The sequence below is a fragment of the Camelus bactrianus genome, chromosome X (assembly GCF_048773025.1).
Source record: "Camelus bactrianus isolate YW-2024 breed Bactrian camel chromosome X, ASM4877302v1, whole genome shotgun sequence".
Taxonomy (NCBI): Eukaryota; Metazoa; Chordata; class Mammalia; order Artiodactyla; family Camelidae; genus Camelus; species Camelus bactrianus.
In genome coordinates this window covers 45,626,076-45,698,164 of record NC_133575.1, presented here as the reverse complement: position 1 = coordinate 45,698,164, position 72,089 = coordinate 45,626,076, and positions in this window count along the sequence as shown.

Genomic DNA, 72,089 nt, shown 5'->3' with positions numbered 1-72,089 from the left:
TCAAGGAATGACAATTATCTTACCCATTTAGATATTCAAGGAATGACACAGTTGTCTTACTTGTTAACATTTGATTGGCCTAATTCCATTCTTTCTGGGGCTGATGGCCTTTATATTTTTATGATCATTATCTACTTTTTGATCAGTCTTTCCAGCTTGCCCATAAGCAGCAAGTAGTCCAGTTTTGGTGACACTGGCCCAACCCCAATCTTCCTCAAGTCTTCATATTACCTTCGCACACTTTGAAATTTTGACAGCTGGGCACACATGTGCACACATATACACAGAGCCCTTGACAGGAATAGATTTGAATCAAAGGAGTGGCTTGCTAAAGGATAGGTTTGGGGAGGCCTTTGGCCCTCTCCCTGCCCCTATAATCTCCATTGACCTTTCAAAAACACCCCAAATACAAATAGACTGTGTATAAAATCAGTATACTTGTCCAGACAGATGCCTCCCTTAATTCTTCTTTATATGAAGATTCTGCAACCACCACTCTCTGGGAAGTGTGGGTAGGGCTCAAAGCTTATCAACTCTTTTCCCTTCCTTCACTACACCTATAATCCTTACATTATCTGCTGATTATGACATTGTCCCTACCCAGCAGTTTCTAAGTAAACTCAGCACTAGCTGTGTAGGAGCTCAGACAAGAATCTCTGGGCCCTATCTGCAACACCTAGGGCAAGGGAGGGAGCTCTGGCTGTGATCAGAGTATACAAAGGCTTCAGTAGGACTAAAGCCCTGCTCTCACTGGGACCAATGCTTCTAGGGATCAAGGCAGGCACAAAGGGAGTTGCCATGGAGGTAATCTATGTGTATCCCATACCAGGTGCCAGTTGTGCCAGGGATGAGGTACTACTAGACATGGAATTGTGGGAAACTTGCTCATTTGGACTTGAGGGCTGCTGATTAGACTTACAATGGTGATACAAACATTTATTGACCAGTTTTCCAGGATAGAGAGACTGATCCTAGGAAAGAAACATAATCCTAAACCTCCTCCTTTTTGACACTTCATGCACCTTGTCACCCTCTACTGCAGTCTCACTCCTGGAATTCATCATCTAGCTAGTTTTTCAGGCCTCAACTAGATGACTGTATCAAGCACTGGGACCCACACTTTAATAGAGAAACAATGAACAAGGGACTTATACAGAGAAGAGTGAGCAGACTAAAGAGGAAGATCTCAAGACACATGAGGAATAATTGAAGGAAATGGGGTAAAGATAACAGCTAGAGTCTGGGTAGCCCAGAAGACAGGCCATAGACTTATGGCTGAAATTCACAGAAAGCCAAATTTCAGTTCAATGCAAAGAATAATTATCTCTCGGGGCAGTTGATGGAAGAAATGGGCCATGTTCACAGGTAAAGATCTTCCCATCACTGTACATGTTTGAGTGGAGGATAATAGCACACCTTTTCAAGTATCTAGCAACCCTGAAATTGTTTTAGGTTTCTGTGATCATACAGCTACTAAGAGATGAATCCAGGAGTTGGAATACATAAATCCTGATATCTAGTGCTGCACGTTTGATCTCAGATCCTGTCTCTAGATCAGAGTGGGAATACAGTCCAGCTCTAAGCTCTGGGAAAAGTAGTGATGTGATGCTGCCTAAGGAAGATTGTGTCCCCAATCTCCTGAACCTCATTCTTTCATTTCAGAAACATCTACTACTTCTATCTCCACCATGCTGTCACTTTTCCAGGGTCCCTAGGAATACTTAAAGGAAGGAGTCCTGGGAGGTTGAGTTTTTCAGGATTTCTTTTAGAACTGCTGCCTGCTTTTTCTTCAGCCTGCCTGATTTCCTTTCAGCAGTACCCATTACAGAGTATGTTTGTCTGTAAGTTGTAGTATAGTAATGGGAGACAGTAATTTCCCTAGTGTAAGCTAGCCTGTATGCGAGCTGAGCTCCTACACTTTCCTCAGAGAAGACGGTGTGCCTCATGTGCACTCACTACTTAAGAAGCTCCAGTTTTCACTCATTTTACTCAACATTTAATTTTCTTGCTTTTTACAGGAAAGAAAAATAGGAGGAGGGGGATTAAAAGAGAAAACAACCTTGAAAGGGCTGAAAGGGAGGGGTGTTGGGGGCACTAAAACCACTGCTATGTAACCAGCCAACAGTGATACTGCAAGTTTATGGGCTTTGGTTGCCGTGGAGATTGTTACATAACTCCAGCTGGTGGTGAAATTTCATACTGCTTGTGGTGGTGAACAATATTTCAGTCACTTAGGGCTACTTTTAAAAAGAACAAATAAAGTAGCTGAGGGGCCCTTTGTCTTGCAGCCTACAACCCGCACCAAGTTTCAGTCCCACACGCCAGTCATTTTCCACTTTTTTGTGTGTAGCAAAATGTTCCCAATTATTCTCTGAGTACAGCTGGCCACTTACTCCTCTCTTTGGCCCAAAATGGCTAGGAGCAAGGCTTGAAGCAAAGGGAAAAAAAAATAAATAAAGGTAAAAGGTCCCCTTTTGGAGTGGAAAATCTGTGTGGAAAATTTCAGCTTGGAAAGCTTGCTTTTTTGGAAAGTTATGAGTTGAGGGGAGGGCATGTATTCACTAGTACGGAATCCAAAGGCTAGGTATGTTCTCTGTATTCAATCTCTCTCTCTCTCTCTCTCTCTCTCTCTCTTTCTCTTTCTCTCTCTCTCTCTCTCTCTCTCTCTCTCTCTCTTTCTCTCTCTCTCTCTCTCTCTCTCTCTCTCTCTCTCTCTCACACACACACACACACACACACACTTGAACTCATATGCATGGTAATATTAAATCTCTTCCTTCCTTCCAAACACATTTGCACACATGGTCATGTAGATTCACATTCACAATGCTCTACTAAAAACATACACATTACATTGCATAGATTCATTGACACACAAGTATACATTTGCTTGAACATATACATTCATTCACTCACAAATATGAACCTCAGCATTTTCACTCAGAATTAACTCATACATTCTCAAATACACATACAATCTTACTTACATAGTAGGCAAAACCATATGAGATTGCCAATGTTAAAGTATAGTGAACCTGTAAAAATGGTAATTTCATATGGTCCAACCTCGACATTCACATCCATGTGTATATGTACACTGTCATCTACATTCTGTCTCTTACAAACTCCCAGAATCTCACAGACCCACAAATATTCATATTTTTCTTCACATTCTCTTTCATGTGTTTCCAAACAAATGTGAGCTCTTACACAAATTCTCTCACACATTCATTTTAAACCTATTCTCTCACACATATCCCTTCACACATTCTCATTATTCCTTCCTCACTCATACACATTATATCACTCATTCACTCGTATACACTAACTATGGAGGCACCTTGGCCCCAGAATTTTATAATGCATAAATTACTGGTTTTCCAACCATGATCTCACTGTGTCCTTAGAAGCCATCCTCTGAATGGAAGCAGGAAAGGGCATTTATCCCTATTAGACAAATGAACTAAAGGACACAGCAAAAAGTGGCTCGAGTTCATATAGCAATTAATAAGCAGAGACTTGACCCTAGACATTTTGATGTCAAATTCAGTGCTATTGCCACTGTGACTACCTGTCACCACAGTAGGATGGAGACATTTTGGGTAAAAACACCACATGATGGATTGAAACTGTAAACCTCTGCTACTGAAAACCAACCTGGAGGTCTCTGGCCCCTTTCCTATCTCACTTAGCAATGAGCTGGAGGTAATTTCATTTAGCCATATCAGCATTTTGCTCTCATTTGGTAACCTTTCTGCCTTCCTAATCCTCCAATCATCTCCTACCCCTCATTGCTGGTCTGGCAAGTGAGCAATGCCAACCTCTGCATTATACACTCATCTTTCATTATTATTTATAGACTAACAACAGCTTGTCTGCATGATACACAGAGGAGCATGAGACCCAATACCAGCCCTGAAGCTGAATTCAGCCATGCTGCTTATATTCCAGATAAGTTGATAAAACAAGAGTATTTAAGGGTCAGTTGGGTTCTCAGGACAAAGATTTCTAAAAGGATTCTGGAGCAGTGGAGTTCTGGGGTCAAATTTTTCTGCCAGGATATTTCTATTTCCAAAAGTTTCTAAGACTAGAAAGTTCTAGATTGGATGTTGGAACAGGAAGTCTCTAGAATCAGAGGATTTTGTTCTGAAAGGATGTCAGAATCGAGATAATGGGAGAACTAGAATAAACTCTGTAGCAGGGGAAAAGTGGTATGGGGAGCTGTACTTATCAATCAGACAATTGACTGGTTTCCTTTTACCTCTCTACATCCATTTCTCACTGTCCTCCAACCTTTTCTCTGGCCCAGAAGGCTGACTTGTACATTAACAGGCTTAAGTGCCGTCTGGTTACCAATTGTGTTTGGTTAATGGGAACCCTGGCAGAAGAGTCAGTGTCTTTTCTCTCATAGCTCCTTCCCTGTGGTGTCACCTTGAGCTGGCTGTATATCTCAAATAAAGATCACAGCTTCTTTACTGATAACCCTCTCCACAAGACTCTTGCCTTTCAAATTCAGTAACTTCCTCCTCTCACCTTTCAGGTTTAAGAGTGGTGACAAAGCCCCACTGTGAGTACTGCACTAGGCCTTGTCTTTTCCCTACACTCTGCTCGTATCTTTGTAAATAGTATTTTTATTAAGACCTCCTTGTATTCTCCTAATTTGTATGCAACCACTATTTCATTCTGAGACCAAAGTATGAGGGAAATCTGTGGGAAACAGGTCTGTTATAGTTACTCTGAGCTCCAGACTTAAGTTAGAGAGAAGAGGAACCTTGTTTGATTTTCCTGTGTTACCTATGGTGCCCTAAAATGTCCTGCCCTTGTTACCCTGGGGACCCTCTCACAGTGGGCCCTTAAGCAGTACTCCTGATGTTTGTCTGAGGGCCTTTCTAAGCCACAGGCCCATTTCAAGAAGGCAGAGTCCCACCCATTCTAGAAGTGTGTCATTTTCTATCAATTCAACTTGTACCCTATTTCATGTATTTCATGAGCAGGGCCTAAAACCTGGATCCCAAATTGGAAGGAGACTTTTTTTTTCCAATCAGACCTGGGAAGAGCCCAGAAAAAAATCATTGATGATACTTCACAGGGCTACTTAAGGGAGACAGGATACTGAGGGGTTCAGAAATGAGACATAGACTAAAGACAAAGGAAAGTCTTTCTGCTGCAACAGCCAACAGGTTAATCAGAGTTGCCTAAGCCTGTCCGTGTTGATTGCCATTGCCCTTCTAGAGTCAGAAAGACAGAAGCAGGCCCAAAGAAGAAGGGAGATTTACTTAACAAAGGCTGCATAGCAAGTCAGGGCTGGGATCAGATGAAGACTCAGGGACCCTTGATTACTAACCTGGCTAAATCATTCCCAGTTAGCATTTGTGCCTCTCAATTCTCCTCTCTGATTTTTATCCTTAGAGTTAAGGGTTGAGGGATGGGAGCTATTTTCCTGAACTCAGTTAACATCTAACAACCCGCAGTGTTCCTGGATTCTTTTTTTTCTGTGGAAGAATGAGAAGGGTGTTTTTAGTATTTCCTAAGCCTCTTTCCTCTTCTCTCTTTCCAGGTATCCCATTTTCCCTACCACCATCAACTGTAAGAACATCATATTTTGATGGGGGCCTCAAGACTACTTAGATCAGTTTTCAGATTGTCCTTCCCCTAGGTGAATCAGGGGCTACTATGGGAGTGTAAAAGTGAGTACAAGTAGGTAGGGCTCTGTGACAGAATCCCCTTCCCTGAACCACTGCTATCCCTAGCATCCCTGCCATCCCTGCTATCCTTAGTCTGCAAGAGCAACTCTGTTGGTTTTCTGTTTTATATATTAGGCTTTGATTTAAGGTTATATTTGAAAAAAAAGGTAACTGCTGCTTAAAGTAATTAGAAAACCATTGATTTATTCCAACTTCTTTTTTGTACAGATTGGAAAAGAGAGGCTCAGAGAGGAAAAAGGATTTGCTCAAGATCACACAATAAATCAGTCAGTAGCACATTCAGTCAGGCCAGGGCTAATGAACATTCTCGCTACATGACCTCAACCCAATTATCATTTGGCATCAACCTCACAGCCTTCCCTGCCAGCAGTCTTTCGGTGGATAAGGGCAGGAACCAACACAATAGTGCTAGAGGATATAGTTGTGAAAGGGGAGCTACCACCTGGGTGCTCATTGTGCCTACAGAGAGGAGTCCCCCCGACCAGCCATCTGTGGGTAGATGCTTGCTGTATCTAGGACTGGATTGTGCAAGGCCACTGTCTCTGGTCTGGCAGCTACATTCTCTGTATCCAAGGTCCTTAGTCCACTAAAGAGGTTTCCACCCAATCAAAAATATTTTCAACTTGGAACACAAGCTTCAATATACAAAGTAACAGCTAGAGAAAGGGTGCTGACTATCTTCCAGGACAGAGAGGGATTTTGGCTGCTCCAGTAGGAAAGTGGTAGCAGCAGCTGTGTTTGGGGAAAAGTACATTGAAGAATTCTTATAGATCATGCTCCACTGCCAGAGAATTACAAAATGTTGCTCTCTTCACAGACCTAAGTCATTGGACACAAAGGTGAGAGGAAAAGTTGCTGCAATGGGTATTTATAGCCCTTAGACAAGATAGCTCTGGTCTCTGCTTCTCTGGACAGGCCCTGAAGTAAAAGAATGGGAGTTGAAAGTTAGTGTTTGCTCCACTCAAGCCAAGTCTAGTGTTACCAGACATCTGATGTAGCAGTTAGGGGCAAAGACTCTCTAAAGTTAGATTGCTTTGATTCAAATTCTAGCTCTATCACTTACTAGCTGTATACCTTGGAAAAGTTATTGAACCTCAGTTGTTCTATATGCAAGATGGGGCATATAACTTATATCATAGGGTAGTTGTAAGGATTAAATGAGAATACATGTAAAACACTTAGCTCAGTGTCTAGAGATGCAATAAAGTAACTCCACATAAAATTTAGCTATTATTAATATTTTCCCAGATGTTGGAGCCAACATAGAGTCTTGGGGGCAGGGACTCAGCCAGGTTACAAGCTATTCAGGGAGCAGATGCTACAGAAACATTTCCTAGGAAGGAGTGGAAGACAAAAATTAAAAATATCATTTATCTTATCACTTATCTTAGCTCTGTGGCAGATACTTTATTCTTACACCAAAGTTACATCACTGAATTCTTAGAACAGCTTTGCAAGCTATATATTATATCCCCTTTTTATATGAGGATATTGTGGTTGAGGAAATTTTAATGAATTGCAAAAGATTACCAAGAATCAGAGGTCAGACCCACATAACTATTCACCAAGTCCCATGAACATTATTTCTACTTATGGCAAGGTGAAGCTGACAGAGAACTCAGGTGACAGAATTGCCACTAGAAAATATGAAAGTGATAAATTAGAGTTGGTGCCATTTTGGCTGTGCCTCCAACAAACTGAGAAATCCTCAAAGCAGAAGGAAGGTTATGGGAATCCCTTGTATACTGTTTTAGCAGCTCAACTGTTCTGGCCTTCTCTCAGTGGAATCTGATGACCATGCCCAGTTCCTTCTTTGTTTTCTGGGTGATCAGGATGGAAGACACTGGGACAGTCTATCATTTATGACACCTCTGAAGAGTACTTGTACATAATGGGCTTAGGACATGCTCAAGTGTCAGAGCTGATTCCTCTGAAACCTCATTACGCAATTGAATACCACACAGCCCATCCCCCACAAAAAAAATTGGAGTAGAGACTAAAAAAGTATTGGAAAATATGATATGAAACAACCAGAACTAAGGTAGTGATAGAGTAAAGTTCATGGTTCCCTCTATTTCTTGCTCATTCTACCTTGAAACACTACTTCTGGGCCTGGGAAAACACATGGCTGGCTATACACTTTTGCCTGTAATCTGAAATACGTATTCTGCTTCTAGGACTGAAGAAATAGGGTCAAGACAAGTAGACACATTACTATCTGTAAGTCAGTGTCAGATCACGGGCTGGGAGAGAAAAATCATGTACTGAGATGGTGGAGGTGATTTTGAACTGGGAAGCAGTAGTCCAGCTTGGGAAAGGGCAGACAGAGTCATGGATATTGAGGAAGTTGTCATTCAAGCAAGAAGACTTTGGCCAGCTCACCAAGGAGTTAAGTTAAACTTATAATACACAATCACATAATATAGCACAAACAGCTACACACTGGGAAAATAGGAAAGAATAACACTGGTCAAACAAGGAGAGAATTTCAGCTGGCTGATAAAATAGAGCAAACTTCTTATATCAAACATGGCAATAGTAGACTTTTGGGGGATGATTAGGTGTGAGTGGAGGGTGTTTATGATCTTTAGTGAGGTGAAAGATCAGGATAAGAAAAGGATGGCACTGGACTCCTTCACCAGCTCCCAAGTCCCAAGTGCCTTAAAGTGCCCAGCCTGCTGTTGGCATTCAGCAAAGGATATTTATTATTCTGCTCATAGGATGAAACAGGCAGGAGTCATGAATCTTGGCAGGAAAACAAGGCCAAAAGATTTGCTTTGACTAAAAGTCATATAACTTGATAGGTTTATTGCTGAACTGATTATGTAATGTAGCTTTGAAAGAGCAGTATTTCAGATAAAGATTTGTAGACCTTAGGCAGGTTTGGAGAGAGAGTTGAGGAAAGGACTGACTGCATTAATAGGCCATTTAAGAAATGCCTGCCTTTTAAACCTAGTTTCAGGCTGTAAAGTGGGAAGGCAGTAGGGCATGGTAGAGGACACTAATTTGGAGTCAGAAGACCTGGGATCAGTCAATGACTCACTGTTACCTCAGGCAAGTCCTTTCTCTTCTCTGTATACATGTGTCCTGTACACACTGGGTGGAGAAGGTGGAGCAGGAGCTAGATTTGAGAATCATTTAGTTCTGACATCTTATACTTTAGAATAACCTTAGTTTCCACACCCAGGTGTTTGACTCCCTACAACCTCCAGAGCTCACCAAAGGACTTAACTGGATTAATCCTCCAGGTGGATGGATGCCCATCCATGCCCATGACCAGGTGGGCATTCCTCCCTTGGTCACTTCTCTCTTGGTCATATCCAGTTTTTCATGGTCTAACTCAGTAGTTTTCCACTCTGGCAGTCAATAGTCTCACACAGGAAACTTTAAAAAGGTCAAGGCTCAGGCCCCATTCCAGAGATTCTGACTTAAAAGCTCCCCTGATGATTCCCATGTGCAGCCAGGGTAAAGAACCACTGGCTTAGACAAACTCTCTGGTGAACTTGATGTAAATAGCCCTAACTTCCTCAATCTTGGTTTCTTGCCTCATTTGTTATTGTCTTCTCATTTGCTCAGTGGCTCTCTGATCATTTACAAAATATACACTTATGCATTTCCTACCCATGCGGTTATTGTTTTAACAGTAATTAGTTCTTGAAGTTAAGTTGCTTAATCACTCCAAGCAGTCTTATATCCATTCTTAAGACTCTTGTCTCTAGGCACTTATGTAATTGATGTTAAATTAGTTGGTATTCATTGATTTACAACTTTGTAATGATAATAAAATATCTCTTTCATACATAACATATAAATTCAGTTTTTGTGCTATTTGGTGAAGGGCTAAACTTAAGTTCATGCACAATTGTCTAGATTTATTCAATTATTGATTAACCAGTTAATTCCTTCTTTTAAACAGCTTTGTAGAAACATAATTTACATACCAATCACCTATTTAAATTATAAAATTCAATGGTTTTGAATATATTCACAGGTATTTGCAACCATCACCACAATCAATTTTAGAACATTTTTATCATCTCAAGAAGAAATCCCATACCCTTTAACTGTTGCCCACCTAGCACCTGCACCCCCAACCTAAATCCCTAAGCAACCGCTATTCTATTTTCGGTCTCTATAGGTTTCCGTATTCTAGAGTTTCATATAAATGAAATTACATAGTATGAGATCTTCGGTAACTGACTTCTTTCATTTAGCATAATATTTTCAGGATTTAGCCATGCCGTAGTGGGTGTTAGTACTTCATTCTTTTTTTATGGCTGAATAATATTTCATTGTATGAATATACCACATTTTGTTTATCTATTCATCTATTGATGTACATTTGGGTTGCTTACACCTGTTGGCTATTATGAATAATGTTTCTGTAATCAAATTTCTTTCTGGACATATATTTTCATTTCTTTTGAGTGTTGACCTAGGAGTGGAATTAATGAGCCATGTGGTATCTGTATGTTGAACTATTTGAGGAGCTGCCAGACTATTTGCCAAAGTGGTTGTACTATTTTATATTTCCATTAACAGTGTGTGAGAGTTCCAGTTTCTCCACATCCTTGCCAACACTTCTTATTTGAGTTTTTGATTAGTCTTTTCATTCTAGTGGGTATGAAGTGATATCTTGTTATGGTTTAATTTGTATTACCCAGGTGACTAATGATGTGGAGCACCTGTTCAAGTGCTTATTGGCCATTGATATATCTTTGGAGAAATGTTTACTCAGATATTTTGCCCATTTTTAAATTGGGTTATTTATCTTTTTATTATTGAATTATAGCAGTTCCTTATTGTATTTGTAAGCACCTAACAACTAACTTTTTTGATTGTAATGTAAGTGCCTGACATTAAGCTTTTGATTGTCTAGGTGTCCACTTCAAAAGCATCCATCTTGAATATATACACTGCTATATAGAACTAGATAAAAAGCCAGGCCAATCCACCCATGACATCTCCCTCTGCCTTTTTAGAAATCTCTAGTTGACATAGAAAACTGATTGTTCTCCCACTTGCTTTTGTCATGCCATGCTTTAATTCTCACTCTTACCTTTTAAATGCACCAATAGTGAACCTGCAAAACCCTAGGTACCCTACTCTAAACCCTAATAAAAGCAGAACCCCAGATCCACTCTTTCTCTCTCACTCTACCCATGTCCATGCTGCCATGTACTCTCCAGAACCTGTGAGTAATAAACTTTGTTTTCTTTCAGAGTTTCCTGATGGTTTGTGCTGAGGTGTGTCTAACAGTCATAAGAACCACAAATGTTGCTCCAGATACAATTGGTTCTGATCTAGAAAATGTCTGTAGGGGGCTTGCCACAAGTAGTATAGGGCCTCAGTAAGTGCCTCCAGGCATTTCTAGCCTGTAGCATCACTATCAATAGACTAAACCTGACCCCAAAATACTTATATATTCTAGATGTTCCTTATCAGATACATGGTTTGAAAATATTTTCTTCCATTCCTTGGGTTTTCTTTTTCTTGATGATGTCTTTTGAAACACAAAAGTTTTTAATTTTGATAAAATTCAATTAATCACTTTGCTCTTTTGTGTCTAGTGCTTTGGTGTCATCATTCTTTGGTGTCACATCTAAGAACTCTTTGCAAAATCCAAAGACATGAAGATTTACCCCTATGTTTTCTCCTAAGAGTTTTATGGGTTTTGTTCTTACATTTATGTCTTTGATTCATTTTGAGTTCCAGTGTCATCCATTTGCATGTAGTTGCTCATTTTCCCCACTTTATTGAAATGATTCTTTCCCCATTAAATAGTCTTGACAACATTATTGAAAATCAGTTGACCATAGATGTCCAATTTACTTCTGAACTCTCAATTCTACCCCATCAGTCAATATGTCTATCTGTTTCACTTCCATGCTGTCTTGATTACCACTGATTTATAGTAAGTTGTAAAATTGGTACATGTGAGTGCTTCTACTTCATTCTTCATTTTCAAGACTGTTTTGGTTATTCTGAGTCCCTGAAATACCATATGAATTTTAGAATCACTTTGTTTATTTCTACAAATAACTGAGCTGTAAATCTGATAAGGATTGTGTTGAAACTATAGATTGGTTTAGAAAATATTGCCATTTTAACAATATTAAGTCTTCTGAACCACACACACATTGATTTTTCATTTATTTAGATATGCTTTAATTTTTCAACAATATTTGGTAGTTTTCAGAGCATAAGTTTTGTAGGTCATTAACTTATTTCTAAGAATTTTGTTCTTTTTGACACCACTGTAAATAGTTTTTTTCTTTTTCTTTTATGTTTGGATATTTTACTTCAAGTGTATATAAATACAATTGATTTTTGTTTATTGATCTTGTATCCTGAAATTTTTGCTAAACTTTTTGATTAATTCTAATATTGTTTTTAGTGGATTCCTTAGAAATTTCACATGTAGCTGAAAATACAGTTTTACTTCTTCCTCTCCAACTTGTATGCTTTATTTCCTTTTGCCTAATTGACTTGGCTAGAACCTCCAGTACAATGTTGAATAGAAGTAGCAAGAGTAAATATCCTGACCTTAAGGGGAAAAGCATTCAGCCTCTTATAACTAAGTATAATATTAGTTATGGGCTTTTGTACATGCTCTTTATCAGTCTGGGGAAGTTCTCTTCCATTCCTACTTTGTTGAGTGTTCTTATCATAAAAGAATGTTGGAGTTTGTCAAATGCGTTACTGTCTATTGAGACTATCATGTGATTTTTGTATTTTTGTTTTTTATTCTATTGATACGATGATTGATTTAATTAATTTTAGATGTTAAAGGAACCTTGCATCCCTTGTATAAATCCCACTTGTTCATGGTGTATAATTCTCTTTATATGTTTCTATATTCAATTGGATAGCACTTTGTTAAGGATTTTTAAATCTATATTTATAAGAGATACTGGCCTGTAGTTTTATTTTCTTGCAATATCTTTGCTTTTGGTATGAGAGTAATACTAGCCTCATAAAATGAGTTGGGAAGTAACTTCTGATTTTCTATTTTTTTAAGAACTTGTAAATATTGATATTAATTCTTCATTGAATATTAGGAAGAATTCAGATGTGAAATCATCTGGGCCTTACTTTTTTTGTGAGTAGTTTTAAAAATTACTTATTTAATATACTCACCCATATAGGTCTATTCAGATTGTCTACATTTCCAATTACCAGTACTGAAACTGAGTCAGTAAGTTAAAAACTCCAAACAAACAAAAGTCCAGGACAAGATGGCTTCACAAACGAATTCTACAAAACATTTAGAGAAGAGTTACCATCCATTCTTCTGAAACTATTCCGAAAGTTGCAGAGGAAGAAACACTTCCAAACTCATTCTATGAGGCAATCATCACTCTGATACCAAAACCAGACAAAGATATCACACAAAAAAAGAAAATTACAGGCCAATATCATTTATGAATATAGATATAAAAATCCTCAACAAAATATTAACAAATTGACTCAAACAATGCTTTAAAAGGATCATACACCATTATCAACGTTGATTTATCCCAGGGATGCAGATTTTTCAATATCCACAAATCAATGTGATACATCACATTAACAAATTGAAGAATAGAAACCATATGATACCCTCAATAGATGCAGAAAAGGATTTTGATGAAATTCAACATCCATTTATGATAAAAACTCTCCAGAAAGTGGTCATAGATGGATCATAACTTAATCTAATAAAGGCCATATATGACAAGCCCACAGCTAACATCATACTTAATAGGGAAAAGCTGAAAGTGTTTTCTCTAAGATCAGGAACAAGACAAGGATGCCCACTCTCACCACTTTTATTCAACATATTTTTGGAAGTCCTAGCCATAGCAATCAGAGAAGAAAGAAATAAAAGGAATCCAAATTGTAAATGAAGAAGTTAAAACTGTCACTGCTCATGGATGACATCATACTATCCATAGAAAACCCTAAAGAAATGACCAGAAAACTACTAGAGCACATCAATGAATTTGGTAAAGTTGCAGGATACAACATTAATATACAGAAATCAATCGCATTTCTATGCACTAACAATGAAATAGCAGAAAAAGAAATTGAGAAAACAATATCATTTACCATTGTACCAAAAATAATAAAATACCTAGGAGTAAACCTACCCAAGGAGGCAGAGGATCTGTATTCCAAAAACTATAGAAGACACTGATGAAATAAATTGAAGATGACATAAACAAATGGAAAGATATACTGTGTTCTTGGATTGGAAGACTAAATATTGTTAAAATGGCCATACTACCCAAGTCAATATATAGATTCAATGCAATCCCTATCAAATTACCAATAACATTTTTTCACAGAACTGGAACAAAAAATGTTAAAATTTGTATGGAAACAGAAAAAGCCCTGAACAACCAAAACAGTCTTGAAAAAGGACAATGGAGCTAGGGGAATCACACTCCCTGACTTCAGACTATACTACAAAGCTACAGTAATCAAAACAGTATGGTACTGGCACAAAAACAGACACATAGATCAATAGAACAGGATAGAAAGTCCAGAAGTAAACCCATGTGCTTATGGTCAATCTATGACAAAGGAAGCAATGATATACAATGGAGAAAAGGCAGTCTTTTCAAAAAGTGGTGCTGGGAAAACTGAACAGCCTTCTTCTTGAACAGACCTTTAGTATTCCTCTAAAATCTTTTTTTTTTTTTAATTTCTACAACACTGATAGTAATGTCCCTCTTTCATTTCTGATTCCAGCCATTTGAATGTTTTTTTCCCTTGATCAGATTAACTAAAAGTTTGCCAATTTTGTTGATAAAAAGTATTGCCAATTTTTAAATAAGCAGCTTTTTGTTTCATTAATTTTCCTTATTCTTTTTCTATTTTCTATCATTAATTTACACTCTAATCATTATTATTTCATTCCATGTGCTTGCTTTAGGTTTAGTTTGTTGTTAATTTTCCACTGACTTAAGGTGGAAGGTTAGGTTATTGATTTGGGATCTTCTTTTATTAACATAAGAATCCACAGCTAAAATTTTCCCTCTAACCACTGTTTTAGCTATATCCCATAATTTTTGGTATATACTGCCTTAATTGTCATTCATCTCAGAGTATTTTCTCATTTTCCTTTTGATTTTTTAACTCATTGGCTGGATTTATGAGTGTATTATTTACTTTCCACGTATTTGTGAATTTCCTTTTTTTCCCCCTATTATTGATTTCTAATTTCTTTCCATTTAAATCAGAGAAAATAACTTTGTATTATGTTATGTTCTTAAATGTATGGAGGTTTGTTTTATTGCCTAGCATATGATCTGTTTCAGAAAAGGTTGCATGAGCACTTAAAAAGAATATGTACTCTGTTGTTGGGATGCTAGGTGGAGTATTTTAGAGATGTGTTAGGTCTAGTTTCTTTATAGTGTTTTTCAAGTATTTTATTTTCTTGTTGATATTGTCTAGTTGTTTTATAATTTATTGAAGTAAGGTGTTGAAGTCTCCAACTATTATTAGATTGTCGATTTTTCTCTTCATTTTTGTCAATTACTGTTTAATGTATTTTTGTGTGTTCTGATTAAGTGTATATATGTTTATAATTGTTATATCTTTCTGATAGATTGACACTCATCATTATAAAATATCTTTATTTCTAGTAACATTTTTGTTTTAAATTCTATTTCATCTGACATTAATATGCCTTCTCCAGCTTTCTTATGGATGCTGTTTGCATTATACTTCTTTCCTATCTTTTTTATAAATTTTATTTTATTGTGTTATAGTCAGTTTACAATGTTATATCAATTTCCAGTGTACAGCACAATTTTTCAGTCATACATGAACATACATATATTCATTGTCACATTCTTTTTCACTGTAAGCTACCACAATATCTTGTATATATTTCTCTGTACTATACAACATAAACTTGTTTATCTATTCTATATATACCTGTCAGTATCTATAAATTTCAAACTCCAAGGCTGGGATCTCTTATATTTTTAATTTCAATTTATTTCAATCTAAATTATGTGTTCTATATACAACACAAGGTTCAAAATGTTTCCCAGTCTGAAAATATTTGTCTTTGCTTAGGTTATTTAATACATTCATATTCATTGTTAATATATTTGGAATTATGTGTTACATTTTACTTTTTGTTGCCTATATGCCTTTTTTCATTTATTTCTCTCTTATTGCTTTGTTTTTCAACAAATAATATTTTCTAAAGTAGTGTTTTAATTTCCTTAGTGATTTTCAACTATATTTTCAGTAGTTGCCCTAAGGTTTGTCTTATAAATCTAACAGAATCTGCTTCAGATTTATACTTGTATGATTCTAGTAACATATAGAAATGTAATTCTTTTGCAGTATTGTTGGCAAATATATTACCCATACATTACTTTTCTATAGTTATAGGTCCAACAATGCATTCTAAACATATTATTTTATACAATTGCTTGTTAAGAGAAAAATAATATGCATTTATAATGTTTTTAACAACCTAAATGTCCATCAACAGGTGACTAGATAAAGAAGATGTGGTATATTTATACAATGGAATACTATTCAGCCATAAAAATGACAACATAATGCCATTTGCAGCAACATGGATATACCTGGATAATGTCATTCTAATAGAAGTAAGCAAGAAAGAGAAAGAAAAATACCATATGAGATCGCTCATATGTGGAATCTAAAAAAAATTTAAAAACCAACATAAATACAAAACAGAAACAGACTCATAGACATAAAATACAAACTTGTGGTTGCCAAGAGGGCGGGGGGTGGGAAGGGACAGACTGAGAGTTTGAAATTTGTAGATACTGACAGGCATATGCAGAATAGATTATACTGTATAATACAGGGAACTATATACAAGATCTTGTGGTAGCTCACAGCGAAAAGAATGTGACAATGAATATATGTATGTTCATGTATAATTGAAAAATTGTGCTCTACACTGGAATTTGACACAACATTGTAAAATGATTATAACTCAATAATAGTGTAAAAATATTATATAATTAAAAACAAATATCATATGATGTCGCTTATAGGTAGAGTGTAAAAAATGATACAAATTTTATTTACAAGCCAGAAATAGACTTACAGACATAGAAAAAAGAAACTAGCTACCAGGGTTTAAGGGGTAAGGGGAACAATAGCTTAGGAGTTAGGTATTAACAAATAGAAAACAAGGACCTACTATATAGCATAGGGGATTATATTTAATTTCTTGTAATGATTTGTAATAGAAAATAAACTGAAAAAAATATATGTATAACTGAATCTCTTTGCTGTACACCTGAAAGTAGCATTGTAAATCAACTACACTTCAATAAAAATAAGAATAATTTAAAAAGTATATAATTACTTTTTCTGAAGTTTTTTTTTTTTAATTTATGTGGATTCAAATTACCATCTAGAGTCATTTGTTTTCTGCCTAAGGAAAACATGAAGTTTCATACAAGACAGGTCTGGAAGCAAAATATTATGTTAGTTTTTGTTTATCTGTGAAGGTATTAATTCTGTTTTTTTGAATAATAGCTTTGGTGGATATAGGATTTTTGGTTGACAGTTCATTTCTTTAAGCACTGCTTGAAAAATATGTTATCCCACTGTTTACTGGTCTGCATTGTTTCTGCTTAGAAGTCAACTGTTAATCTTATTGAGTCTCCCTTGTAAGTGATGTGTCATTTTTTTCTTTTGCTGCTTTCAAGATTTTCTCAGTATTTTACTGTGTCATATTTGTTCATGGGTCTCTCTGCATTTATCCTGTTTGGAATTTGTTGAGCATCTTGAATATGTGTGTTGATTTTCAATGAATTTGAGATTAAACTATCATTTCTTTTTTTTAACATTTTTTATTGATTTATAATCATTTTACAATGTTGTATCAAATTCCAGTGTTCAGCACAATTTTTAAGTCATACATGGACATATATACACTCATTGTCACAGTTTTTTCTCTGTGAGCTACCATAATATTTTGTGTATATTTCCCTGTGCTATACTGTATAATCTTGTTTATCTATTCTACAATTTTGAAATCCCAGTCTATCCCTTCCTACCCTCCACCCCCCTGGCACCACAAGTCTGTATTCTCTGTCTATTGAGTCTATTTCTGTCCTGTATTTACACTTTGTTTTTGTTGGTTTGTTTGTTTATTTGCTTGTTTTTGTTTTTGTTTTTTAGATTCCACATATGAGCGATCTCATATGGAATTTTTCTTTCTCTTTCTGGCTTACTTCACTTAGAATGACATTCTCCAGGAGCATCCATGTTGCTGCAAATGGCATTACCATAAAAACCGACAACATTTCATTTTTTAAACTGAAGTACAGTTGATTTATAATATTGTGTTCGTTTCATATGTACAGCAAGGTGATTCAGATATATACATGTGTGTGTGTTCAAATTATTTTCCATTATAGATTATTACAAGATATTGAGTATCATTGTCTGTGCTCTATAGTAAATCTTTGTTGTTTATCTATTTCATATATAGTAATGTGTATTTGTTAATACCCTACTCCTAATTTCTACCTCGGCATTCCATCCCCTTTCATAATCATGTGTGTTTTTGTTTTCCTATGTCTGTGAGTCAGTTCCTGTTTTGTAAATAAAATCATTTGTATTATTTTTTATTTCATAAATAAGTGATATCATATATTTGTCTTTATTTGTCTGACTTATTTTAACTAGTGTGATATTCTCCATGCCCATCCATGTTGAAAAATTTGATATATCATTCTTTTGTATAGCTGAGTAATATTACATTGTTTATTTACCACATCTTCTTTATCCATTTATCTGTTGATGGACATATAGGTTACTTCTATGTCTAGGCTATTGTAAACAGTGCTGCTATGAACATTGGGGTGCATGTATCTTTTTGAATTAGAGCTTTTGTCTTTTCTGGGTATATACTCAGAAGTGGGATTACTGGATCATATTGTAACTATATTTTTAGTTTTTTAAGGAGACTCCATATTGTTTTCTACAGTGACTGCACCAATTTAGATTCCCACCAACAACGTAGTAGGATTTACTTTTCTCCACACCTTCTCCAGCATTTATTATTTGTAGACTTTGATGATCCCATATTGACAAGTGTGAGGTGATACCTCATGTGGTTTTAATTTGCATTTCTTTCATAATAGTGATTTTCAGCATCTTTTCATGTATCTGTTGTCCATCTATATGTCTTCTTTGGATAAATGTCTATTTAGACCTTCTGCCAATTTTTTCTTGTTGAGTTTTCTGTTGTTTGAGTTGTATGAGCCATTTGTATATTTTAGAAATTAATCACTTGTCAGTCACGTGGTTTGAAAATATTTTCTCCCATTCTGTAGGTTGTCTTCTTATTTTGTTTATGGTTTACTTTACTATGCAAAAGCATATAGGTTTGATTTAGTCCCATTTTTAAATTTTGAATTTTATTTCTACTGTCTTGGGAAACTAAGAAACTATTGCTATGATTTATTTCAGAAAAAAATTTGCCTATGTTCTCAGAGTTTTATGGTATGATGTCTTAAACTGTTAAACCAGGACTTTAAAGTATTTTGAGTTTATTTTTATATATAGTTTGATGAAGATTTCTAATTTCACTGATTTAAACGAGGTTGTCCAGCATTTTCAACACGACTTGTTGAAGAGGCTTTCTTTCCTTCACTGCATATTCATTCTTGCTTCCTTTGCTGAAGATTGGTTGACCATAGATGTGGTTGTTTATTTCTGGGCTCTCTATTCTGTTCCATTTATCTGTATGTCTGTTTTTGTACCAGTACCATGTTGTTTTGATTACTGTAGCTTTGTAGAATTGTCTGAAGACTGGGAACATATGCCTTCAGCTTTGTTCTTTTTCCTTAGGATTGTTTTTGTCAATTCTAGGTCCTTTGTAATTCCATATAAATTTTGAGATTATTTGTTTTAGTTCTGTGAAAATGCCATAGGTAATTTGATAGGGATCACATTAGATTGCTTTGGGATGTGGCCATTTTAACAATATTAATTATTCTAACACAATAGCATGCAAAATTTTTCCATTTATTTGTACCCTCTTTTAGTTCCTTTATCAGTGTTTTATACGTCCCAGGATATGGGTCTTTCACTTCCTTGGCTAGGTTTATTCCTAGGTATATATATAATTTTTTAATTTTGAAAGACCAATTTGTATTTTTAAAATTGAAGTACAGTCAATTACAATGTGTCAATTTCTGGTGTACAGTACAATATCCCAGTCATGCATATATGTACATATATTCTTTATCATATTTTTTCATTAAAGATTGTTACAAGATATTGAATATAGTTCTCTGTGCAGTACAGAAGAAACTTTTTTTAAAATCTGTTTTTATATATAGTGGCTAACATTTGTAAATATCAAACTCCCAAATTTATCCCTTCTCATCCCATTTCCCAGTAACCATAAAATTTTTTGCTATGTCTGCAAGTCTGTTTCTGTTTTGTAGATGAGTTCATAGTTTCCCTCCTGTTTTTTTTTTTTTTTAGATTCCACATATGAGTGATATCATATGTTTCATTTTTTTGTTTGTTGAGGACTTTTGCACCTATATTCATCAAAGACATTGGCCTCTAGGTCATATGGTAAGTCTATTCCTAGTCTTTTGAGGAATCTCCATACTGTTTTCCACAGTGGCTGCATCAAACTGCATCCCACCAGCAGTGTAGGAGGGTTCCCCTTTCTCCACAGCCTCTCCAGCATTTGTCATTTGTGGATTTTTGAATGATGGGCACTCTGACTGGTGTGAGGTGATACTTCATTGTAGTTTTGATTTGCATTTCTCTGATAATTAGTGATATTGAACATTTTTTCCATGTGCCTATTAATCATTTGTATTTCTTCCTTGGAGAATTGCTTGTTTAAGGAATCCTACTTCAGGATGACACCTGCACCCCAATGTTCATAGTAGCATTATTTACAATAGCCAAGACATGGAGACAGCCTAAATGTCCATCAACAGATGACTGAATAAAGAAAACGTGGTATAATTATACAATGGAATACTACTAAGCCATAAAAACTGACAACATAACGCCATTTGCAGCAACATGGATACTCCTGGAGAATGTCATTATAAGTGAATGAATTTTTCTTTCACAGAAAGTGAAAGAAAAATACCATATGAGATCGCTCATATGTGGAATTTAAAAAAAACCACACACACACAAACAAAGCATAAATACAAAACAGAAATAGACTCATAGACATAGAATACAAACTTGTGGTTGCCAAGGGGGCAGAGGGTGGGAAGGGATAAACTGGGATTTCAAAATTGTAGAATAGGTAAACAAGATTATACTGTATAGCACAGGGAAATATATACAAGATCTTATGGTAGCTCATGGAGAAAAAAAGGTGACAATGAATATATATATATATATGTTCATGTGTAACTGAAAAATTGTACTCTACACTGGAATTTGATACAACATTGTAAAATGATTATGAATCAATAAAAAATGTTAAAAAATATATTGGCCTTTAATTATTTATTGTAGTGGTTTTTTTTTTTTTCAGTTTTGGTATCAGGTGGTGGGTTCATAGAATGACTTTGGGAGTGCTTTTTCCTCTTCAATATCTTGGAAGAATTTGAGAGGAATATGTATAAGTTCTTCTTTGTATGTTTGGTAGAATTCCCCAGTGAAGCCATCTGGTTCATGACTTGTTTGCAGGGATTTTTTTTTTCTTGTTTTAATTACAGATTCTACTTCACTTCTAGTGATCAGTCTGTTCAAATTGCATTTCTTCTTTATTCAATTTTGGTAAGCTGTATGCTTCTAGAAACTTGTCCATTTCTTCCCAGATGTCCAATTTGTGACATATGACTATTCATAGCATTTTCTTAGATAGATGTAGATATAGATATAGTATTTCTGTGATATTGACTGTTATCTCTTCTCTTTCATTTCTTATTTTGCTTATTTGGGTCTTCTCTATTTTCTTTTTTTTTTGTGAGCTTGATTAGAGGCTTGTCAATGTTTATACTTTTAAAAATCTTGGTTTTATTGATCTTTTCTATTATTTTTGAGCTCTATTTCACTTATTTCTTCTCTGATCTTTATATTTCCTTTCTTCTGCTGACTCTGGGTTTTGTTTGCTCTTCTTCTAATTCTTTTAGGTGGTAGGTTGGTTTGTTTATTTGAGATCATTTCTTGTTTCTTGGGGAAGTCCTGTAAAACTACCATCTATTATCTTAAGATATTTTTCTTCTCTTTTTTCTCTTTTATCTGTTTCTTTTACTCCCACTTCACATATGTTGGTGTCTTTAATGGTGTTGCATATTTCTTTGAGGCTCTTTTCAGTTTTTCTGCATTCTTTTTCTTTTTATTCTTAGATTACATAATCTGCATTGATCTATCTTTAGCTTTCCTAATTCTGCCCATTCAATCTACTCTAGAGGGCTAACAACTTTTTTTTTTTAATTTCAGTTATTTTAATTTTCACTTTATTATTTCTGCTGGGTTCTTACTCAAAATTTCTATCTCCTAGTTGATATTCTCTATTTAATGCAAAATTGTCATTTGACCTTTTGTAACTTCTTAATTATTTTCTTTAGTTCTATGAACATATTTGTAATGATGCATTTTAAATATTTTCCTGCTAAACTCAACATTAAATTTCTCTGTTGTCTGCTTTTATTTACTGGTGCGTAGCTCTTACTTTCTGTTTGTCTTCATACTTTATATATATCTTTTTTTTTACTGGAAATTGGACATTTTAGGTAATATATTGTAGCAATTCTGGGAACTGGGATTTGTTAATGTTATTTTCTTGCTCATTAGTTCTATGACTAATGGGATTACTTTAGTGAGGTCTATTTATCACTACAGTATTAAGTCTCTGATGTTACTCCTCAGCGTGAGACAGCTTTGAGTATGCACACTGCCAACCTTAGATGACAGTGGTACTGGTAGAGTTCTCTTCTTCTCTTACCTTAACTACCTCAAGATGTTATGCTCCACTAATTTCTATCTGATTTTTCTATTTTTTATGACACTACCTTAGGGTATATGTTTTTTATTACAAACTAAACAATTAAATTGTGCCTCCTTTGATGAAATAGTTTCTGAGGTTAGTGTTTAATATTTGTTCTGACCCCCGGAAGACCTCTCTCACTTGTCTTCTTTGAAGGTTCTCTACTGTAAACTAGCTGGCCTACATTCTATTCTGTATATTCATTAAGTCCATGAATCTTCTTATTGGTTTTTCATCACACCTCTACTCTTCTTGAGAGTGCACTCAGGTTTAAAGTTCTCTGTGCTCTGTTGCAAATTAAGTCAGTTCCTTTGGGAAGAGATTAGGAGCTACATTTTTTATGACCTGCTTCTCCCCTCAGGCAAAATCTCTGAGCCAAGGCTCTAAATATGAATGTAAGGACAATGGCAAGCTTCCTTCCAAATGACACTGTTGTTCTGGAAAATGATCATTTGATGGAAGTGGAGGAGAAGGTGACCAACAGACTGGATGATCTGGGCTTGTCTGTATTTGGATGAAACCACTACCTCATAAGCTGAAAGAATGGCTACTGGGGTCCTAATACTCTATAACACCCAAGGGAGAGCCACCATTCCAAAACTGGGAGTCCATATGGAAGCATGGGGGACCCTACCTCTCCAACACACTCACCTGGGATTTAACCTCACTAACAGGCAATTGGAAACAGGATGAAAAATACTGAAGTCCTTCTTCAGTTAAGAGTTGAGGAGAACAGAAGCCCTGTGGTTTTGGCTATAGCTGTCTGGTGTGTCACTGAGCTGAGAGAAAGGAGGGCAGGAACACTCTTGGTTCAAGTACTGAACACTCTCTTGCCTTTCTAACTACATTTTCTTAGATTGTATTTAACAGATGTTTCCTCATTTGCTGTTTTATCTTAAGACTATTTCCACAAGTTTTAAATAGTTTTTTTCTCACATTTTTCACCAGTTTCATTGAAGAGCAGGTCAAAAGGGCTCTTCATGTAGTCAAGCTAGAAATAAATTTCCATTCTTTTATTCTTGCAACATAATTATTAAAGGCTTTTTAAAAAATGCCAGACCGTGTAAAGGCTGAAGAATATTGTTGCGGACTGAATTGTTATGCCTCCCATGCCACCAATTAATAGGTTGGATCTCTAAACCCTAATGTGATGATATTTGGAGATGGGGACTTTGGGAGGTATTTAAAGTTAGATGAGCTCATGAGGGGGCCCTCATGATAAGATTAGTGCCCTTATAAGAAGAAACATGAGAAAGCTTGCTCTCTCCTTCCCCATAGGCATAAAGAAGAGTCCATGTGAGCATACAGTGAGATGGTTGTAACCTATAATCCAAGAGTAGAGACTTCTGTATAAAATATAACTTTACGGTACCTTGGTCTTAGATTTTGCAACCTCCAGAAGTGTGAGAAATTAATTTCCATTGTTTAAGTCACCCAGTCTATGACATTTTATTATGGAAGCTCCAATAGATTAAGACAAGTATACATTGATGAATGAATCAAAAATTGTTTCTTTCTCCATTGATATTAATATCCTTAGATAATTTCACAAACAATATGTAACATTACAAATGTGACAAGAATGGCAAAGGAAAATATTGGCATAAGGGCATATAAAACTTCATTTGAACTAATAAAAAGATTAGGGAGAAAATACTGATTTCTAAAGAAAGAATATAATTTTTTTTTTTGAGGAAGGCATAACCAGGTTTAAGCAACAGCATTTTCTATAAGAAGACTAATAATAAGAAAACCATGAAGGAGTTTTTAATATAAGATGACACGACCATTTTTCTGTTATGCAAAGATTATTCTAGCAGCAGTGTAGGAAATGTTTTGGAGGAGACCAACCATAAGAAGATTAGGCAAGAGATGACCCTAGCTTAGACTAAGGTGTTGTTGAAGTTGGGAAGCTGAGTATAGAGTGATAAGAGTTAAGGAGAAGTAAAGAGATTAACTAATGTATAGGAGATAAACTTGAGAAGACTACTTCATGGATTGAATGGAGGAGTGGCAAGGAAAAAGGGAGATGACAATAATGAGTCCAGTGTTACAGTATGACCATTCATAGAGATACTGAACATTGGAAAATGATCGTTTGAAAAAAATATGCTGTAAGTTTAGTTTTTGATCTTCTGAGTATAATTCAAAAGTGTTTAGCTCTTCAAGTTGTGTTACAACAAGACTCAAGGTGAAACTTCAGTTAATTATAATTCATTCATTTCTGTTTATTAATAGATTAACTATAGAATCCATATTTGATATCTTTTTACTCAGTAAAATTTTTCATATATATGAGAAAAGGCCATAATATAGCAAAATAGATCTTTATTTTTAATATCAAACAGACTCCTTGTGTAACACTTAACCAGAAAATAGTAATTATCCCAGAGAATCCAAGATATATGATTCTATAGGTATGTCAAATTTGACCTCTGTCTCAGGAGTCAGAACACTTAAGTTATAGTACGAGCTCAACCTGTTAACTGATTTGTGAAACTTTGAGCTAGTCTCTTCCTTTGCAAGGACTGTGTGGATATATCTTTATAATGTTCCACTGGCCATTGATTGCTTACAGAGTTTTTATATCAAGTAGTCCATGGGAAGTATAATTGTTTTGGAGAAAAAATCAATTGAAATCATTTATATAATTTTTCCAAATTTAAAATTTAAATTTAATCAGATTTCCCCCAGAAATCTCATTATTTTTTTAATGTAGAAAAAGTTTTTAAAGGTTGTGGTATTATGAGTTGAATTCTGTCTCCCCCAAAGTTATATTGAAGTCCTAATCTCCAGACCCTCAGAATGTGACTTTATTTGGAAATAGGGTAGTTTCAGATGTAATTGGTTAAGATACAGTCATATTGCAATAAGGTGGACCCTATTGTAATGACTGGTGTCATTATAAGTAGAGGAGAAGAGATAGATATAGAAACAAAAACACACAGAAAGAATCTTCATGTGATGAAGGGGGCAGAGATTGAGATGTTGCATTTACAATCCAAGGAATACCACACATTTCTGGCAACAACAGAAACTAAGAGAAAGCCATGGGACATGTTATACCTTAGAACCTTCAGTGAGAGCATGGCCCTATTAAAATCTTAACTGCAGACCTATAGCCTCCAAAACAGTGAAAGAATAAATTTCTGTTTCTGTTTCTAAAACCACCCAGTTTGTGGTACTTTGTTATGGTAACCTTAAGAAACTTATTAATATATAAGAGTGTTCAAAGTTCCAAGTCAAGCTATCCAAGAGACAGTAAGTAGAATCTGCTAGTATATTAAGTTCTAGGACTGGATACTTGTACAGTGTCACTTCCAACATATTCTACTGGACACTTTTGCTACAGAGGTCCCTCTCAGCTTCAAGAGGAGGGAACAGACTCAATCTCTTCATGGAAAGAGTATTAACAAATTTGCTAATATCTTTAAACAACCCTATTACTTATGTATGTTAACCACATTTTTCAGCTATCTTCATGCTTCTTGAAATCCATGAATCATAAAATTTTCTGTTATATTGGGCAAGAGGAACTCTCAGAGTGAAATCTGAAAATAACCTAATTTTCTCCCCTTCTGCCCATTTAAACCTACTGTGTCAAGGTAAATTTTCCCCTGGTATCAGAAGAAATCTTGTGCAGACTCCATAGCTTATCTGCTCATTCTTAGATAATAAAAAGCTTCACTTATTTTTAGTCACAAGAATAGTCTCACTTAATAATGAATATGTCCTTTCCAGCATAATAATAAAAATCTCTGACTTCATTCAAAATTAAAGTACTCCTTTCCCCTAGCTCTTGTCTTCTTTAGGCTAGCTGCCTGTAGTGGGGAAAGGGAGGCGTGGTTGTCTTCTCTGGGTCCCAAATGAGCCCTTTAGTCTATCTCTCCCCTCACTAGGTTACCTCCAGTTTCTCCAGGGTGAAGGGAATATATACTTTCAAACTTCACTTGTGCAGACCTAATCTAACCTTTGTTTCTTTTTTCAACACAAATACTTAAGATTGACTCCCTTAGGATGATAGCTATGGTCACCATGCTGTACATTAGATCACCAGAACTTCTTCATCTTATAGTTGGAATTTTGTATCCTTTGACTAATATCTCCCCATTATTTGTTACCCTCCAACCCCTTCCCATAACAACCCCCAATCTACTCTAGGTTTCTTTCAATTAGGCTTTTTTAGATTCTATATATAAGTGAAATTATACAGTATTTATCTTTTTCTTTCTGACTTATTTCATGTAACCTAAAGCCAAAATGTTTTATCTGTGTTATTAAAAACTGGGATTTAATTTGTGTTTATGGCTGAGTAATCTATCTATATCTATGTCTATGTCTATCTATATCTATATACCTGAAACAAATTAACTGCCAAATATTTATTTTTCCAGCAAAGATGAATTTATTCAGGATCATCAGAGAATTGATTGGAATTTGGGAATCTGCAACAATGGCTAGCAATGTGCAAGACCCTGCAAGGCAAAGGAAGGAGAATGCTTTTATAGAGAGGAAAAGGAAGTTGGGAGGGCTATAGCAAACAAAGGGTCCATAGCTTTTCATGGGTTCAGTACTTGACAGGAAAGAAGAGGAGTCTTTCTTCTTCCTGTTGGGCTCTATTATCTTCACAGTGTGTGAGAACGCCCCTTTCTGGTCTCCCAACTCTTCTAATGAAGATACTGTTTATTAATTTTTGTTATATTTACCCCTTTTGAACAACATCTTTCTCTGAAAGCATTAATCTTTTTTTTTTAATTTTTAGTTTCAGCAGCTTTTTGTCCCTCAATGTCAAGAAAGTCCTTTCCTGGGTGTAGCATCTCACATCAGAGGGAAGATGCACAGACTGGAAACCTATTAAGGTCACATTTGAGTAACACGGAGGGTGAAAACTCAGGTATTTCTTATCTAAAATCTATATGCTATCAAGATCATAGACACTGTAGATCATCTGAAGCATTTTGTCATAAAGGTTTGGTGACAAACACCAACAGATCTAATTTAGATATCCTGGGAAAGCTATCTCATCAGATGTTGTCTGCTTCAGTTCTGGGAAATCTTTACTTTCAGGTCACCAGGTGATGTGCAAGTCTGGTCAGGGTTCAATGATTTCATTAGGTATGTCATTTGAATGTAACAGTCTATTCCTTGGAGTTGGTAGAAAAAGGATTGCTTAGAAGTACTTGATAAAGGACTTTCCAGGTAGGTTGAAGACAGTTCTTCTAAAGCAGTCTTTTGCAATAGAAGAAATCTCCAGGTTACAAGAAGTGATGTTTAAGTTATTTGTCTCCCAAAGATGTACAAGAAGAATATTGCTCATGGCTATTTTTAATAGAAGCAATTGGGCATTTTCTATATTATAATATATATATATATATATATATATATATATTTATCAATTGTGGATCAAAAGAAACAGAAGCCAAGTGCATTGGGCATCCTGTGACTATCTAAAATGGGAAGAATTAATGAGTTCCAAAAGGAGTGAATCTGAGATTTAGAAGGACCAACAGCAATGTTTTTGATCAAGGAGAGCCTCTATAAATTTTGCCAAATAAGCCTTAATAATACTATTAGTTTATTCAACTAAATCAGAGGGTTGACAGTGGTAAGCACAGTGAAAGTGTTGTAAAACCAGTCAAGCAACACAAACTTGTCAAAGCACCTAATAAGTAAAATGGGTATCTCAATCACTATAAATTTGGAAAGGAGTTCCCCAGGTAAGTATAATCATTTCCAAATGGACTTAAGCCACAGAAAAGGCAGTAGCCTATGAGAAAGGGAAGACATCAGTATGGTGTGAAAACATACCGACCATAACTAAAACATATTTATATCCATGAGATTGAGGAAGCTGTCTGAAATCCATTTGCTAGACCTCAAATTGTCCATTAGGCAGTTTAACATGTTTGGGAGTTGTACAAACAGGCTTTCCTGAGTTGTGTTTTGGACAAGTGGGACAAGTGAAGTAGGCACTTTTTGTTGCCTTGTTAATGTTTCTCCACCAGTATTGATTTATGAAGGCTATCATTTTGTCAGTAGACCAATGGCTTAATGAATATAGAGTGATAAGGAGTGGAAATTTTAGAGTATCCAGTAAGACTACATTGTTATTTGGTTCAAAACAGAGCTTTCTCTTTTTATCAAAGTAATAATCATTCAATATCCAATCTTGTCTTTCTTTTTCTAAGGCCAGTTTTTGGACTTCTTTAGCCAATTTTTCTAAATCATCACTTAGGGAAATATCCCTTTGGATCATAACAAAGGTTTTGCTGCTATTGGTCCTTTTAAGGGCAGCATTCTTTGCAGAAATATTAGCTTCCAGATAGTCAACTTTAGAATGTCCCAAAATCTTAATAGTAGCTAAAGCAGCAGGTGAAATTATTGCATTCATATAATTCTTGCACATAGTGGCTATTTTTAATTTTATTTCCACTAAAAGTAAGAAAGACGTGTTGCTTCCACAACACTCCAAAATCATAAGTACTATGAAAGCGTATCTACTATATGTATATTGGCAGCTCTGTCCTTGACTAACGTACAAGCCTGTGCAAGAGTAAATATTTCAGCCTATTGAGCCAAAGTAGCGACAGGTAAAAATGCTGCCTAAACAACATCAAAAGGGATTGTAATAACATATCCAGTGAAAAATTCTGTCATTGTCATCTTTTATATAAAAGCCATCAGGAAAACAGAAAGAGTCAACATCACCCAATGGAATTTCCTGTAGATCATCACAAGGAGTCAAGAGGTGATCTGTCAGCATTAAGCAGTCATGAGAGACTTTATTGGTGACAGAGGGGAGAAAAGTAACTGAATTAGAGTTATTACAATGTAAAAGAGTTATGTGAAGAGCAGTTTTTTAAAAAGAGTTCATAGGAAGTGAGGTGGCTGCCTGAGAAATCTTGAGAGTGATGAGAGTTTAGGAGAATTTCTACTGCATGAGGTTCAGACATGGTTAAAGGAATCCCACAGCTATTTTCTCAGTGGCTTTAACCAAAGTTGTAGTGGACATAATGTTCTAAGGAAATAGGGGTATCCCCATTCCACAGGGTCTAGCCACTGGCTACAATACCCAAGGGTAGATGGTGATACCCATGTTTTGAGCTGAGTACCCCAAGGGCATTTCCCTTCCTTTCCATATGGTAAAAGGAAATAGAGAATGTTATAATTTGGATGCCTAAGGGAAGATGATCTTTAAGAATTAAAGATATGATATCCTGTTCTTCCCATCAAAATGGGTTAGGGTTACTGTTGTTCAGTAAAACATATAGAAATTTGCCCATGAGAGAGAAATTTGGAATCCAACTTAAACAACAACCAACTAGTCCAAGACAACCTTACAGTTGGCACTTAGTTTGGGGTTTTAGGAAACATAGGGTACCATGAAGTCTATCTAGATCTAAGTAGAGCATTATTCTGATATCAGATGCCCTAAATATAAAACTCTGGGTTTGGACAATAGAAACTTTTCTTTGATGACCTTATGTCCTTTTAAGACTAAAAGCTTTACCAAGTGAACACTGACTTTGTGTGAGGAGGCTTGAGAAGCAGAACAAAGAAGCAAATCATCCACATATTGTATCAAAGTAAAATCTCTAGAGAACTTTATATCATCCAGATCAACATTCAGGATTTGTGAGAAATAACAACTCTCAGTAAAATCCTGAGACAATACTGTTGAGGTGAATTGTTTTTCTTCCAAAGTGAAGGCAAAATGATATTGGGTAGCTTCATCAATGGAAATGCTAAAAGAATGCATTGCATAGATCAATTACAGTAAATAATTTCCTTCTGGTAGAAATGGATGCTAGTATCATATGAAGGTTGGTAACAACAGGGTGTCTAGGGATAACAATGTTGTTTATTACTTAGAAGTCCTGGGCAAACCCCTACCCTCATCTTTTAGATTTTTCTCACTGGTAAAATAAGAGTATCTCAAGGGATAGTACAAGGAATAATAAGACCTTGAGACCTGCAACCTTCTATTATATTCCTTATGCTTTGAAGGGCTTCTTTACTTATAGGATATTGATTAATTCTGAGAAGAGGCTTTGAGGGAATATTTAAATTTTGATTAGTAGTGTGTGGTGGTGAATTTTGCCAACCTCAGTACGAAATTTTGCCCTTAAGGAAAATGGTAGCTGATTCAGTAGGGATAAATGATCAGTGTTTGCAGAATCTGCTCTAGTACAGTCAGAGATGGAACAAATAAAAGATGTCAAATGATCATTTAATACATCTGGTTGGTTATTTTCATGATGACTGTCAAATTCTAGAATTATTACAACATTTTGGGGAAAAAATCCAGCATACACTTGTCTAAGAACTCTTGGCTTAATAAATGGATAGGGGTAGAAGAACTAAGGAAAAGAAGAGTGTGCATTGCTCAAAGGGCCTAAACAAAAGGGAATAAGTTCAGAGATAGAAACCTCTTGATGTTCTTTAGAAATCTCCATTATTTGAGCTGTTTCAGTACTCTGAGGCAAGGGCTATTTTATAGTAATTTGACTGAGCACCAAGAGGGTGGCTCTGTGTCAACTATGACTGGAAGAGATTCATCTCCAATCTGGAGAGTTATTTTCTGAACTGATTAAGAAGGCGAATTGGGGAAGAGAGTGCCAAAATGGTAGAGTAGAGGGACTCACAGCTCACCCCCTCCCAGGAATACACCAAGAATTACAACTGTAGACTTATTGAATCATACAGAATACTTACTGAAACTTGGCAGAGTATCTCTCACTTTGAAATACAGGAGGATTCCTCACAAAAACCAGTGAGAGAAAAAAAGGGAAATGGTGTGGGACCAGTTCCATGGGGAGCGAGTGGCAAAGAAATGCATTCTCATGCTGGGACAACCCCTCTCCAGCCAGGAGGTCAGCATGGACAGAAGTGGAGCTTCCAAGGCTTGGAGGAGAAAGTGGCAGCCACTTGGCAGAAAAAACTAAGAGAAACTAGCACAGAGGGTCCCTGCAATCCCCAGCCCTTGATGTGAACTAGTAGGGATGAGCTGGGAATGGCTGCTGGAGATCAGTGACTAGCCCACAGAAAGGGCTGGGGCCCACTGCAGAGGCAGATACAGGGGACTAAAGGATGTTGTGAGCTGGGGCTAGTCTGTATGGAACAGAACAGCCTGGGACCCCTATAAAAAAGCATCACTACTGGTGCATGTTGAGGGGGAGGGGTATAATACAGTCACACCACAGCCACTGTCTCCACTGTTGATGCATTCTTGAGAGAAGAGAAGTGGGGCTTGATCATAGCCTTCACACCACTGCTTCATGGCTCTGGGGTGGAGGTGCAGTCTGAAACCTGAATCTATATCCAGGGGCTATGCAACTTCACAGATGGGCACGAGGTTTGTTTACAACCCTAGGCAAAGGGTGCAGATTTGTCCTTGGTGCCTTTGTGAACCCACACTTCTAGGATGAACATGCAGCAGGCAGAGTTCTGGTGCACAGTAGGGGCAGGTACAGGTACAGAACTTATCATAGGCCAATGTACCATACTGTACACAAAGGTGGGGCTGGGGTCTGCACTGACACTATCATGCACTGTGGATTCAGGTGTGTAACCGCATGCTCACTACAGTGGGTCCTATTGCCTGACATTGGTGGATCTGCATTGGTGGCTCTGAGGGTACAGAACCTGGGGGACATCAGAGTGGGTGGCTGACATTCTTGTGGGTAAGGCAGTGACAAAGACAGTGTCAACAAAGAGTACTTTGTAAGCCCACATAACAAGTGATGGACAACACCACAAAGGACACTGCCTGGTGGACATCTCCTATAGATCTATACTCAGTGACTCTTCTTCCCAGCTGAAGTGTGCCTACCACACACCACAGCTCAGAAATGGATCTGGAAGCCTCTATTCCAAAAACAAGCAAGCAGACCCGGCCCTTGTCAAGGTTCTGACAACCACATAACAAATAAAGGAGGCCATGCTCAGCAACAAGCATGGCAGGCTCTGATCACTACAACACCAATTGCACCCCAAATCAAAGGGATAACAGCTAACACACACACAGAAGAAAGGTGTGGCAATTATCCATACTAAGAACAGCCATTGAGACAAAACTATTAGACTCACACAGTCTACACAGAAATGCTCCCACTTTCAAAAAAAAAATAAAACCTTCAAGACCACAGTAGATAACTGATACTCCTAAATCCATAGAGCCAGAGACATACAAGTAAAATGAAGAATCAGAGGAAACATTCCCAATTAAAAGAAAAAGAGAAGATCCCTGAAAAACCAAACAATGAGATAGACCTTGACTATCTACTACATCATGATTTCAAAAAGGGGGTGATAAAAGCACTGAAGGAAATGAGAGACAATGAATAGAAATGCAGAATACTATAAAAAGTAAATGAAAACTATAATGAGGAGCCAATTAAAAACAGAAAACTCAATGGCTGAGATAAGATCAGAGCTAAAGACAGACAAAAGCAGACTAGATAATGCAGAGGAATGAATAAGTGACGTATAATACAGGGTAACAGAAGTCACCCAATCAGAACATCAGAGATAAAAGCAAGGAAAAGCCAATAAAAGTAAAATAAATGACCTATGGGATAATATAAAGCATGCCAACCAATGCATAATAAGGGTCCCAGAAGGAGAAGAAAGAGAAAATGGTCTAGAAAAGATCTTTGAAGAAATCATGATTGAAAACTTCCCAAAACTAAAGAAGGAATCAGGTATGCACGTACAGGAAGCCCAGAGGGTCCCAAACAAAAAGAACCCAAACAGACCTACACCAAGACATATTATAGTTAAGATGACCAAAGATAAAGATAAAGAAATTATTCTAAATGCAGCAAGAAAAAAAGAGTTAGTTACAAGGCAACTGCCATAAGGCTTTTAGCTAATTTCTCTACATAAACACTGCTGGTCAGAGGGGAATGGAAAGATATACTCAAAGTCTTGAATGAGAAAAAAATGAACATAAGATACTCTATCTGGCAAGACTACCTTTTAGAATAGAAGGAGAGGTAAAAAATTTTGCAGACATGCATAAACTTAAATAATTTAACAATATTAAACCTATCTTAAAATAAATATTTAAATGTCTACTCTAAATAGAAAAATAACAGGACATTATTGAGAGGAGAAAACCATAAATGGAAATGTAATAAATACAATGAGTTGCAAGAGAATAATCAAGAACATGTAAAAAAGTGTATCAAAATCATAAAATGTGGGAGAGGGGAGCAAGAAAATGTAGATATTTTGTTCTCTCCTCTTTTTTTTTTTCTCTTTTTTTCCTTCATTCTTTTTAGGATGTGTTTGAGCCTACATAGTTACCAGTCTAAAGAAAGAGTATGAGGATAAGATACTTGAAAAACAGGGTAACTTCAAATTAAAAGCATACAATAGAGTAAAAAGAAAACAAAAAGTAACCAAGCTAAGGCAGAAGAAATTGATCAAACCACAAAAAGAAAAACAAAAAGGAAAAGGAAGGAAGGAACAAAGAAGAAATAAAAAATCAAATGGAACACAAAGTTCAAAATGGCAATAAACACACATCTATCAATAATGACTGTAAATGCCAATGGACTAAATGCTCCAATCAAATGACATAGAGTGGCAGATTGGATAATGAAAAAATAGCCTACAGTATGGTGCATACAAAAGGCCCACTTTAGGGTGAAGGACACACATAGATTGAAAGTGAGAAGATAGAAAAATTATATCATTCAAATGGGAAAGACAAGAAAGCAGGACTAACAATACTCATATCAGACAAAATAGAATTTAAAACAAAGTCCATAAAGAAAGGTAAAGAAGGACACTATATAATGATCAAAGGTACAATGCAAGATGAGGGTATTACACTCAATAACATATATGCACCCAGTATAGGAGCACCTAAATATATAAAACAGATACTAACAGACATAAAGGGAGAAATTGGTGGACATGCAATAATAGTAGGAGACCTTAACACCCCACTAACATCATTGGACAGGTCTTCCAGACAAAAAAAAATCAACAAAGTGATGGAGATACTAAATGTACAATAGAACAGTTGGAATTGGTTGAAATTTTAGGATATTACATACCCTCAAAACGGAATATACATTCTTTTCAAGTACGCATGGAACTTTCTCTAGGATAGACCACATACTGAGGCACAAAAGAAGCCTCAACAAATATAAGATAATAGAAATTATTTCAAACTTCTTTTCTGACCACAGTGTCATGAAACTAAAACTCAAATACAGAAAACAAATGAGAAAAAAATGACATCATGGAGACTAAACAACATTCTACTCAAAAACCAATGAGTCAATGATGAAATCAAAGAAGAAATTCAAAAATACTTTGAGATAAATAAAAATTAAAATACAACCACACAAAGTCTATGGGATGCAGCAAAAGCAGTCCTAAGATGGAATATCAGAGGAATACAGGCTTTCCTCAGAAAACAAGAACAATCTCAAATAAACCACCTAACCTACCATCTAAAATAATTAGAAAAAGAAGAACAAGCAAAACTCATATTCAACAGAAAGAAATAAATAATAAAGATCAAAGAGGAAATAAATAAAATAGAGATTAAATAATAGAAAAATCAATCAAACCAAGAGATGGTTTTTTTTAAAGAGTAAACCAAATTGACAAACTTCTGGCCAGGCTCACCAAGAAGAAGAGAGAGAACACAAATAAATAACGTAAGAATTAAAAATGAAGAGATTACAACCACCCACAGAAATAAAACAAATCATAAGGGAATACTATGAACAACTATATGGCAATAAATTGGACAACTTAGAAGAAATGGTCAAGTTTCCAGAAACATCCAGTACACTAAAACTCAATCAAGAAGAAATAGATCATTTGAACAGACTGATCAGTAGAAATGAAATGACTACTGATCCTTCTCAAACTCTTCCAAAATACTGAAAAGGAAGGAATACAGTCAAACTCATTCTTTGAAGCCAGCATCACCCTGATACCAATGCTAGACAACGATACTACCAAGAAAGAAAGCTATAGGTCAATATTGTTGATGATCGTTGATGCAAAATATTAACAAAAAGAATCCAACAACACATAAAAAAGATTATGCATCACAATAAAATCAGGTTCATCTCAGGTATGCAAGGATGGTTCAACATACACAAATCAATGAGATACAGCACATCAACCAAAGAAAGGACAAAAATCATATGATCATCTCAGTAGATGCAGAAAAAGCCTTTGATAAAATTCATCATACATTTATGATAAAAACTCTAACCAAAGTGGATATAGAGGCAACATCTCTCAACATGATAAAAACTATTCATGACAAATCTACAGCCTGTATAATACTCATTGGTGAAAAGCTGAACTCCTTCAGCCAAAATCTGGAACAAGACAAGGATACCCACTCTCACCATTTCTATTCACTATAGTATTGAAAGCTGTAGCCGTAACAATCAGGCAAGAAAAAGAAATAAAAAGGATTCAAATTGGAAGCGAAGAGGTAAAATTGTCACTATATGTGGATTGCATGATAGTATATATAGAAAACCCTAAAGGTTTTACACAAAAACTACTAGAGCTGATAAAATTATTTGGCAATGTTTCAGGATACAAAATTAACATACAGAAATCAGTTGAATTTCTTTATATTAATAATGAAATATCAGAAAAGGAAAGTAAAGTAACAATCCCTTTTAAAATTGAATCCAAAAAAAAAAAATACTTAGGGATTAATCCGACCAAGGAATGATTTATATATAGAGAACTACAAAACATTGACTAAGGAAATTAGAAATGACTTAAAGAAATGGAAAAATTATCCCGTGTTCTTGGATTTGAAGACTTAATATTGTTAAAATGGTCTTACTACCCAAAGCAGTCTACAGAATTAATGCAATTGGTATCAAATTACCCAAGATATTTTTCACAGAACAAGGACAAATAATACTAAAATTTATATGGGATCACAAAAGACCCAGAATTTCTATAGTAATACTGAAGAAAAAGAATGAAGCTGGAGGAATAACCATCCCAGACTTCAGGCAATACTACAGAGATACAGTAATCAAAACAGCATGGTATTAGTACAAAAACAGACATGTGGCTCAATGGAGCAGAATAGAGATTCAGAAATAAAACCACAGTCTTTTGGTCAATTAATCTTTGACAAAGTAGGCAATAATATACAATGAATTAAGACAGTCTCTTCAGCAAAGTTGTTGGGAAAACTGGACAGCTGCATGTAAATCAATGAAGTTAAGATACCATAGACAAAAAAATGAAGTAAAAATGTCTTAAAGACTTAAATATAGGACAGGACACTATAAACCACTTAGAAAAAACATAGACAAAACAGTCTTTGACATAAATATTTGCAATGTTCCCCTAGGGCAGTCAACCCAGGCAATAGAAATAAAAGCAAAAATGAACAAATGGGACTTAATTAAACTTATAAGCTTTTGTACAGCAAAGGAAACCACAAGCAAACAAGAAGACAACCTACATAATGGAGAAAATATTTGCAAAAATTGAGACTAACAAAAGTCTTAATTTCCAGAATATATAAACAGCTCATACAACTTAATAATAATTTTAAAATCCCTAAATTGACAGAAGTCCTAAAGAAGCAATTCTTCAGTGAAGTTATACAAATTGCTAATAGGCACATGAAAAATTGTTTAATATCACTAATTATTAGAGAAATGCAAATCAAAATTACAGTGAAGTATCACTTCATACCAGTTATAATCACCATCATTAAAAAGTCCACAAATGTAAATGGTGGAGAGAGTGTGGAGAAAAGGGAACCCTCTTACACTGCTGATGGGAATGTAGTTTGGTGCAGCCATTATGAAAATAGTATGGAGATTCCTCAAAAAAACTAAAGCTAGACATACCATATGACCCAACAATCCAACTCCTGGGCATATATCTGGAGGGAACTCTAATTTGAAAAGATACATGCACCCCAATGTTCATAGCAGCACTATTTACAATAATCAAGACATGTAAAAGACCTAAATGTCCATTGACAGAGAACTGGATAAAGAAGTTGTGGTATATTTATACAATGGAATACTACTCAGCCATAAAAAAGAATAAAATAATGCCTTTTGCAGCAACAAGGATGGACCTGGAGAATGTCATTCACAGTGAAGTAAGCCAGAAAGAGAAAGAAAAATACCATATGATATCATTTATATGTGGAATCTAAGCAAAAGACAATTAACTTAATTACAAAACAGAAACAGACTCCAGATATATGAAAAAAACTTATGGTTACCAGAGTGGTGGGAGGGAAGCGTTTGGGAAAAGTTAAATCAGGAGTTTGAAATTTGTGGATACTAACTGCTATATATAAATAAACAAGTTTATATTGTATAACACAGGGAACTATATTCAATATCGTCTATTATCCTATAATGAAAGAGAATATGAAAATTAATGTATATATATATATATGTTTATGTATGACTGAACTATTATGCTGTATACAGAAATTGACACAACATTGTAAAGTGACTATACTTCAATAAGGAAAAGAAAAAGAGGATTGGGATGAGCCCCTGTAGTTTCTTGGAGTCCCATTGTTAAGAAATGGAAGGACTTTGGAAAGGATGTTTAGAGTGCTCAGAGCACCTAAAGTGATTAAATTTGTAACAATCCCTTTTCCAATGTTCTTGCTCTTTGCAATAATAGCATAAACTAGGATTTTTTTTAGCTAAAGTCATAGATTAATTTGATGAGTAAGAATTTTGACAGTCTTCTTTGGAGATGACTTCATCTAGAGTACAAGAAAGCAAGTTTGCCAGATCAACTAAACCTGGAGTGGACATAATTTCTATTCTGACTGGTCCTTTTTACTAGAAAGGAAAGGTCCTCATTCAGCCCATTAATAAGTATAGAGTTAAAAGTTTCTCAAATGGATTGACATCTGAATGAAGACCAGAATTTTCTTTAAAAACAATCTGAGATTAATTATAAATTCTAGTACCCATTTGTCATTTTTGTGTTCAAGCCTGAATTTTATTTCACTCAACAGGCTTCAGAAACACTCTAGGAATTGCTCAATAAAATCATCTGGTGATTTAGTGATTTTCTGGGCCAGATCATGAAATAAGTTAGCAGGCTGTTCTCTAGTTGTAATTCTAGAGACCTTCCAAGACTTTCCCATTAGTGGTTTTCATTCAATGTCTGGCCTGATCTTTGCTGAAAAGCATAAAAAACTAGGTAATGTAAGTCAGAGAAACCAGGTTGATAAGTTTGAATAACTATTTTAAATTCTTCAGCAAATCTGTCGGGATCTTTGATTACTTTGGGAAACTCTTTTACTATGGTTTGTAGTTCAGCTTTAGTCCAGGGAGTATAAGAAATTAAGGGTTTTAACTCTAGATTCTCCAAAGGATTAATTTTAAGAGGTAGTTCAGAAGAAAAGAGAGTTGGGAGAATTTCATTGAAAAGGAGAAGATTGGTTAGAAAATTAGTATGAGGGAACATCCATGTTGCTGCAAATGGTGTTATGTTCTTGGTTTTTATGGCTGAATAGTATTCCATTGTATAAATATACCACATCTTCTTTATCCAGTCATCTGTTGATGGACATTTAGGCTGTTTCCATGTCTTGGCTATTGTAAGTAGTGCTGCTATGAATATTGGGGTGCAGGTGTCATTTTGAAGTAAGATTCCTTCTGGATATATGCCCAGGAGCAGGATTCTTGGATCATATGGTAAGTCTATTCCAGTCATTCTAAGTGAAGTAATCCAGAAAGAGAAAGAAAAATACCATATGAGATCACTTATATGAGGAATCTAAAAACAAACAAAAAAAAAAACAAAACATAAATACAAAACAGAAACAGACTCATAGACATAGAATACAAACTTGTGGTTGCCAAGGGGGTGAGCCATGGGAAGGGACAGACTGGGAGTTCAAAACGTAGGATAGATAAACAAGATTAGACTGTATAGCACAGGGAAATAAATACAAGATCTTATGGTAGCTCACAGAGAGAAAAATGTGACAGTGACTATATATATATGTTCATGTGTAACTGAAAAATTGTGCTTTACACTGGAATTTGACACAACATTGTAAAATGATTATAACTCAATAAAAATGTTAAAAAAAAGAAAATTAGTATGAGGGACTTGAAGGTATAGTGGAAGCATAAGCAGTGTAGAAGGAAAGGAGGAAGATGGCACCAGAGATAGAGTCTGGCCAGGAGGAGCTGAGTGAGAGAGAGAGAAGTTGAGCTAGAGTCAAAGCCTGAGACAAAAGAAACCAAAGAGGAAAAACCTGAGGTTTGGGAGTCAGTGTATCCTTCTTTAATCATTTGTTTGTCTCAGATGATCTTAAAATTTATTTTGCAAAGAGGCAATTTTAAACTCCTGATAATGTTGGGAAGCCTAAAAACATTAATCAATATATTATTTTCATTGTTCTCAGTTTTGCGGATTTTTGAGCCATTCTAGTCCAATCCAGTTTCAAGGAAGTTAAGTTTGGGGATTTCAAAATCTCCCCATAATGGTCATTGAGGTGCTAAATTGTTTTTGGTCAAGTCAGTTCGTTTAGTTAGAAATGGGAATAAGGAAAGACCTCGGTTTTTAAACATAAAATTGGTTAGAGCCTTTATAGGAGAGACACTCTCAAAATACTTGTATAACTGGGATTACACTTCCCAGAATTTCTTCCTCTAGAGTAAAGAACACTTTTCAAACAGCTTACAGCACACATGACTTGATTCAAACAGCTTGGAAGCCAATCCCAGCCAGTCTTAAGGAGGTAGTTTGGTCCCAGAAGAGCCAAGGCTGAAGGCTTTGATTTTAGCTAGACTCCAGAGGACAGTGTTTCCTAAAGAATAAGCTGAAGGCTGAAAAATTTGGCGCCATTTCAGAGAGATAACCTCTGTTCCCTAAGGAATGAGTTGAAGGCTAGCCAGTGTCAGGAGAAGCAGTTCCTGCTCCAAAGGGAATACACTGAAGACTAGCCAGTTTCAGTGAAATAGTCTGATCTCAAATAGACCAAAGGGCCAAGTGAATACTTGCATACAGAAAACAAGGCCTTAACCAGAAATATAAAGAATTTAAATAGATCTGAAATAAAGTCTGGAGAGCTTCAAATGCAAAGAAGTCATGAATTCACATCTAGGAGAAAGACACACCTTCAAACTTCAGAGTCCACAAGAAAAGCAGTAAGTGACAACTGGCTTAATTGTGGTACTGCACCTGTTTGCTCACCAGCTTGAGCTTTGTCAAGAGTCTTCTCTGTTCTCTGCACAGTCCACTTAAAATGTTAACCTGAAACAAATATACTTCTATATAATTCTCCAGCAAAGAAGGCTTATTTGCAATCAGCAGAGAACTGCAGTTTGGGAGTCTGCAAGTGAGTTATGTACAAATCTCTGCATGTCAAGGAAAGGAGAATGCTTTAATAGAGGGGAATAATAAGTTGGTAGGGGTATAATAAACAAAAAGTCCATGAATTTTTATTGGCTGTGTCCTTGCCAAGAAAGAAAAAAGAGTCTCTTTTTCCTGTTGGGCTCTGTTATCTTTTCAGAGTGTGAGAGCTCCCCTTTCTGGTCTCCCAACTTGAGGTGCAGATGTAATTAAAATTGTTGATCAGCTGACCTTGAGATGGAGAGATTATCCTAAATCATCTAAATGGGTCCAGTGTAAACACAGGTTTCTTATAAGTTGAAGATGAAGGAAGAATAGTGAGAACCAGAGAGTTGATAGTGTGAGAAAAAAAATTGGCCTGATGCTGCTGACTTTGAAAGTAGAGGAGGAGTTTCATGAGCCAAGGAATGTGGGTGGCCTTCAGAAGCATTAAAGGGCAAAGAAACAGATTTTACCCTAGAAATCCCAGAAAGGAACTTAATCCTGTCAACATCTTGGTTTTAGTCTGGTAAGAATCAGTTCAGACTTCTGATCTCCACAATATATTTACATTTGTGTTGTTTTGATCCAACAAGTTTGTGATAATTTGTTACAGCAACAATAGAAAACTTATACAAGTAAGAATACAAATAGTAGCATAAATTTGCAACTCAGTATATTGCCTTCAGTGTGAGTAATAAATAAGACTACACTATAAATCTAAAACTGAAAACAGTACTTTTTGGGAGAAGTGTATGGGTGTTGATACTATGCAAACAGTCAGAAAAGAAAAGTGTGACCAGAAAACAACATGGATATCATTTTTTTTTAAAAAGTTATTGAACTGGTAATATATTCTATCTTATTTCTCAGTGTGTTATAAAAATTTGTCAAGTGGTAGCATGAAGCCATAAAAGCTTTTGAATAATTTTCAAATAAAGCATAATAATCTCCATAGTAAACCAGTTGCATTTTCCTAAAACAAATGCAAAACTATCCTTGAAGTACATTTTTTCCTGTAAATTTAGAGAATAGATCAAAAGTAAGTGGACATCAAAGACAAAATATACATAGCAATGGTAGATACTATTCCCAAGGAACAACCAGATGAAATGTTGATATTAAACATTAGTCTTTAAAAAAGCAGAAGTTATTGGCAAAACCTTTTTAAAATTTAGTCATTGTTGAATGACAGCAAGTTATGGGGAAGATTACTTACTGTCTTTTGTGCATTATTCTTCTTTATAACTGAACAAATCCACTGATATGCAGAGCCTGTATCACTTCTTAGTATAAAGTCATGTGTATATGATGGAGAAGTACAATATGATTTTTTGTTTGTTTATGACTGAAAATCTAATGCAAAGTAAGAAGAGCTTTTCTTGTTGGTGTTTTATTCAGTTATTCATTTTATTTTGTTTTGTTAGTTTTAAGTGAGTTCTTGTACAGACTGAAAATTTTCTGGTATTAGTATTTATAGAGAATCAACTTTTGTAATAGGAAGAACATTACTTCACAAGTAAGGAGTTTCCTTTGAATGTGAGTATACATACTGCTTTATTCACAGAGAACATCTGCTGGCCAACCACATGCCTCTTAATTCTGATTCAGCTTTGGATGGTATAGTGACATAGGGAAAATTGTATATATATTCAAATTATGGCCATTGAATGTACTTCTTTTCACAATGCTGTGTAAATAAATGAACAGAAATTTAAAGAGTCTAATTTTCCATACTGAAGTACATTGACTGCCAAAGGAACAAAATGCTCACATAAATTTTTACAATCAAAGATAAGATTTATAACATGACTAATAATTATAATTTTAATGATATCAAGCTAATTTCTTAATGAGTATAGCCCAGGAGTACATTCAGTATATTGAGTAGCCCAAATGTGTCACCTGGAGGCAAAGGACAAAACATTTTAATGATGAGAATAACATATCAGGTTTTCTTAAGGAGGGTAAACTAATATCTATGTAGCTCCATCACCAGGATATTTACTCTCACGTAATAATTGATAGTTTTCATCACTCATTAGAGAAATAAGTGAATATGGTGAAATCCCTTCCAAGTGCTACAATAGGATATTAAAAACTTGTTTTCAGAAAATAATGAATTAGGGCTCTATTCACCTCTATGTCTATGTTGAAACATTCAACTTTCATCTAAGGAGTCCCTGACAGTGAAGTCTGGGTTTCTGTTCAATAAAATCTTCAGTAATATCTAAAATAATTGCTACTGCTTTCTTGGTAACTTATAATTGTGAGTTTATATTTTCTTATTTGGCAGGAATAAATAAAAATTTGTAGAATCTAATGTATAAATCAGGCTACCCATTATCAAACCAAATATAGATACTTTGGTTTAAGTCTATAAACAATTTCACTTCTCTCATGGCTGTCAAATACTTAATTTTTAAATTATATTCTATTTTAATTTTAAAACTACAGTTTATTTTATAAAGATGACCTTTATTAATATCAATTACACATTAGCATACTGAAAATTTGATAAACACTAGAATTCATAATTGCTAAAGCTCTTTTCAATGTATATAACTCTAGCATGTCTTCTAACAAATATTCTAATGTTATTACAGCCAGTGAATGTTGTAGATACTAAGGGGAATCCTAAAATATAGCAAACGTTACCTGTCCTTGAGAATCTCAATCTAGAATATAAGGCAGGCCAAAGTATGTGTGTGTGTGTGTGTGTATGAAGGAAATAAAAGCCTAACTATATATAGGCTAAAAACTTACTTTTTGGTAACTCAAAAAGTTAATCTAAGGTAGTGAAGGATGCTTCTTTTATTATAGTAGGCAATCCTCAATCTTTTTCACATCATGAATTCGTAAAAAATAAAATATATGGGTGACACACTGAGGTAAAGAGAAGAATCTGTTTAAGCCAGAGGCATCCATCCTAGGAGGATTTGTTTGGCACAGAACACTCTAAGCCTCTCTAAGGACTAAGTATATTAAGCCAAACAAAGCAATATCTTATTAAACCTGAAACTCATTTATGAGACATTGGTTCGAAGGCTTTAGTGTAGCGATTAAGCACTTGAGTTCCAGAGTAAGAAATACCTAGATTTGAGGCCTTTGGGAAAGTTACCTATCTCTCTAACCTTCAGTTTTCTCACCTATAGATTGTGATAATAATTACCTCATAGAGTTTAACTAAGTTAATTTACACATTTATAAATTTATGCAAAAATAAATATTAAAAAACAAAACATTGAACTAGACATTGGGAATAATGTACCAACAAGATAAACATGGTCTCTGGCTTAATGGAACTTACAGTTAGCAACAAAGACTGCTATTAAACAAGTAACTATAAGTGTACTGAGTACTAAAATAAGTACAGAATTGGTATGTGTTGGGGATGAGTGGAAATGTTAGGAGACTTCCTGAAGAAATAATACACTTTCTATTTCTCAGAATTCAAAAGCTATTTGAGCTTTGGGAATGTTTGTCTTTTTTAATAACCTCATCTCATAAAGGCTCTTGTATATTATATTTAAAACCTTGCCCTTTATCCTAAGAATAGTAGGAAACAATTGTTAATGTTTAAGCAGAGGAGTAATAAAACCTAAATTGTGTTTAAGAACAGAAAACAATAATATGGACAAATGTGGAAAATGAATTAGAGGGTCCCAAATAAGAAGGAGACTCTTATCAAGGTGATGGATAGTGAGACAATGAGGGCCTTAACCAAGGAGAGCAGTGGCATCCTGGAGTGAATAGGAAAGAAAGATTTGAGGATGATAAGAATGATAATGCTGATGAACATGAGGAAGAAGATATTGTTCCTGAGTGTCATATTGTCTGAAAAATTATATTCATAATCTAAAACAGTAGCTTTCTAATTTCACTTCCAAACAATGCCAACTGGGGTAGGCTCACTCATCACTTTTTTGTAGCATTCAATGTATTTATAATTATGTCCTCAGTGTTTACGTTCCCTGATAGACTGTTGGTTTTGTTAAAATATCAGAATAATCTCCCTTTCTATGCTCAAGATATATTTTCACAGATTTTCATAGAGTAGGATTGGATAGAGTCAAGGCATCTGAATTCTGAACAAGAATTTTAGGTGATTCTAATATAGTAGTAGTCCATAGATAGATTTTTTATAATATCACATTTTATTATTTTTCTATTATCTTTTTTAAATTGAGTTATAGTCAGTTTACAATGTTGTGTCAAATTCCAGTGTAGAGAACAATTTTCAGTTATACATGAACATACACATATTCATTGTCACATTCTTTTTCACTGTGAGCTACTTCAAGATCTGGTATATATTTCCCTGTGCTATACAGTACAATCTTGTTTATCTATTCTACATATGCCTGTCAGTATCTACAAATTTTGAACTCCCAGTCTGTCCCTTCCCACCCCCCTCCCCCCAGCAACCACAAGTTTGTATTCTATGTCTGTGGGTCTGTTTCTGTTTTGTATTTACATTTATGTTTTGTGTTTCTTTAGATTCCACATATGAGTGATCTCATATGGTATTTTTCTTTCTCTTTCTGGCTTACTTCATTTAGAATGACATTCTCCAGAGACACCCATGTTGCTCCAAATGACGTTATGTTGTCATTTTTATGGCTGAATAGTATTCCATTGTATAAATATACCACATCTTCTTTATCCAGTCATCTGTTGATGAACATTTAGGCTGTTTCCATGTCTTGCAACAGCATGTAAATCAATGAAGCTAGAACACTCCCTTACACCATACACAAAAATAATATATAAGAAACCTCCTAGAAGAAAACATAGGCAAAACATTATCTTACATACATCTCATAGATAGATTTCTTTAAATAATCATAATAATTATAAAAATAACCAGAGCAACCATAATCATAATAATGAGCTATGATTATAGTAAAACATTCATTGAATCTATAGATACATTTCATGAGTATTGGCATTTTAACAATATTAAGTATTTAATCTATAAACAAAAGTTATGTTTCTATTTATTTTGGTCTTCGATTTCTTTCAAGGATTTTTTTTTTTTTAACTTTTAGGTTATAAGTCTTGATGTTTCTTTTCGCTCAATTCATTCCTAAGTGGTTTATTATTTTTGATGCTATTTATTTTATTTTAAGGTGTCCTCTCATATTTCACAATCCTAATACAATGAACAGATGCAGCAGTTTCATTTATCATTTTCAATAATGTGTTAACACTGTGTCCCCACCCTAACACATTATTCACCCATTTATTTCCTTATATATTTCATTCTCTTTCCAGTTGCTTCCCACAACTGAAGAAGTTCTTAAAAATTGATGTATAAATAAACTTTTGTTCTAACAGACTTAGTTAAGCCATACAATTCTGCCCAAATAAGAAAGGTAAGATAGACATGTGAAAATTATCAATCTTATAACTTTGGACCAGATTCTAAATTTATTCTTGCATTTTTGAATGCTTTCCATTACTTGATATGAAGCTAAAAATAAAAGTAAGAGATTAAGTTACTTAGGCAGTTTATGAAAATTTTGGTTTATCCTATATTACCATTATACTTATTATATTTAACCACAAAAATTTGACTATGGCAACCTTGGAATTCCTCTAAATTAGTGATGACAAGCTATTTAAAGAAGGATGGAGCTAGAAGACTTGACTTGTCTTAAAACTGTGCTTGCATTTTTGTGGGTAGTTTTATGGGATGTGGATTGTTAGACAATTTAGAGACTCACTCTCCCCATTCACATCCCCAATCATGTCTTAACCTACAACTGTCTCTAAGAAGAAGTTACAATTGCTGAAATAATTTATTTTGAAATTAAGAAAATAAACTGAAAGACAACTGATTATCACCTGGAATAAAACTATGGTTACCATTATTAAAATTCTTGATAGGTGTGAATTTGATAGAAACCTTCTGACATTATTTCAATGATGAGGCTAAATTCAGTACATTTTAAGTTTACTTTTAAAATTCATATTCTACTATGTAATAAGAATTTCTCATAGCATGATCTAGTCACTAATTTTTATAATTTTGGGGCTAACAAAAGATAGCTGATCCACAATTGTCATTTATTCAAAGATCCTTGCTCTAAATTTAATATAATTATTTAAAAAGTAATTGTTAACATATATTTACTTTTTTTCCTTGTGCTATTAATTATCAAATGAAATTAGTTTGCCATAGCCAGTGGTTTTATTGTTTTTATGAAAATTATTATTGCTGGTTTAAAAGCTTTTTAAAATCTTGATTTTATATGTCAAAGTTTGTCTATTGCTAATTTGTTCAATAATCACTGTAGTGATAGGAAAATAAAAAGGAAATACAAGAATATTATTCTATAGTAGATTTAGAATAGCTCTTATGCTTAAATCTCAATAAACAGAAAAAGGTAAATATCTATATACATGCATGCACATTTTACTAAGTGACATCTAAACTCTAGGTACTGTAGTCTAGGTATTTAAAACATGGTAATAGTGATTTAAATCATATCTATCATAAAATAAGGTGAATTTTGATAGTTAGAAAAATGCAAGTGTTTGTGTATCAGTCAAGTTTCTTATTTGCCAATAACAAAAACAAGCTTTGATTGACTTAAGCAGAAAAGAATTTGACAAGGTATTGGTTGACTCAATGAATCAGGGAGGTATTGATAATCAGGCTTAGAAAATAGGCAACAAGATTATAGATTAAACATAGGCACATGCAGAGACTGTGCAGCTTGGAAGAATGGAAAGACTCTCAGCTCATCTCCTCTCACAGGCAAACCAAAATCACAACTATTTCCAGAACAACCATCATTAAGAAAGATCAGAACCTTCCCCCTGCCAAATCTTCTACAACTAAAAATATAAAGAAGAAACCACAATGAGACTCATAGGAGGGGTAGAGTCATGACATAGTCAAAGCCCATGCCCCTAGGTGGGTGATTCACAGATGGGAAAATAATTTCAATTGTAAAAGTTCTCCTAAAGCAGTGAGGGATTGAAGCACCATGTCAGGCTCCCCATCATGGGGGTCTTGCATGGAGAAGACAAGCCCCCAGAGCATTTGACTTTGAAGGCCACTGGGGTTTAATTTTTGGAGTCCCAGGGGGCTGGGGGAAATAGAGGACTTCACTCCTAAAGGATGCACATAAAATCTCACATACTCCAGGACCCAAGGCAGAAGCAGTGATTTGATAGGTGACTGGGTCAGACTTATCTGATAATCCTGCAGAATCTCCAGTAGAGGCAGGAGGAAACTGCAAACTGCAACTCATCCTGGGTATGTAGACACTGGCAGAAGCAATTTGTATGAGCTTCTTCTACCTCATGGACACTAGGTTGGGCAAGTGCCATTTTGGAATCCTCCCTCTAGCTTACAGGCCCCAGGACCCAGTAGTCCCCTGGCCTAATGGTCCACCCCAGTGCTAAGACACCTCAGGCCAAGCAACTAACTACACATAGCATACTGGCTGCCTTATGAACCCCTGAGCCAACAGCAACCAGCTCTGGACATGGTCCTGCCTACCAAAGGGCCCAGGACTTGCACCCAAACACCAGTCTGCAGACAGTGTACACAAGACTCACCAGGGTCCTCCAACCAGAGACCCCATCACACAGCTCCACCCACCAGCAGGCAGACACCACTCTTAACAAAACAACAGCCCAAAGCCTGAAGTCCTGGCCCACCTACTAGCAGGCCAGACCTTTCCCTGGAGTCAGCTGGGCCCAGTACCCATACACAGTAGGTTAACAAAATTTTCAATACACTCCAAGCCCTGCAACCATCTCAGGAACCAGCCCCACCCAACAGCAATCTTACACCTGTTCTGGACCCTTGAGTCTTGCAATCAGACCTCAGGACCCAGCTCTGCCCACCAGTAACCTGGCATTAGCTCCTGGACTTGGCTTCACCCACCCATGGATGTGCAGCAGTCACAAGCTTTCCTTGACCCTGACTCTACAAACCAGTAACCAGCACTAGTGCAGGGGTCCCCAGGGGTTCCACATTCAGCTACCTCATGATCCAGTCCCATGAACCAACAGCCAAAAGCCCCCACAGAAGGCAAGTACTAGCAACCAAATGGACTGGGGACCAACCAAGCTTACAAGACCACCTACATAGCCTGACACAACAGCCCTCATAGGGGGAACCTCTAGATAATATAGATCCGATGACAAGGGAAGAGTGTGCTGCTGGGACAAATAGGGTGTCTCTTACAAAATGTCGCTTCACTAATATTGAGAAATAAAATCAACCTACCAGATGCATAAAAATAAAAACAGCAGTTACAAAATGAAGGAACTGAAGAATATACTCAAAATGAAAGAACAAGATAAAACCCCAGAAGAACAAAATGAAGTGGAGATAGGCAATCTACTTGAGAAAGAGTTCAGGGTAGTAATCATGTAATCATAAAGATGGTCAAAGAACTCAGTAGGAGAATAAATGTGCAGAGCTAGAAGTTAAAAATTTTCAACAAACAGCTGGAAAATATAAAGAACATCAAACAGATGTAAAATGTAATAACTGAAGTTAAAAAGTACACTAGAAGGAATAAACAGTAGACTAAAATTATACGAAGGAATGGATCAATGAGTTGGAAGAAGGTGTGAAAATCACTGATTTTGAACAGAAAAAAAAGAATGAAAAGAAATGAAGAGAATTTGACATCCCTGGGACAACATCAAGCACACTGATATTCACATTATAGGAGTCTGAGAAGGACAAGAGAGGGAGAAAGGGGCTGAGAACATAACTGAAGACAAAATAGCTGAATACTTCCCTACCTTAGGAAAGGAAATAGACATACAAGTCCAGGAAGTGCAGAGTCCAATAGAGCATTAATCAAAAGAGGAAAACAGTAAGACATAATTTAAATGGCAAAATTTAAAGATAGACAATATTAAAAGCAGCAGGGGAAAATCAGCATGTTACATACAAAGGAACCCTCATAAGGCTATCAACTGACATTCAAGCATGAACTCTGCAAGCAAGAAGGGAAGAGCACAATATAAAGAGATGAAAAGGGAAAACTTAGAACAAAAATTACTTTTCCCAGCAAGGCCATCATTTAGATTTGAAGGAGGGATCCAAATTTTCACTTAAGGAAAAGCTAAGATTTAGCACCATGAAACCAGCTTTACAAGAAATGTTAAAAGGACTACTCTTAGTGGAATAGAGCACAAAATTGAAATAGAAAAAAATAAAAGGAAAAAATCTCCCTGGTAAAGGCAAATTTATAGTAAAGATCATAGATCAACCATTTATAAAGCTAGTAGGAAGGATAAAAGACAAAAGTAGTAAATTATCTATATCTACATTAAGCATTTAAGGGATACAAAGAACAATTAGATGTAAAATCATATAAAAATACTAATCATGAAGAGAGGAGAGTACAAAAACTTGCTGAAATGCATTTGAATTTAAGATACCAGCAACCTAAAACAATCATATGATATGGTATATATACCATATGGTATGTGTGTGTGTATGTAAATGTATATACATATATATATATACATGTGAAATATGGTAAACACAAGCTAAAAATGAAAAAGGAATCAAACATAGCACTAAAGATAGTCATCAAATCACAAGAGAAGAGAACCAAGGAAGAGGAAGGAAATAAGAAAGAACTACAAGACACCCCCCCCAAAATTAACAAAATGTTAGTAAGAACATATGTATGAATAATTACTTTACAGTAAATGGACTGGCTTCTGCAATCAAAAGACATAGAGTGGCTGAATGTATACAAAAACAAGGCCTGCATATGTGTTGCCTACATGTTCAAAGACACACACAGACTGAAACGAGGGAATGGGAAAAGTTATCCCATGCAAATGCAAATGAAAAGAAACCATAAGTAGCAATACTTATATTACATAAAATAAACTTTAGAACAAAGAACATTAGATGAGACAAAGTAGGATATTACATAATGATCAAGTGATCAATCCAAGAAGATATCACAATTGTAAATAAAGATGTACCTAATATAGGGGCATCTAAATACATAAAGCAAAATTAACAGACATGAGGTGAAAAATCAACAATAACACAATAATAGTAGGGGATTTTAACACTCCAATTACATCAATGGACATATCATCCAAATAGAAAATCAATAAGGAAACAAAGATCTTAAAACTTTAGACCTTATGAACTTAATAGATATATAGAACATTACATCCAACAGTAGCAGAATGCACATTCTTTTCAAATGCACATGGAACATTCTCCAGGATAGATTACATTTTAGGCCATAAAATAAGACTTGATAAATTTAAGATTTAAATCATATCAAACATCTTTTCCGACCACAACCTATGAGACTAGAAATCAACTACAAGAAACAAATGCAAAAAATACAAGCACATGAAAGCTAAACAATATGTAACTAAACAACCAAAGGATCACTGAAGAAATGTTGTGGAAATCAGAAAATATCTAGAGAAAAATGAATATGAAAACACAACAATCCAAAATCTCTGGAACTCAGCAAAACCAATTATAAGAGGGAAATTTATAGTGATACAAGATACATTAATACATAGAAAATGTATACATATACATAAAATGTGTATTATATAAATGTATACATATTCATAGAATATCCTAAAGATATCACCATAAACTGCTAGATTTCATCAATGGATTTAGTAAGCTTCATGGTAAAAAATTATTACACAGAAACCTGTTGCATGTGTATACACTAACAACAAACTGTCAGAAAGAGAAATTAAGTAAACACTCCCATTTAAAATCACATAAAAAAGAATAAAATAACTAGAAATAAAAATACCATCTGCCCCAGCAATTCCTCTCCTGGATTTTATTTGAAAAAAGCAAAAACACTAATTTGAAAAGATACATGCATCAGAATGTTCATAGAATTATTTACAATTCTATGACATGAAAGCAACCTCAGTGCCCCTCAAGAGATGAATGGATAAAGAATATGTAAATATATATTATGGAATACTACTCAGCAATAGAAAGAATGAAATTCTGCCGTTTGCAACATCATGGATGGACTTGGAGGGTATTACTCTAAGTGAAATAAGTCAGCCAGAGAAAGATAAATACTCTACAATATCACTTATATGTGGAATCTGAAAAATAAAACAAATGAATAAATATAACAGTAAAGAAACAGACTCACAGATATAGAGAACAAACTAATGGTTACCAGTGAGGACAGGGAAGTAGTAGGAGGGGCTAGATAGGGGTAGGGAATTAAGAAATACAAACTACTGTGTATAAAATACAAAAGCCACAAGGACATATTTTAGAACACAAGGAATATAGCCAATATTTTATAATAACTACAAATTAAATATAATTGACACTGTGAATCACTATATTGTTCATCTGAAACATATAATATTGTACATCAACATTATCAATAAAAACATATTCTCATGCACATGTTGATTTAATCTTAGTTCATCTGAAACTTTTTTTTTAAATAATGGGAAAGTAAAGAGACATGTGCTTGTGCACAAGGTGGAAGAAAACGATGATAAGAAATGATAACCATTTTAGGGAGCTAATTTACAGGTGGATAACTTGGTAACAGAATTCTCACACTTGATAAAACTTAATAATAAGCCAGCAGAATGGGGGTGCAGGAAACAGAACAACTCACAATACAGAACCTCCAAATGGTTAAGGAATTGAAGAAACCACTACTTCAAAAAGTAGGAGTAAAGATGAAAATGGAATTAAGAAAGATTAAGATCATCTTTCACTTCATGGAACCAGGTGATTCTCTCATAGCAGCAGAAATCAAAACTATTTTTTAAACATATAAGCTATGTTATCCTTGATGTAAAAAAAAAACTAGTTGGTTTAGTATTGATAAGCTCTTAGATTTTGATTGTCTAAATTCTTTAATTCTCTTTCAATTCTAAATGATATACTTGCTGCAGAGTATCCTAGGTTGCAGTTTTTTTTTAACTTTTTCAGCACTTTCCATGAACAGATAAATGGATTAAATATGTGGGATACACACACACACACACACATATACATACTACACATTTATATATACACACACCATATATGTGTGTGTATATACAAACACACACACACACACAATGGAATTTTATTCAGCCATACAAAAAAAAGGGAAGTTCTGCCTTTCCTAGTAACTTGGATGAACAAAGAGAATATTATTCTTAGTGAAATAAGTCAGACAGATAAATAAAAATATTGTATCATTTATATGTGGAATCTAGTAAATAAAATAATGAACACCTATCTCAAAGCAGAAAGAGACTCACAGATATAGAAGACAAACTATTTGTTATAAGAGGGGAGAGGAAAAGAGGGCGAGCAAAAATGGGTATAGGGTTAAGAGGCATAAAATACTATGTATAAAATAGATTAGTAACAAGGATGTATTGTATAGCACTGGGAAATACAGCTGTTATATTGTAAAACCTTTAAATGCAGTATAATCCATAAAAATATTGAATCAATATGTTGTATACCTGAAATTAATATAATGTTGTAAATCAACAATATGTCAATAAATGAATAATACATTACATATAGTTGAGAATAAAAAACAAATATATTAACTAAGAATTTACAAACTGAATGTTGAGGCCTCCAACTGGAATACAAGAAGATTAGCAACCAAACTTAGAACTTTTAGGTACAGAAAAAACTTCCCTTGGGTATATGGCTGGTTTAAGAGAAGACACCTAAAGATACTAGTATCATATATTTCCTAGTGAATTTTCTATCAGCCTGTGAAGTCCACAGTTGCCAAGTTCCACACACTCATAGAACTTCTAAAAAACTTCAGTTAATCACTCTTAAATATGAACAAACAAGCAAGTTTACTACATATTTGAAAAGACAAATACTAAAACAAAAATAAATAAGAAAAATGAATATCTTGGTTGTTCCTTGTAAAATAAAAATTTATAGGGAGGAAAATATTTAAATAAAGGTATGAAAGGAGATCTTGGAAATATAATATTCAACAGATATTAAACATTTAAAAGGAAATTTGGAAGACATACTTGAGGAAGTCTGCAAGGACATGGGAAATATGTCAGAGATGAAAAATAATAGTGAATGGTTAAAATTAGAGAAATATACTAGGGTGTCCAACATTCAAATAATAGCAGTTGTAGAAAAAGAGATTAGACAAAACACAGAAGGGGAAAAGCATCAAACAAATAATTAAAAATGCTTCATGATTTAAAGGGCATCATATTCCTTATTAAAAGTGTCCACTTATTGCTCAAAAAAATAGCAGTTTCTAGAAAACATTGGTTACATATGCAAGATGGAAATTAGAATTAATTCATCCACACTAAATTCTGAAAAATAATAAATAACTTCAAAATACTCATCTAAAATTACTTCCAATTGAACCAAGCTATTAAAATAGAATGTATGTATTTTCATGTATAACTGAAAAATTATGCTCTACACCGGAAATTGACACAACATTGTAAAATGACTATAACTCAATAAAAAAATATTAAAAGATGTGCAGTTTTCCCACACCATTTGCTGAAGAGACTGTCTTTATTCCATTGTAAATTCTTGCCTCCTTTGTCGAAGATTAGTTGACCAAAAGTTTGTAGGTTCATTTCTGGGCTCTCTATTCTGTTCCATTGGTCTATATGTCTGTTTTTGTACAAATACCATGCTGTCTTGATGACTATAGCTCTACAGTATTGCCTGAAGTCTGGGAGAGTTATTCCTTCAGCCTCTTTCTTTCTCTTTGGTAATGCTTTGGCAATTCTAGGTATTTGGTGGTTCCATATAAATTTTATTATGATTTCTTCTAGCTCTGTGGAATATGTCCTGGGTAATTGGATAGGGATTGCATTAAATCTGTAGATTGCCTTGGGCAGTGTGACCATTTTAACAATATTGATTCTTCCAATCCAAAAACATGGGATATCTTTCCATTTTTTAAAGTCTTCTTTAATTTCCTTCATCAATGGTTTATAGTTTTCTGTGTATAATTCTTTCACCTCTTGGTTAGATTTATTCCCAGATATTTTATTACTTTGTGTGCTATTTTAAAGGGGATTGTTTCTTTAGTTTCTTTTTCTGTTGATTCATCATTAAAGAAATGCAACCAATTTTTGAATGTTAATCTTGTAACCTGTGATCTTGTTGAATTCTTCAATCAGCTCTAGTAGTTTTTGTGTGGACAGTTTAGGGTTTTCTATATATATTTTTCTTTCTCCTTCTGGCTTACTTCAGTTAGAATGACATTCTCCAGGAGCATCCATGTTGCTGCAAATGGCATTATGTTGTCGGTTTTTATGGCTGAGTAGTATTCCATTGTATAAATATACCACTTCTTCTTTATCCAGTCACCTGTTGATGGACATTTAAGCTGTTTCCATGTCTTGGCTATTGTAAATAATGCTGCTATGAACATTGCGGTGCAGGTGTCATACTGAAGTAGGGTTCTTTCTGGATATAAGCCCAAGAGCGGGATTCCTGGGTCATATGGTAAGTCTATTACTAGTCTTTTGAGGAATCTCCATACTGTTTTCCACAGTGGCTGCACCAAACTGCATTCCCACCAGCAGTGTAGGAGGGTTCCCCTTCCTCCACAGACTCTCCAGCATTTGTCATTTGTGGACTTTTGAATGATGGCCATTCTGTCTGGTGTGAGGTGATACCTCATTATAGTTTTGCTTTGCATTTCTCTGATAATTAGTGATATTGAGCATTTTTTCATGTGTCTATTGATCATTTGTATGTCTTCCTTGGAAATTGCTTGTTTAGGTCTTTTGCCCATTTTTGGATTGGGTTGTTTATTTTCTTCTTATTGAGTCGTATGAGCTGCTTATATATTCTGGAGATCAAGCCTTTGTCTGTTTCATTTGCAAAAAAATTTTTTTCCCATTCTGTAGGTTGTCTTCTTGTTTTACTTATGGTTTCCTTTGCTGTGCAGAAGCTTATGAGTTTCATTAAGTCCCATTTGTTTATTCTTGCACTTATTTCTTCTAGGAGAAAATTTCTGAGACATATGTCAGATAATGTTTTGCCTATATTTTCCTCTAGGAGGTTTATTGTGTCTTGTCTTATGTTTAAGTCTTTGATTCATTTTGAGTTGATTTTTGTATATGGTGTAAGGGAGTGTTCTAGCTTCTTTGTTTTACATGCTGCTGTAAGACAGAAAGAGAAAGAAAAATACCATATGAGATCACTCGTGTGGAATCTAAAAAAAAAAAAAGCAAAAATACAGAACAGAAATAGACTCATAGACATAGAATACAGACTTGTGGTTGCCAAGGGGGTGGGGGGTGGGAAGAGATTAGCTGGGATTTCAAAACTGTAGAATAGATAAACAAAATTATACTGTATAGCACAGGGAAATATATACAAGATCCTATGGTAGCCCACAGAGAGTGGAATGTGACAATGAATATATAAATGTTCATGTAAAATTGAAAAATTGTGCTCTACACTGGAATTTGACACAACATTGTAAAACGATTATAAATCAATAAAAATGTTAAAAAAAAAATCTGCAGGTATCCTAAAGATATTTTCAGATAATCAAAACTTTTCAGGAAATTTCCATTCCTTTCATATTTTCTTAGGAAATGTCTGGAGGTATTTTAGGAAAATCGAAAATAATTCAAAAGGATAAAGATGTCTAGGAAATGGGAATTTTTTTAAACATTTTTATTGATTTATAATCATTTTATAATGTTGTGTCAAATTCCAGTGTAAAGCACAATTTTTAAGTTATACATGAAAGAATATATATATATATATATATATATATATATATATATATATATATATTCATTGTCACTTTTTTTCTCTGTGAGCTACCGTAATATCTTATACATATTTTCCTGTGCTATGCAGTATAATCTTGTTTATATATGCTACAATTTTGAAATCCCAATCTATCCCTTCCCACCCCCCACCCTCTTGGCAACCACAAGTTTGTATTCTATGTCTATGAGTCTGTTTCTGATTTGTATTTATGCTTTGTTTTTTTGTTTTTGTTTTTATTTTAGATTCCACATATGAGCGATCTCATATGGTATTTTTCTTTCACTTTCTGGCTTACGTCACTTTGAATGACATTCTCCAGGAGCATCTATGTTGATGCAAATGGCTTTATGTTTTCAGTTTTTATTGCTGAATAGTATTCCATTGTACAAATATACCACATCTTCTTTATCCAGTCATCTGTTGATGAACATTTCGTCTGTTTCCATGTCTTGGCTATTGTAAATAATGCTGCTATGAACGCTGGGGTGCAGGTGTCATTTTGAAATAGGGTTCCTTCTGGATATATGCACAGGAGCATTACTGAAGACAAAGAAAGAGGCTGGAGGAATAACTCTCCCAGACGTCAGACAACACTATAGAGCTACAGTCATCAAGACAGCATGATATTGTTACAAAAACAGACATATAGACAAATGGAACAGAATACAGAGCTCAGACATGAACCCAGAAACATTTGGTAAACTTATCTTAGATAAAGGAGGCAAGAATATACAATGGAATAAAGACAGTCTCTTCAGAAAATGGTGTTGGGAAAACTGGACAGAAGCATGTAAAGCAATGAAGCTAGAACACTCCCTTACACATTCACAAAAAGAAACTCGAAATGGATCAAAGACTTAAACATAAGACAAGATACAATAAACCTCCTAGAAGAAAATATAGGCAAAACATTATCTGACATATATCTCAAAAATGTTCTCCTAGAACAGTCTACTCAAGCAATAGAAATAAAAGCAAGAATCAACAAATGGGACCTAATGAAAATTACAAGCTTCTGCACAGAAAAGGAAACCATAAGTAAAACAAAAAGACAACCTATGGAATGGGAGAAAATTTTTGCCAAGGAAACCGACAAAGGCTTGATCTCCAGAATATATAAGCAGCTCATACGACTTAATAAGAAAAAACAAACAAACAAACAACGCAATCCAAAAATGGGCAAAAGACCTAAAGAAGCAATTTCCAAGGAAGACATATGAATGATCAAGAGGCACATGAAAAAATGCTCAATATCACTAATTATCAAAGAATTGCAAATCAAAACTATAATGAATGGCCATCATTCAAAAGTCCACAAATGACAAATGCTGGAGAGGCTGTGGAGAAAACGGAACCCTCCTAAAATGCTGGTGGGAATGCAGTTTGGTGCAGCCACTGTGGAAAACAGTATGGAGATTCCTCAAAAGACGAGGAGTAGACTAACCATAGGATATGGGAAATTTAACACAAAAGAGGAATGAAGACAGTCTCCAAAAGTTTGTGATGAGCCTTAAAATTATATTGTACATCAGTACAGAAAGAAACCACTCTGTGTTAAAGATGATCAGGATATTCCAGGTAATGATAACTCTAAAAAAATGAAATTATATTATCTGAAGTATTAAAATGAATTTTCCACAAATTGCAATTAATGTCGGATTAAGTACTTACAAAACTAAGCAAAGAAGGAAATTATGAAATTATTACTATTAAGAGGGGCAAGTTGGGCAAGAAAGAAAAAAGTAGTCTTTACAAACAAGATAATTCACCTGAATAATATTTGCATAGTCATAAATATGTAAATACTAAGCAAACTTATGATATAACTGTATTTAGAAGATGCAGAAGATATGGAAACAGGAAGGTTATCCATTTGTGGTGTGGAGCAGGGAAGTGAAAGAGAGCTAAATATGCATCTACCTTAGTGGGAAGTCAATATGCCTAAAACTAGAATTTTGTTGGAGATCTGTGGAGACAAATATCAAAAGGAAAAGCTGAGAGTTTTGAGTAATTGTCTAATAAAAGCAAGAAATATGCCAGAAAAGGAGGAAGGGACCACTGATTTTTTTTTCAGTTTTATAGACCCTAGGACTTTTTTTTCCCCTTTTTCAGTTTTATTATGTAGAATTATTACAGTTTGACTGCACATTCACTTTATATTTCATGTAAATACATATATACAGTATAACACATTTTTTTTAGTTTTCATATATTTACTCATTATTGTTTCCAAGAACAGATTAGATTTTTAGATTTTTAAACTTACATAGTTAACAAAGGAATAAAGCCAACTACAATATAAGAATCAACAGAGTACAGTAATCCAATCATAAAGGACAGTCAAATATGCTAGACTCTAGGACTTTTTAACCTGTGTATTTATAACTGCTGAGAATAATAATAAAAAAAAACTTCCATTAAAAATAAAATAAATAAGGTCCAAGAGATTTTATTTTGATAAAACTATAGGCAAATTCATGCCACAGGAAGAGATTAGGATATCTACTAGACACTGGACAACTGGGACACTGGGCAATATCACAACTACCACCACTAGAAATTTTTGACAGAGCTACTCAAAACAGGGCCTGCCAGACTGGTATAATTAGGATCACCTAAAACCTTGTCAGATAATGCGATTTTCCCGCTTTTCTGAAGTATAATTGGAAAAGACAATTGTACAATATTTAAAGTGTACATTGTGGTTATTTGATATATGTATATAAAGTGAAGGGATTTCCACTATCTCGTTAATTAATGCATCCATCACCTCACATGTTTGTCTTTTTTTCATATTTTACAATAAGTGATACCATGCAATATTTCTCTTTGGCTTATTTTACTTAGCATAATGCCCTCAAAATCCATACATGTTGCGAATGACAGGACTTTCTTTTTTATTACGATTGAATAACATTCCATTGTACCTGTGTGCCACTTCTTTATTCATCCATTAACAGACACTTAGGTTATTTCTATATGTTGACTATTGTGAATAATGCTTCAATAAATATGGGAGTGCAGATTTCCCTTTGCTATCTTGTTTTCATTTCCTTTGAATATAAATGTAGAAGAGGGAATGTTGGATCATATGGTAGTTCTATTTTTTTTTTTTTTGAGAAAATCCCATAATGTCTTCCATAGTGTCTGCACCAATTTACATTCCTATCAACACTGCACAAAGGTTCTCTTTTCTCCTCATTTTCACCAACATTTTGTATTGTATCTCTTGTCTTTTTGATGATAGTCATTATGGCAGATGTAGGGTGATATCTCATATTGATTTTGATTTGCATTTCCCAAATGATTAGTAATGTTGAGAACATTTACATGTACCTGCTGGCTATTTTTATGTTATGCTAAATGGAATTGTCTTATTAATTTCACGTTTAGATTTTTCATTGTTAAAGTGCAGAAATACAATTGATTTTTACATACTTATAGTGTATTTTGCAAACTAGCTGAACTCATTTATTAGTTCTGATAGGTTATTAGTGGCTTTTTAGGATTTTTCTATGTACAAGATTATACCATCTACAAATAGAGATAGTTTTAATTCTTCAACTCTGGAAGATTTTTTTAAATTTATCTTTCTTGTCTAATTGTATTGGCTGTAGCCAATAGTATAATTTTAACTAAAATTTGTGAGAGTGAATATCCTGTCTTGTTCCTGATTTGAAGGAAAATTATTCTTTCACTGCTAAATATGATGTTAAGCTATGGGTTTCTGTAGATCCATTACATGTAAAGGAAGTTCCTTGTAATCCTAATATTTTAGCAATTTTAGCATGAAAGAGTGTTGGATTTGGTCAAATGCATTTTCTGTGTCTATTTAGATGATCATGGTTTTTGTTCTTTTATTCTATTAATATGGTATATTGTTCTATTTGAAATCAAATGTTAAAAATCTTTGTATTTGTGAGATAAATTCAACTTTGTCATGGTATGTTTTCCTTTTTATACTTTGCTGGATTCGTTGGTATTACATTGAGCATTTTTGTGTCTATATTCATAAGGAATGTTACTCTTTAGTTTTCTTTTCCTGTGGATTTCTTAATATTTGTTTTAGGGTAAAACTGATCTCATAGATTAAGCTAAGAAATGGTGTTCTATGTTTTATTTCTTGAAAGAGTTTTAAAAGATTGTTCTGAAATTTTATTAAAATGTTCCTTAGAATTCACCAGTAATGTTATCTACTTTGGCTATTTTTTGTGGAAAGTTTTTTTTTTTAATAGTAATTTGATTTCTTTACTTGGAATAGTTGTACTCAAAATTTCTATTTCTTCTTTTTAAAATATTTTATTTATTGATTTTTGGCAAATAAATTTACATATATTTAAGGTGTACAATGTGATGTTCTAATATATGTATACACTGTGAAATGATTACTACAATCAAAATAATTAACTTACCATCATCCCCCACACTCACACTTTGTGTGTGTTTTTTTTGATAGTTTGTGTCTTTTTAGCAATTTGTCAATTCTAGCTAATTTATCTAATTGTTTGGCATGCAGTTCTTCATATTACTTTATAGTCCTTTTTATTTCTGTCATATCGAATGATGTCACTTCTTTCATTTCTTATTTTAGTAATAATTTTCTTGATTGGTCTCATTAATGGATTATAGTTTTGTTTAATTTATCAAAGAAAAAGGTTTTCTTTGATCTTCTCTTTTGTTTTCAATTCTCTATTTCATTTATTCCCACTCTAGTCTTCTGCTTCTTTTGGTTTAGGTTTACCTTCTTTTTCTAGTTTCTTAATGTGGAAGGTTAAATTATTTATTTCAGATATACCTTCTTTTGAAATGTAGATGCAGCTATAAATTTGCTTCTAAGACTAGTTTTTTCTTTCTGTTCTTCAGATTGTATAATCTCTCTATCTCTGATTCTGTATTTACACTCTGTATACTCTAATGTATATCACATATTTCTTCTGGGATTTTATCTTGTGCCTTGGCCTGGAAGATATTTCTTTGCCACCTGATATCATCTGTCTTTCTATTTTTATTTTTAGGTAAGTTACTTAAGTTTCTCATCCTTGGAGAGGTGGCCCTCTGTGGGAGACATCCTATGTGCCTCAGCCCTATACTCCTCTCTTGTCACCCAAGGGTCAGAGTCCAGCTAATCCCAGCGTAGAGTCTGGCCTATGTTTGTGGATTCATCCCACAGGCTTTAAGATTGTTGTTTTCTTATTTCTAGTATCCACTCCTGATGGATGAGGCTGAACTTGAGGCTTATGCAGGGTTCTTGGCAGGAGGAGCTGGTGCCTGCCCACTGCTGGGTGATGATTGGTCCTGGAACTCTGGTGGGTACGGTTGTGTCTAGAGTTCCTTGTGGCTTAGGAAGTCTGCTGATGAGTGGAGCTGTGTTCCCATCCTGTATGTTGTTTGGTTTGAGGCTTCCCTACAGACTGTTAGATGGGATTAGGTCTTGGTGTTAATGATTCAATCAAGACACCTGCACCCCAATGTTCATAGAAGCACTATTTACAATAGCCAAGACACAGAAACAGACTAAATGTCCATTGACAGATGACTGGATAAAGATATGGTATATTTATATGATGTAATACTATTCAGCCATAAAAATGACAACATAATGCCATTTTCAGCAACATGGATATCCCTGGAGAATGTCATTCTATGTGAAGTAAGCCAGAAAGAGAAAGAAAAATACCATATGGGATCGCTCATATGTGAAATCTAAAAAAAGAAAAAAGAGAAAAGAACATAAATACAAAACAGAAACAGACTCATAGACATAGAATACAAACTTGTGGTTGCCAGAGGGGAGAGGGGTGGGAACGGACAGACTGGGAGTTTGAAATTTGTAGATACTGACAAGCATATGTAGAATAGATAAACAAGATTATACTATATAGCACAGGGAAATATATACCAAATCTTGTGGTAGCTCACACCAAAAAAGAATGTGACAATGAGTATAAATATGTTCATGTATAACTGAAAAATTGTGCTCTACACTTGAAATCGCCACAACATTGTAAACTGACTATAACTCAATAAAAAAATAATTTTATAAAAAGATGTCAGCCTCCATAAAATTAAGTTAAATTTTATTTTAGATGTGAGGTAATAGTTTAATTTCATTTTTTTGCATGTACCTATGCAGATGTCCCAGCACTATTTGTTGAAAATAATATTCCTTCTTCATTGGATAGTCTTGACCCCTTTGTTGAAAATCAGTTGACTATATATGTATGAGTTTATTTCTGGATTTCATTGACCTATGTGTCTATCCTTTTGCCTGTACCACACTGTCATGATTACCATTGCTTTATAGTAAATTTTGAAATTGCAAAGTGTGAGTCCTCCTACTTTTGTATGTATTTTCAAGATTGTTTCAGCTATTCTGGGTCCCTTACATTATTTTATATATCTATATCTATATCTATATCTATATCTATTTCTATATCTATATCTATACACACATTCATACACACTTTAGACTCATTAACTTTTATGAATAATTCAGCTGAGATTCTTATCCCGATTGTGTTGAATGTGTAGATCAGTTTGGTGAATAATGACATGTTAACAACAATAAGTCTTCCAATCTATGCATTTGAGATATTTTTATTTATTTAGATCTTCTTAAATTTCTTTCAACAGTATTGTAGCTTTCAGAATACGTTTTGCATTTCTTTTGTTAAATTCATTCCTAAGTAATTTTTTGGTGCTTTTTGGTAGAATTCTTAAACTTCATTTCATTTTCAGATGGCTCACGGTATAGAAATACAATTCATTTTTTTATGTTGGTCTTGTATCCTATGATTTTGCTGAAGTCATTTATTAGTTGTATTAGCATTTTAGTGAATTTTCAGCATTTTCTGTACACAAGAATATGTCACCTATGAGTAGAAATTGTTTTATTTTCTTCTTTTTAACTTGGATGACTTTTATTTCTTTCTCTTGGCTAAGTGCCCTGGTTGGAACATTCAATGCAATGATAAATGGAAGTTGTTAGAGTGTACATCCTTGTCATGTTACTAAATTTAGAGAGTAAGTATCCAGTCTTTCACCATAAAATATGATGTTATCTTGAATTTTTCATAGATACCCATTATCAGGTTGATGATGTACCCTCCTATTCTACTAGTTTGTCAAGTATTTCCTAAAAGAGTGTTCAGTTTTAGCAGATGTTTTTCCTGCATCTACTAAAATGATCATGTAATTTTTGTTTTGTATCTTATGGATATAACAACATATTACATTAATTGGTATTCAGATGTTAAACTAACCTTGCATTCCTGGGATAAATCCTACTTTGTTATGATGTATAATTGGTTTTGTTTGGTGCTGGATCCCATTTGATAGTAAATTTACAAGTCAGATTTTCATTGTGGTTATTACTTTTCAACTCCAGCATTTTTATTTGATTTTTTTCATTCCTTCTCTTTATATATATTCTCTACTTGGTGAGATAATATCATTGTATCTTCTTTTAATTACTTACACATGATTTACTTTAGTTCTTTGAATATATTTATTAGAGCTACTTTCAAGTCATTGTCTGCAAAGATTACCATCAAGGCCCCTTTAAAAACATTCTCAATTATCTGTTCATTTCTTTATGTATAGGACACTCTAATCCTGCTTCTTCTCATGTTATTTTTGTTATTGTGTAAATCTGGACATTTTAGATAACTTGTGTAACCAACTCTGTATACTGACCTCACTTCTCGATACCCCCCACTAGTTGTTGCTGTTTCATTTACCTGTTTATTTGTTTACTGACTTAGCTGAATTAATTTTGCATATTCCATTTCACCTGCAGCATACTGCATCTGATATCTCAGCTCAGAATTTTCCTCCTGTTTATTTTTTTTTAACCTGGCTACCTAGAGTTTGCCCCTGTACCAGCCTAAATTACTTATTATTCAAAGTTTGGATTTAAGCTCCCTTGTCAGTTAAATTTCTATCCTTTACTATTGGATATGTGTGTATGTTGCCTGGAGGCTTTTATCATGGTTCATATAATTTACTTTTTTTTGTTGTTGTTCCAGATTCAGCCAGGGGACTGTAACTTGGAGGCTATCTCTTTTATTGCTCCAGAGAGGGCACGGGTATATCCTTGGTCTTGAATCCAGTCTTCCAGACTGTCAGGGATGAGTGTGACACAATTTTTAGACCTGGCTTCTTAGGAGTCCCTCCTGGGTTAGAGTAGCTTATTGTTTATTCAGTGTTTGATCAGAGATTGTGTTTAAGCCCTGATTAAGTTTTTGCACAGTCTTGATGAGTCTGTGTGTGACTTGGGGAATGCTTTCAAGTGGCCTCAAGTACTGCTCCAATTACTCCTGTGTGAGTGCAACCTAGAGCATACACACAACATTTCCACAGACAGAGTTAATTGTGCTTCTGGTAGGATTCTTCTTGTCTCTTTCTCTGGTTCCCAATATTAAACTTCTGACTGTTCTACAATTTTTCCTTTTATCAGGAAGCTATCAGCCTCTTCTTAATTGCTCTTTACCAAGATCTCCATTGTTTTTGAAAATGCTCATAGGCATGTACTTCTTTACTCTCTGTTCCAAATAAAGTAAGTCTCCTCAGGCTAGGCTAGTAAATTATTTGTCCTCATGACCTGTCTTCATCCCTGGGCAGAAATCCTGTGCTACTACAGTGAGGCTGGGGTGGGCATCCATTTTCCAAGAGTGACACCTCTACACTACAAATAGGCACTGATATGGGAGGGGGTGATAGCCCCTGATTCTCTCAACTTGTCTGTCCTACTGTGGAACCTCCATCCTATGAGCAAACTGGAGGCAGGGATGATTAAGGTTCCAATATTTTCTACCTAGGGTAGAGTTTCCACCCTTTGAGTTAAGAATGGATGGGGAAAGAGAGACCTAATCCTCTCAGTCATGCCTGTTACTCAACCTCTAAGCTCCAGCACTTCCTGCCAGCTTTCTGAAAAGGGACAAGCCAGAGCCACTTTAAATCCAGTCCTGGAAGGAAAACCTATAAAAGCTTAGGCTTCGGACTGCTTCTTCCAAACTTACTTCACTCAGTTGACATGATTCATCACTCTATTCACAGCCTCCACATAGCTCTTGCACCCACAGCTTCTCACTAAAAATTAGCATAATGGGAACAGAAAGTAAAGAAGAACAAAAAGTTATTTCTCTGAGATTTGCTGATCATTTTTTAGACTCAAGCTATTTAGGTACTAGCTCCTTCACCTCCTGCATAACCCAAGCTAGGTCTGGTTTGAGATTCTGGGGTGGGGAAAATTAGTGAAGAGTGTGATATGAAAAGGATGCACTGTCTTTTATACACAGAGACACTGGATGTCAAGAAAAGATGAGTCATGGTTTGAAAGTTTTCATACTGTTACTGTAGAATTTGTGGCAAGAAATTTATTTTAGCTCAATCACTCAAGCCCAGATTCATATATATCCCTCCCAAATTGTGTGCCAGTATCAGCTATCTCCAGTGATGATGTGCTTACTTCCTTCTGAGACAGCTGATACCACTCAGTATCAGCTCTGATATCAGCTCTGATAGATAGGAACATTACTCCTTGTTTTGAGTTGATAAAATCTAAATTTCCTATGGCTTTCTAAAGTCTTCTCTTGAGAATGCACTGAAAACATTTGCTTCCTCCACCTTATGATCACCTTTCAGAAGTCTGCTGTCTGAGACTAAGTCCCGCTAATTCTTCTCAAGATCAAACAGCTCCAGCAACTTCAACTCTTCCTCATTAGCCTTGTTTTCCAAACCCTTCTTGTTATGAACTGAATCTTTGTATCCCCTCAAATTTCATATGTTGAAGTGGAAACTGCCACTGTGACTATATTAGGAGTAAGAAGGCTATGAAAGTAAATGAGGTCATAAGGGTGGAGCCCTGATAAAATAGGATTAATGGCCTTTTAAGCAATCTCTTCTCTCTCTTTCTCTCTCTCTCTCCTTCTCCCCTTCCTTCTCTCCTTTCCTCACCTCCCCCTCCTTCTCTCTTTCTCTCTGTGTGCACACACTAAGGAAAGGCCATGTGTGGACATCTACAATTTGGAAAGACAGCTCTCACCAGAAGCCAAATTGACTAGTACCTTGATCATTGACTTCTATCTCCCAGAACTGTGAGAAAACAAATTTATATGTTTTTAAGCTATTCAGTTTGTGGTATTTTTTTTTGGCAAACTGGGCAAACTAAAACACCTTACCAGACTACTCACTCCCCTTTGGACAGAACTCAACTTGCTTGTGTCTTTCTTAATGTATGGGGGATTATTATTCTGATGTGGAGCTGAGCAGGAGAAAACAGACCTAGATTAACAATGTTGGTAATTATCTCCCTTGGAAATTTCTTTTTTTTTTTCATAGACATTCATATGTTTATTGATGTGCATTCCACTTTTTGCTTATCTTTTTTTCTTTTTTTTTAACATTTTTATTGATTTATAGTCATTTTACAATGTTGTGCCAAATTCCAGTGTAGAGAACAATTTTTCAGTTATACATGAACACATATATATATATTCACTGACACATTTTTTTCTCTGTGAGCTACCATAAGATATTGTGTATATTTCCCTGTGCTATACAGTATAATCTTGTTTATCTATTCTACAATTTTGAAATGCCTTCTATCCCTTCCCACCCTCTGCCTCCTTGGCAAACACAAGTTTGTATTCTATGTCTATGACTCTGTTTCTGTTTTATATTTATGCTTTTTTGTTTTTTTAAGATTCCACATATCAGTGATCTCATATGGTATTTTTCTTTCTCTTTCTGGCTTACTTCACTTAGAACGACATTCTCCTTGAGCATCCATGTTGCTGCAAATGGCATTATGTTGTCAGTTTTTATGGCTGAATAGTATTCCATTGTATAAATATACAACCTCTTCTTTATCCAGTCACCTGTTGATGGACATTTAGGCTGTTTCTATGTCTTGGCTACTGTAAGTAGGGCTGCTATGGACATACGGGTGCAGGTGTCATTTTGAAGTAGGGTTCCTTCTGGATATATGCCCAGGAGTGTGATTACTGGGTCATATGGTAAGTCTATTCATAGTCATTTGAGGAATCTCCATACTGTTTTCCACAGTGGCTGCACCAAACTGCACTCCCACCAGCAGTGTAGGAGAGTTCCCTTTTCTCCACAGCCTCTCCAGCATTTGTTATTTGTGGATTTTTGAATGATGGCCATTCTGTTGGTGTGAGGTGATACCTCATTGTAGTTTTGATTTGCATTTCTCTGATAATTAGTGATATTGAGCATGTTTTACGTGTCTATTGATCATTTGTATGTCTCCCTTGGAGAATTGCTTGTTTAGGTCTTTTGCCCATTTTTGGATTGGGTTGTTTGTTTTTCTTATTAAGTTGTATGAGCTGCTTATATATTCTGGAGACCAAGCCTTTGTTGGTTTCATTTCTTTCTGGCTTACTTGTATCCTCCTACCTTGCCAAATTCTTTTATTAGTTCTAGTACTTTTTGTGTGGAGCTTCTAGGGTTTTCTATATATGGTAACTTGCCATCCACATACATTGACAATTTCACCCCTTATTTTCCAATTTAGGTCCCTTTTATTCTTTTTTTTTTTTTGCCTGATTGCTGTGGCTAGGACTTCCAAGAGTATGTTCAATAGAAGTTGTGAGAGTGGACAACCTTGCCTTGTCCCAGATTTTAGTGGGAAGGTTTTTAGTTTTTCAACATTGAGTACTATGCTGGCTGTAGGTTTGTCATAAATAGTTTTTATTATGTTGAGATATGTTCCCTTCTATAACCACTTTGATGAGGGTATTTGTCAAAAATGGGTGTTGAAATTTATCAAATGATTTTTCTACATCTATTGAGGTAATCATGTCAATTATTGTCCTTTCTCTTGTTGATGTGGTGTTTTACATTGATTGATTTGCATATGTTGATCCATCCTTGTGTTCCTGGGATGAAACCAACTTGATCATAAGTGTATGTACTGTTGGATTCTGTTTGCTAATATTTTGTTGAGGGTTTTTGCATGTATGTTCATTGGTGATATTGGTCTGTAATTTTCCTCTTTGGTAGTGCCTTCATCTGGATTTGGTATCAGGGTGATGGTGGCTTCATAGAATGAGTTTGGGAGTAATCCTTCCTTTTCAGCCTTCTGGAAGATTTTGAGAAGGACTGGTATGAGTTCTTCTTTTTATGTTTAGCAGAATTCCCCAGTGAAGCCATCCTGTCCTGGATTTTTGTTTGTAGGGAAGTTTTTTTTTCATTGCCACTCTATGTCTTTTGATTGGAGCATTTATTCCATTGACACTTACAGTAATTATTGATAGGTGAGTGTTTAATGCCATTTTGAACTTAGCTTTGCAGTTAATTTGGTATTTCTTCTCTGTTCATTTGTTTTTCTTTTTGTGGTTTGATTATTCTCCTTTGCAGTATCTTGGTTTCTTTTCAGCTTTTTTTTTTTTAATTTATGGTAAGCCTTTTGAGTTTGGTTACCCTGTTTTGTACATATATTAACCCATTACTGTATCTGTTTACTTTAAATGGATAGTAATATAAGCTCCAACCCATCCTAACAACACAACAAAAAAAAAAAGAAAAAGAAAAAAAAACTCCATATTGTCTTGCTTATCTCTCCTATCCTTAATGATTTAGGTTATCTCTTTTACAATTTCATGTTTATTTTGTTATAATTCATTGTAGTTATCACCTTTCCAGCTATGGTTTTCTCCTTTCTGTAGCATCCTGCTTCTTTTCTATTTAGAGTAGACCTTTCAATATTTCTTTTAGCATAGATTTGGTGTTGTTAAATTATTTTAGTTTTTGCTTGTCCGTGAAGTTATTTATCTCTCTTTCTATTCTAATGAATAGCCTAGCTGGGTAAAGTATCCTAGGCTGAATCTTTTTTTCATTCAGAACTTTGAATGTATCTTGACACTCCCTTCTGGCCAGCAGTGTTTGTGTAGAGAAATCAGCTGAGAGCCTTATGGGCATTCCCTTGTAACTCACTCTTTGTTTTTCTCTTACTGCCTTTAGATTCATTTATTTATAGTTAACCCTGACCATCCTGATTATAATATATCTTGCTGTGGATCTGTTTGTGTTCTTGTTTGGGACCTTCTGTTCCTCCTGTACTTGGATATCTGTTTCCTTCTTTAGATTTGTGGAGTTTTCAGTCATGATTTCTTAAAATACTTTTTCAATCCCCTTTGATCTTTCTTCTCCTTTTGAGACCACTATTATGTATAAGTTGGCATGCTTTATATTATCCCTTTGGTCCCTTATACTGTTTTCATTGGTTTTTATTTGTTTTCCTCTTCGATGTTCTGATTCGGTGATTTCTATTGCTCTGTCTTCTAAGTCACTTATTCTTTCCTCTGCATTATCTAGCCTACTTTTTCCTGCCTTTAGCTCAGCTGTCATTTCAGCAAATGACTTTTACAATTTTAATTGGCTCTCCTTTTTGACATATTCTTTGTCTCTTAACACAATCTTTTTTAGTTCCTTCAGTGCTTTGATCACCGCTTTTTTGAAATCATGATCTCGTAGACTATCAAGGTCTATTTCATTTTCATTGTTTCAGGGGATTTCTGTTGTTCTTTTATTTGGGAGTGATTCCTCTGCTTCTTCATTTTACTTATATCTCTCTGGCTCTATGTATTATGGAGTATCTGTTTTTTCATTATGGTCCTGAAGGGGTTTATTTATTTATTCATTCATTTATCTAAAGCAGAGGGGGAAATAAAACTAAAGAAAATAAATTTAAAAGAAGAAAAAATATTTGAATACACTATAATAGATAACAGAAGAAGAAAACAAAAATAAATAAAAATGAAATTTAGACAACTTAAAAAATAATAAAAAATATTTTAAAAGAAAAATTTTAAAGGGATTAAAAATAGAAAATTTTTAAATTTTAAAAATTAAAAATTAAAAATCTATATGAAAGAAGAATAGAAGAAAAAAAATAAAGTGTGTGTGTTCCTGTGGAGACTGTGTGCTCCTAATAATTTTGTTAAGAGGTCCTTCTTATGTATGGGTGGTTGCCAAGTCTTCCTTCAGTGCTGTTTGCCTGTTATCCTTTTGTTTGGAGGTGTGGCCAATGTTCTGGTACCCAGATCCTGCCCTGGCTATTGAGCTGGGCCTCATTTTTATTCTGTGGGTGTCTCCACTCCTGCCCTTACCATGCTGTGTGACCTCTGCTCACTGTTTCCAGAGGCCCTCTGGTCGTGCCCCTGATCTGTGCTGCTCCCAGTGCAGGAAGGTGGGTGGGTTGAGGTCTCAGTACATCCTTGCAAGGTATTTGGGAAGGTCTGTTGGGTCCCGCCCCCTTTCAGTGCCACTCCCTGCTCTGAGTTGGGTTGGTGCTCCATAGGCCGGCTCAGAGTAAATGGCCACACTAGCCCTTGTCCCTACTCTTTGCCAGAACTCCGCTCCTTGTTCCTTTGTCTTAGAGGGACGAGTTCACAGAGGAACTGGGGCAGAATTTCCTATGTGCCTGGGGCTGTAGTCAGATCTCACTCCTGCCTATGAGGTTGTGGAGCCTCTAGGTAAGGATTTAGATTATGACCCCACCTCCGCTTGGGAGCCATGCATCAGAAAATATGTTAGCTATGGCTGAATGCCACTTCTCTTCTCCCAATAACACACCAGTAATGGTGCCACAGGTCTGCAGAGACAATGGCTATGGAACCTCTCCCCTCAGGGCACACCAGCAGTATTGTTTGCTTTTTTTTTCATATTTTATGGTGGACCCAGGCTGTTCTGATCTGTATACACTCCTGGCAATAGCACACAGCACACTGCAGTCACCCAACATTGCCTCTGTATAGTCGGCTGGAGTCCTCTGCCCGGCTCAGGTAGCCTGTCTCATCCCACACCTGCCAGTTCACGTCTGAAGCTAGGGGTTACAGGGACCCTTCGTGCCCATTTAACTTAGTTCTGTTGGTCAAGGGCTATTCCATACAGATCCGAGGCTCAGAGGTCCCCCCTCTATCCTGCTAACCTCTCTGTTGGAGGCACAGAGACCCAGCAAACAAGCACTATCACTCTTTTGCTGCTCCCTCCCCAAGGGACTGGTCCTGCACTATTTTCCTTTTTCTCCCTTCTTTTTCTCCTTTTCTCCTACCAGATTGGTGGTGTATTTTTGTATTTTGAAGAAAGCGATGCTCTGTTAAAGTTCAGCAGGTGCTCTGATTGGATGGGTGGGTCCATCTTTCTGTATTCATAGGAGAGTGTGAGCTATGAGTATCCTTCTACTCTGCCATCTTGGTCCTTCCCCTGGGCTTGGTTCCTTCTGTTTTAGAAGGTTATTAATTAGTGATTA